At 43.2% G+C, this 57,070-nt stretch overlaps 3 protein-coding genes across 3 annotated transcripts; 2 read left to right on the top strand and 1 right to left on the bottom strand.

Moving 5' to 3' along the window:
- The first annotated feature begins 704 nt into the window (after positions 1–704).
- LOC131571467 (single-stranded DNA-binding protein 2-like) lies at positions 705–12,393 on the top strand. The gene is made up of 8 exons (XM_058824189.1): positions 705–738; positions 1,733–1,768; positions 3,436–3,490; positions 5,021–5,091; positions 5,828–5,906; positions 7,043–7,071; positions 9,857–9,955; positions 12,263–12,393. Exons 3-8 carry the CDS (start codon positions 3,475–3,477, stop codon positions 12,290–12,292), a joined length of 324 nt encoding a protein of 107 aa, XP_058680172.1. The 5' UTR covers positions 705–738; positions 1,733–1,768; positions 3,436–3,474; the 3' UTR covers positions 12,293–12,393.
- A 15,727-nt stretch (positions 12,394–28,120) lies between these two features.
- ACOT12 (acyl-CoA thioesterase 12) lies at positions 28,121–49,485 on the top strand. Its single transcript, XM_058824103.1, has 15 exons — positions 28,121–28,229; positions 30,762–30,831; positions 31,804–31,864; positions 32,834–32,935; positions 35,108–35,240; positions 37,177–37,327; positions 39,969–40,088; positions 40,689–40,839; positions 41,954–42,009; positions 42,369–42,429; positions 43,704–43,787; positions 45,584–45,717; positions 46,956–47,084; positions 48,458–48,584; positions 49,351–49,485. The coding sequence occupies exons 1-15, from the start codon at positions 28,121–28,123 to the stop codon at positions 49,483–49,485; spliced, it is 1,623 nt and encodes a 540-aa protein (XP_058680086.1).
- A 3,019-nt stretch (positions 49,486–52,504) lies between these two features.
- LOC131571449 (tropomodulin-3-like) lies at positions 52,505–52,977 on the bottom strand (the record flags this gene model as incomplete). The annotated part of the gene is made up of 1 exon (XM_058824166.1): positions 52,505–52,977. A coding segment is annotated over exon 1 (384 nt), but the record flags the coding sequence as incomplete, so codon positions are not given.
- Between the last annotated feature and the right edge of the window lie 4,093 nt (positions 52,978–57,070).

Here is a 57,070-nt window from a genome sequence, read left to right as displayed (position 1 = left end):
GGACATTTTGCCTCTGGTGTGTCTGAGTCCCGTCTGCGTTGTTAAGAGATGAAGCCTCACCCCCAAAATATTTTTCTGGGTTTAGCTGAGGGTGAGAAACCTAAAATAACAGCAAAAGTTGTGAGAAAAACCCTCTGAGGGTTTTCTGGATGTAATACATGACATTTATATCATGGCTGCTGCTGTTGTCATCACGGTCACCATCATCATCCTCATCACCACACAGGGATCATAGCAACCTGTAGGGTTTGTATGGCTTGTTCTTCTACAAATTAGGTGTTCCCCAAACATTTATTAGCTAATTGCACAAGTTTTGCTAATGAAACCTGACAATACTGCAGTATTGTAGATCCACAGTAAATGAATCCATCCTCAGCGCTTCAGGCATGTGCTTAATCTTGTGAGCAAGATCACTGGTTTTATGACTGAACATTTATTTATTTTATGACTGGAATTTATTTTCAGAGTAGTAAATAAATCAATCAACTCAGCAAACAACTGAATAGCAGTGCCACAACAAAAATTCTGCTCTTGCATTTTAACTTAGTGTAGTTATGGTTTGTAAACACACTTGAGCGTGACAAAAAGCCATTTCCTTCCTCTGGAAACAGATTATTCAGAGTTTTTACCCCAGAGCTGGTCAGAGGATGAGGGTGGTTCTGTGTCTCATCATTCTTCTTCTGTTTCAGGGGTCCTGGGGGTGGTAGACCTTGGCCAAACCCAACCAATGCCAATTCTGTAAGTAAATATTACAAAGATATTTGACATCTCTTGTGTTTAGGGAAGTATCTTCATGCCAGGCCCAGCCCTGCTGTAACATCAAGGTTGTCCTGGCATCCTACACGAACAGGACATTTCTGGTATTTCTCCAGAAGGCAGAAATTCTTCATTTTCATTCAGGGATCGTATATCATTAGTTTAAAAGTGTCCATTTTGGCACTTGTGGATGGATAAGGTGGGTCTGGCTTGCCCTGCTAAAGAGTTCTTCCCGGTTTTCTCAATTTTGGCTTTTTAATTCTATTAGTGAAATTCTTCTATTTTCTTTTGCATAAACTGAATTAAAAGTTACATTTTTTAGCTGCTAGTTAAAGTCTTTTCAGTGCCTGAAATCAATTGGCAAGTTCAGTAATAGATTTATTTGTAGCAGTAGTTTGGCTGACAAGTTGTCTGTAGAGAAATTTGTGTTTGTCAGTGCACTTGTTGCTCCCACAACAGCACTGGCCTGTGTTCCTTTGGGGAGAATAACAGCAAAGAAGAAAACAAGATTATTCACAGGATTTCTCCAGGACAGTGTCCTTCAGAAAACCTAAATAAAAAATGGGAATAAATACCAGTATCTTCTACGGTGAAAGATGTGGTAGCTTCTTTGCCTTTTGTGGTCAAGATTGTATTGAAAATTAGGTATCTCTCAAGAACATTGAAATTCAGTTTGTGCTTGGCTGACGGAAGTCCTGCTGACTGAAATACAAGTATGTGCTGCCTGAGTCCATGCACCTTGTAAACTACATTGCCTTAGTAATCTTATACCTTAACATTCTAATACTTCATTGGTTTTTAGTCAATTTTTTGAAATTGCTGAAAAGAAGTGTGTATTTTGACAGCAGAAGCGTTTCCCCATGATTTTAGCTGTGTCCTTAGTCACTCTAATTGAATCAGCTCTCACCTGCAGCTGCAGGAGCCCATGCCAGCACAGAGGGATCCAAAATCACTGTTTTTTCTGTTGATGTTACAGATACCTTATTCCTCAGCCTCTCCTGGGAACTACGTGGTGAGTGCCTTTGTGTGTGTTTGTTGGACATGACACCTCCTTTGGGCAGAGAAACAGCAGCCCAGATGTTGAGGGGAGCCCCGTGTGCTGGCTGAACATCTGGCCTGCGCCGAGGTTTCCCAGCCCCTCTGGTGCAGATGTGGGTGCTCAGCAGCAGAATCGTTGTCAGCCTGCTCCCAATTGCCCTAGTGCTGCTTCACTCCAGAAAAAACCTCATGCCATGTATTGTCTACAGTAAGGAGGGACAAAACCCCCTGGCTTTCTCAGAAAAACCATGTTGTGGGAGAGTTTTTGAACTTCTGCAGGAAAAAGGTGTCAGTGTGTAATGCTGGATTTTGTCTCTGTGAGCAGAGATTAACTTTGTTATTTTAGACTCCCTACTGTTGTTGTTGTTGCACTCAGGTTCTCTGGATGGCTGAGGAGCTTTTCCCAGGCAGATCGTTTGCTCTGTTTTTATCACATGCACATGGCTGGTGTCACAGGGCGAGGAGGGAGAATTATATCATTAAAAGCAGTTCATTTTGTCATTTCTTAAAAAAATTAGACGGGAGAAAAGTTATGATTCTTGCAAGTGTTTGTAACTCTAGGCCTCATTTTGTCGCAGCTTGGTGGAAACAGTCAATATTTGCTGTCTCCAAATCAGTTCTTGCAGTGCAGAACTTCACAGAGCTCTCTCTGCTTGGAGGAGGTTTTGTGGGTTTGCCACATTCCATTGTTGAAGAGTTTAAAGACATTTTGGGAATATTTGACTCCATAGAGAGCAACTTTTTGGGGATGAGGGATGGGCTGGAAAGCTCCTAAAAAAGGTTTTTAGTGAAAAGACTTGTAATCTGGAATTACTCGCTTTGAGAACTTAATAAGATTAATCTACATATAATATATTAATATATACTGGTATAAAAACTTATCCACTAATATAGACATATATATAATATGTATAAATATACAAATATATACTTTTTATACATTAAAAATATTATATTCTCAGAGTGAAAATAGTTGATAACAAAAAACTCTCTAAGAGAGGAAAAAACACAAAGTAAGAACAAATTTAAAATGAGATGAAAAAGTTAATGAGGACAAGTAACTTCTCTCATAAATGGTCAGTTAGTTGTTCCTACATCTTTTTATCTGATGTTTAAAAACATGCAGCTAGAGCCCTTAAAAAAATCAAGTCAGTGAGCTTAGTGCACAGGTATATGGAGAGCCTGTGATGCCTCGGGAGTCATATGGGTTTGGATAAAATGTGGCTACAAATCCATGGATAGAAGTTTATAGGTAAAAAATATATGGACAGGTATCCTGTAAGCAGACAGAATACCCAGACCTTTGTAATCAGTGCCACTGAAAAGATATCCCTGTGTGAACAGAGTATCTGCTGTTTTAAATGATAACAAAAGAGGTAGAGTACAGTAACGTCCATATGGCAATGAAAATTATAATTATTTCTAGCAGTTATGTATGTTTTATTAGAGAAAGTCAATATTTATTTGTGTAACAGCCAGAGCATTTTTTGTTTCTTAGTCTGGATCAGATTTGTGATATGGAAGAACCCAAAACTTTAAAAAATAAATGTTCCTTGATATGGCGGGGGGGGTTTGTGTGTCTGTTTTAGGTTTTTTCTGACCTTTTAATTCATGCTAACTGACAGCTTTTACTCTCCCCAGGGTCCTCCAGGCGGTGGAGGGCCACCAGGAACACCCATCATGCCTAGTCCTGCAGGTACTGAAATACACCTGGAAGTAGCAAAATAAAGATTTTAGGAAGTACACTTTTGGGGCTTTTTAATAATCAAATAACAAAATTCTTGGGTCTATATTTTCTGTATCACGTGGGTTTTTTCCCTACTTGCTACTTGCTAACCTCTCCAGCACAGGAGGGTAGGGAATTTTCCTAACTGGCCATAAAAACTCACTGCACCAGTATATTACTTCATTGAATACAATGCTAGGGATTTCGATATATAAAAATAAAAATGACAACCAAGCCAAATAAAAGCCTTCCAAAAAATGAACAAACCAAAAAGGCAACGTAAGGTAAAGATATTTTGAAGTTCTGTGTTCCAAAGCATGACAACAGTTAGAAGTTGGCTCCCTGTGGGTTTTGCCAAGGCATTTACTCACCTGTGAGAGCAGCAGCTCAGAGATTCCACAGGCCAACCATCCCTGTGTGTTCTGGCAGGAGCCAGGACAGCAGACAGGTTTTTTCCCAGAACTGGGGGACAGCCAGGGATGTGTGTTGCACAAGATTCTGGTGGGCAAAGAACTTTTTGCCTGCCTCACTGAATACTAAAATTAACTTAATAGGCTGATTTTACTTCAGGCTGAAAAGCTTTCTGTTTCCCCTTTTCCTCAGACAGCGCCATAGAATGTTCTAGTGATATGTAGTGCTCTGTATGTAATGGAATTATTAGCTTGGATTAATGCTTAGAAAATCATCTTGGAAATATTGATTAGTAGACAAAATCCTTGATTTACCTTCCGGTTGTACATGGAATATCATTGGGTGTGGAATGGGTCTGGACGCAGAGTGCTGAGCTCCTTTTATTCTCCATGCAGATACTGATTTTCCAGAGTTGCCAATACTTTTTTTTAAATCACACTGTCCCCTTAGGGATGTATAGAGACTTTTGTCAGGTCATTGTCCTTTCGGTTTTTGTCATTTTGGGGTTTTTCTGCAAGCATTGCACCAGGCTGCACCATGAAGATAGATGAGCTAAAGCCTCCCTCAGGAGTGAAGGGTCTTTGCACAGTGTTCCATTGAAGACTTGGATATATTCAAATTCATATGGCCTTGACAGGGATGAGAGTGAAAAACTGTGACTCTCGGTCTGTGTAAGGAGAAGCTTTTTATCATTTATTACAGATGGAAAACAAATTACAGGAAGTATTGATAAGAAACAAACTCCCGTTCTATGAATAATATTGAAGATGAGTGAAGAAATTTAGAACTCCAGGAAACAGGATTTTAGGAATTCAATAGTTAGAGATTCTTGGTGATTTATAAGCCTTTATCAGTCATGCATAAAGCTAGAGCCCAGTAGTCGTCACCTGGGGACCATGGCAATTATTTCTTTTCATAGGCCTGTTGTGTGGCAGCAGTGGATAGAAAGAGAATAAAACCTGCCTTTAAATTGCCACTGTGTATAGCATTGAGGCACACTAATAATATGAACAAAATGACAGGAAATGTATGAGTGAGTAATTTGATTGAAAAGTGTATTTTAGCAGTTAAAATAATCTCTTATTACAGATTCAACCAACTCTGGAGACAACATGTACACTTTAATGAACGCTGTGCCACCTGGGCCCAACAGACCTAATGTAAATATGAATTTTCTTACATCTTTCTTTCAGTAGTGCAGCCTGTTGTTTATCCAAACACTGTATTTCCAGCAGCTATCATTATTGCTAAGCTTTTCGTTTTTGTGGGTGGCCCTTCAGTTATGGGCCTCTGGGAAAAAAAAACCTGCCTGTAGAACTTAGAAGTAAATATATGTAGATATGCTAAGTCATTATGCAGTAAATTGCAGATTGTTTGGCTATAATGGTAGTACCTTTTAAATGTGTGAAGAGCTAAATTTAGGATTAATTATGTAATTGGATAGAAACTGCTCAAGTTGTGAAGGTGATGAGGAGCTTTCACAACTTAGGATAGGTCTGGAGGGGTTTGAGAGCCGTTAATTAATCACTGATGGATTTTAGGGAGTTATAAAAGTTCCCTATAACTCCAGTGGGGATGAGGCTGAGTTGCCAGCAGCAGTCTGAAAAGCCGTACAAAACCAAAGCTGAAGTAAATAATAAATGATGACTCTATTGGATTCCAGCTTACAGAGATGACAGTCTCCAAAAATCATGCAATTGACCCCAAAACAAGCTGGTTTTCAGTCTTGACAAGACACCTTCTCATAAAGGTCTGAATGGGACTCGGGAGTCTCTTCTCATTCGGCGCTCAGGATTTGTCGTTCCATTTTCCCTCCCTTCTCCTGAGGAGTATTTTCTCTTGATTAGGCTGTGTGATAAATAGCTGTGCAGTCAGTAACGCCTGCTCCTTTTGTAGTTTCCACTGGGGCCAGGCTCGGACGGACCCATGAGCGGACTGGGTGCCATGGACTCACACCATATGAACGGATCCTTAGGTAACAGTGACAGTAAATGCTGAATTCCCAGTGCCCCTGCTGCTCTCTGGGACCAATCCTTGGAGTTCTGTGGAAGACACGTTGTTAAAATGTACGGGGAAAACTCTGTGTCCATCAGTGAGATGAAGGGAGTGATTTGAAGAGGCTGTGGCAATGAAAAAAGAAGTAATTGAAGTTCAGTGAGCAGACTTGTTGTGGACAATAACCATTCAGCATGGCCTCTGTCTCCTGAAGAGAGTTCCTTTTTTTGTTTTAGGAAACATGTCCCTGACATTTTGGATTGCTTTATATAGGGACACTTTTGCAGCCTTTCTTTACCTATTACAATCCTAAAATGGGTAGTTGGTTTAACTAGTAATGATGCAAAATTGCATTCAAGTCAATGAAAAACTGTGTGAGGCTGCCACACCTTTTCCTGTCACTTTCTGCAAGCTGGGAATTTTCTCTTCTCAGCTAAAATGAAAAATTCAATTGCAAGTTATGGGAGGATTTTACATGTACCTAGCACATAGTTTATCCTTTTGGTCTATGACAAAATAACTCCTGATAACATCTATGTATCTGGAGTTTTTGGAGAGAGACATCATGTTCCTTCTCAGCCCTAGTTTACCTGGCTGTCTGAAGGAGCTGTTTCAGTCTTCTCCCACAGCTCCATTTCTGATGGTTTTGCTGTGATCTCTTCTAGTTTTGTTCTCAGTACTCTTCCAGAATTTGTCTTCCCTGAAAATACATGTCTTTTGCTGCTAAAAAACGCTTTTCTTTGTTCATGCATCCTAAAATTGCATTTCCTCTATTCTCTCCTTTACCTGAGGTGAGGGCTACAGCATGTGAAAAAAGCCCTCAGTTTTCAATTGTCTTGCACTCACTATATTTAATTTCATTTGGTTTCCATTACTGTGCTCATCCGGATCATCTGTTTTCTCCTAAGAGATACTCAGTACATGTAGTGCAGCAACAGTTGATGGAGCCTCAGACTAATTGAGTGGATTATTCTGTACCAAATGTAAACTTTTACTAAGTTGGTTATTTTGTAAAATGTTGATGTAGCACTATGTATTTTCTGTGGAAAAAAAAAAACAATTATTGGATTAGCTTCAGCTCAAAATTTACTGAGCAATTGTCTGTTTTCATTTCAGGCTCAGGAGACATGGACAGTATTTCCAAAGTGAGTATCTAATCCAATATCTGGAATTTTTAGAGTGTTTCACTCTAAACTCATCTCCTTTGTCTCCGTTATGAATCCTTTCCTTATACACATTTATTATATCATATCTATATTATATATAATTACCTCCAGTTCATAATCTGACTGAGCTTGTTGTAGTCTTTGGTGCTCTTAAAATAAATGAAACCAGTTCTAATAATCAGTTCTAGTCAAATGTAAATTTGGGACAATCTCCCTAGGGTGTTGCAGGATTGGGTTTGTCACCTCTCTAAGATAATGTTAATATCTTAATCCTCAGGATAAATTTCCAAAAACTAGATTGAGAAGTACTTTCAGCAGAAGGACTGTTTTGGTGCCACAATCATTACATAGCTGGAAAAGGATGTGAGTTTCATCTGCAGGGATTTTGCATCTACAAAAATAATACTTGAATATGTTGCTTCTGTAAAAATAAAACTTCTGTGGATGTGATCATCATTAACTTAGGAATTAATGAGCCGATGTAGTATTGGTAAAGGGGCATAAATAAAGAGGACCCTGTGTTCTGAAATTTTATAACATTTTCAGACCCTTCATGATGTGAAGTGATGGATGGAAAAGACCACATTGCCTCAGCTGTGCTGTGCAGTGAGGGATTCAATAGAAACCTCCAGTGGGATGACCAGCATGCAGCACATTTTTATCAAAGTCTGTGGTTTTTCTTCACTATCTTACTGCAAACTGCAGCATTTTTAAGGGGAAAAAATCCAAAACATTTCCATTCCCATGGGATAATTTTTAAAGCCTGTATTCCCCTTTTAGTTGGTCAGTATGTGCTGGTATAGGTATCAGCAGCTCTGAAAACTTGGATCCTAAACAATTTACCTAAAAGTCTCATAATATGTTAGCCTGCATGAATAACTCATGGAAATAAGTTTTGATCTATGTGGTTTTGAAATAGGTAAAATAAAAGTGTTAATTTTGCCTGTAAAACAGCTGTCCATAGAAAATGGATCTAGTCCTGGCAGAATCAGTACAGCTCACAGAATTCATAGCTTTCTAGAGAAGATTTTGACTACATTAGCCGAATGGCAGAGCATAAAGTTTTTTATGAACTAAGCTCAGACAAGGGCAGTCAATGAACTGAAATTATGCATGTTAAATAAAAATTACCAAGCTGCATTTATTGCAATGCCCATGGAATTTGTGCAGGCACCACGGGCACCCTTGCTTTGGAAAATCCCAGTTGGAGCTATAGTGCTGGACCCCAAGTGGCCACAAAAGCAGCCTGGGGCAGTCACTGAAATGGGATTTTTTCAGGAATTTGGCCCTTTGGGGCTGGAGTGCTGCAGCAATGGCAGAATGCCAAAGCTTAGTTCTACACAGAGCAACATGAAATAGGGGGAAATCCCCCGGGAACAAGCCAAAGTGCAGGAGCATCATATAAAATAAATGAGAAGGTGTGCATATTCCTGGACGTCAAGGCCAGTGGCAGGGCTGTGACTGTGCAGCCTGACCTCCTGTGTAACCCAGGCTCTGGGCTGCCCTCAATCAATGCTGCTCACAAGGGCACAGCAGCAGGGGCAGAGCCACGGCAGCGGGTGCAGCCTTCTCTGAGCTGTGGCTCCCTGGATATCTGGTGTGCTGGCTTCACTGCAGAGCAGGCTTGATTGACAGATGTCAGCTGATGTCAGAATTGTTATTGTTACTGATGTCAATAACCTCGTCAGGCTTCAGCTGTCTCTGATGGACGTGTTGTCCAGTGGCCTGAGGATCACAGCTGTGGAAGCAGTGAATTAGACTGAAGAAAGCAGAAGGGCTAAGGCAGGGCTTTGACCCAGCTCCCTGCGCTGCATTTCAGGTGCTGGTAAAGAATTTCTGCTTGTAGGTCATGTATGTAATTAGTTTGGTGTTTATATTTATATTGCATTCCAGTTTTCTGAATTAAAAAAAAAACATCCAAGGAAAGAACTGTGATAGATGTAAGGATTTCATTATGAGGTCCATGGTTTCACTGCTCCTTTTCCCTGACTACTCTTTTTCCATCATGAGTCCTCTGAGTAGGAGATGTAGCAGTGATGGAAGGAGGATTGCCCGTGGTCCAGGCGTGGCAGGGGGCTGCAAAGCAGCTTTGTAAGAGCACCTGACTGATGGTAGTGTGTAAAATAGCCATGTGTGAGCTGTTGATGCACAGTAATTTCTGTGGCAATTACCTTGTTTCAGCCGTTCTGCTTCTGAAGTTGCAGAGGTCTCTGTGCACTTCTGTAAGGAAAAGAGTAACAATTAATTTTTGGAAGGCTTTAGATTGTTACTATTTCGGTGAATTGTGACGATGAAGAGCAGCCCTCAGTCCGCAAAGGTCCGTGCAGACCTGATCCATCCTGCCTTTAAGTACATCTTTTGTCTGTCTTTAAGTACATACCCATAAGTCACAGGTGTCAGGGCTCACAGATGTGGCTGCATTCAACCACACGATTGAATGTGGTGACAGAACTTCCTCACATCCCTGCTGCAGCCTTTTACAGCTTTTCTTGACTTCAGCAGAAGCAGATGCTGGCTGTAGCCTGAAAATGAGGCACAGGTAAATAATCCTTGCTTCAGGGAAGAGAACATTACTTAACAGACTAAAATTAGTGACTGAATCATGCAGAACCCTGCTGGGGCTGATTTCTCATCCTTGAGAGGCCCAGGGCACCTGAGTGCACCAAGTTCTGTGTGGAGCATGCCCTGGGCTCACCTGGTGAGGCTGCAAATGAACCTGAAGCAGCGCTGAATCTGTATTTTGTAATCTTTTCTTTTTTAACAGAACTCTCCCAGTAATATGAGCATGAGCAACCAGCCTGGCACTCCCAGGGATGACAGTGAGATGGGTGGAAACTTCCTAAACCCTTTTCAGAGCGAGAGTGTAAGTATCCCATTACCTGGCTTGTTGGATTGCAGAGGTGAACATGTGTCTGTGGTCTTTTGTTTAGAAAAAGAACCTTTACAAGTTTTGTAGTGTGCTTGTAGTGCAGCACTGTGGTCTTGCATGTTTTTTAATAGTTTCTGAAAGTACAGCATTGATTTGAATAAAAAATGCTGTGCAAAAGAGAGCTGAAACTGGAATAGGTGGGAGGCATAGGTTTACTGCAGAAACTCTCGGGGCCACGAGGTCAGTGAAAAAGCAGGATTTACACTGAAGTATGTGATGAGAGCACCAGCAGATTGCATGTTGCAGTGTGCTGTTACACCCATAAAAGGCAGAGGTTCCACTAGTGTTCATTCCGGGGGAAATGATGTTGTTTTTTTTTAATATATGGAACGCTCAAAGCAGCAAAATGTATGTAAACATTTTACAGAGCAAGAGTGTGGTATTGTCATACTCATGTGCCTGAGGCTGGGTTTGTAAATCCACCTCTAGGTCCCTAAATAGGAGTGTACCCTCATTGCCTGTGCCAGTGGTGACGTGCTGCTCAGTAAACAGCTTCTGTTAGATCTCAGCATACTTGAGTTCCATGGCAAATTTCCTGGGAATCTGATTTTGAGGGGTTTTGGGAGGTTTTCTTTTTCAGGTAGGGAAAAGGAAGAGTTTCTGCCACTTAGCTGTTGGTGGGCACACATTCAGGTTGTGTGGAGTGTTGAAGAAAACTGTCATACACAACCTAAAAAGAGCAGAGTTTACTATCTGCCAAAATGGCAGAAAGCACAGAGGCTCCATGAAACATGGTCCCTGCTCCTGGCACTCGTGGCAGCCCTGGGCTCCCAGTCTGGCACGCTCTGCTGTGCTGAGGGCAGCCAGGGTCACTGACACAGGGCCGTGGGAACAAGAGGACAGCAGTGGTGCTCTGGAGAAAATCAGTGTTCTCAGACCCTCCCTGGGCTCCGGGTGTTTTTGTGCTGCCTGCAAGAGCCAGGGACTCAGATTTCTCAAGGTTTTGTTGAGATGTGTGCCTGCAAGGCAGAGTGGCACATGCCAGGGGTGTCCCTGCCTGCTCCCAGGGACTGCAGGCTCTGTAGCATGGATTGCTCCCTCATCCTGGGGGACTGCTTTGCTTTCTGATCCCTGTTTTGCCATTTGGCTGCTCAGAATAGGTGTTACCATGCAGTCCTTTCTCAGGGAGATTTGCTGTTCAGTTCACCAGGAATTTTGGTTGGGGGTAAGTAGCAATTCAGGGCTTACTAACAACTTGAAAGTCCTAAACAACTTGAGAGCATGCTTTCCCAAAGGGATTCTCCAGATACCTTGGCTCAGATACAGGAGATTACTGGAGCAGGTGCTTTGCTTTAAGCCTCAGAGCTGGTAGTCAGACCTCTGTAGTTTACATTACAGGGAAGACTCATCTAAAATACTCATTCTATATGCTTGGGCACTTGGAAATGGCCAGCTTGGAACTCAAGACTTGACGGGATATGTAGGGCACATGTGGTTTTGCAGCGGCAAATTTACCTTTCCTTTTCTTCTGTCAATTTTCAAATTGCTAATCTTCTTGCATTTTAACATTTTCCTCTGCTTAGAGGATGTTAGACCAAATTAACTGCTTTTGCAGTCCACAGTTTTCAATTGAAAAGCAAATTAGGTGTATGGATGTGCATTTCTTCTGGGCACTGTGGTGTCCCATTGATTACTTTAATGAAGCACCGCTAACCTGAGGGTAGCTGTAGCTTGGGTAAAGGCTGCAGTTCAGTTTGTGTCACTACAGTCGTGAGGTGTGGGGATTGGATTTTTGGTTCACATAAAGGAGAATGACCACTGGTGATTCAGCTTGCCCCCTGAAATTGCTAACACGAAATAATACAGACCAAAAGCCTAACTGAATCACAGTCATACGTATCTTCGTTCCTTTCTTCCCCGAAAGTAATCAGAACCTCCCCAGAATCTTGTGTGGTTCAGCTGGCCACGGATGCAGGCAGTCCATTTCAGAGCAGGCACCTGCCCAGGTAAATTCCCCGGTAGCCAGCAGTGGGCAGGACGGGGAGAGGAAAGCCTCAGTGAGGTATTGGCTCATCACAGCACCCAGGAAACAGCAGAACAGCCCTGAGGGGCACTGCCTTTCAGCAGTGGCTGTCTTGTGGCATGAGAGAAGCTCAGCAGAAGTTCTGAGGCACAAACTGAACTGCAGCCCCAGGAGAGGCTGCGGCACAGATTCAGGAGGGCGCTCCCGGAGCTCTGAACCCATTGCTGCCTGGGGGTGGGGGCAGAATGTTTGTTAAATTGTGGATTGCTCTTTTTCAGTACTCCCCTAGCATGACAATGAGCGTGTGACCCGTTCACAAGTGTCGCCATGAAGACCACAGTGAGTTGGCCCTCCCCAGAGAGCTACTGCAGAAGAAAATTATTCGTCCCAGTGTCCAGTTTAACTAAAGGACCTCAGACACAATCAGACCCACCTGTTTGTTTTTTTTTTCTCCTACCATCTCCCCTGTTTTGTCAAGAAAGTGGGTCCCAAACCCGCTTGAGACAACTGTAAGGAGTGGCATGAGAGAAGTGCCCGAGGTGGAGCTGCCAGCGCCTGTCTGTGTGTGTACATGTGTGGGTCAGCGTGGGGTGTGTGTGTGTGACATCCAAACACACACACACACACAGACCCCAGGACGCTGTCAAATAGGATCACATGACATCTTACGTAGAAATCAGAAGTAGGGACTTTTATTCCATTTCTTTTTTTTCTTTTCACGTTTACATTTTAATTGTTAAAATTTGCTTTCCCTCTCCCATCCTGAACTGTTTTATGTTGCATATATCACTGCTTTGTAAGTTATTTTTTAAGTTGAACTCAAAGGATAAATTCTTTTGATTTTGTTAGTGTCTGCCATTATGGACAGGAATAAAATTGCTCATACGAGCTTTCATTACCTTGTGTTTGATACCAGCTACCCTGTGAATCACAAATTGTACTGTCTCAAGAAATAGAAGAAAGCTCATCTTAATTTTTTGGAGAAATTTAATAACTTCCACCTAGTTTGGGGATTTCTTTTGATACTTTGCCTTTAAGAGAAAAAAAGCACTGAAGGTTATTTTTCTTCTTTAATTGAAGCCTAATATCTGCAATATCTATTTTAAATGGAAGCCTGAATTTGATACAAGCTTCTCAGTTTATATAGAGTACTATAAGGTTACTGTAAGTGAGCTCCAATTGCTATAGAATCTAGCAATAAAGTGTCAGGGCTTCTCCTGCCCTTGGAATTGAGTTTTCTATTTAGCATGGTCTTCTGTAGGGGTGGTAGTTAGTGGAAATACAGTAGAGTCCTTATCACCAAAGCATTTTCCAACAACCTGCAATTATGTTTCCCATTTTCAGCGATTCTCAAACATATATGAGCAATCTGTGTTCCTGATTATAAACAGTATTTCCCAAGCCCATGTAGAAAATCAGGTCACCCTGCTGCTTGGGTGTGTGTTTTCTGCCATATCTGCCAGGATTAATTCCCACAACACTTTCCAGTCAGCAGCCTTTTTTTTTTTTTCTTCTTTGAGCCAAAATGCCACAGTAAACTTTTTATGACTACTAGCCTTGTTGTGAGGGTGTTACCTTTTGCCATGAATAGAAAGGAGCAAAGGTCTGGGTCCTTTTAGAGGGGGAACACACAGTTAGGTATGAAAGCTGGGGCCAGAATGCAGAAAAAGGCCTAAAGGAAACGCTTCTGGAAGCATTCCCATTTCAGAGGCAGAGCTCTGAAACCAAGACTGTGGTACTTTTACTTAGTTCCTGATGATTTTCAGCTCCCCCAGGAAAACAAAGGTTTTCGGTTTGTAGTGATACAAAAGCTGATGATCAGCAATGCAGGCACAAAGTGGCTCGGCAGAAATTTGTGCCACAGACAAACAGCAAATTCCTCTCTTTGGACTTTAATCCACAGGAGCCACTTGCAGAGCAGGAGCAGTTCTGGGATGTGGTATATCCATGTGCAAGGGGATTTTCTTTCATGAGCTTGTGATAAAGGAATACCACCCATATGTGATGGGCTTGTGATGGTAGCTGGATGTGTAAGGAATTCTACAATCTCCTAACTAGTTTTTATTTCCATATATTATACATATATGACATATGGAAATAAAAAGGTTTAACATGTTACTCTCCTGTTAGGGTTACTCAAAGATGAAAGTCTCAGAGGATCACAATTACATTGAAGTATCAAAGATTTTGTTAGCGTTACTTTTTAGTAAGAACTACTTGATTAGATGTAAACATGACCTGGATAGTCCTTATATGGTTTTGTAGGCTGTATTCTTTTTGATTATGAAGGTCACATTCATTTGCTTCTCTTTGGAAAGCACTTTGTTGCTGTCCCCAAAGATGCCTGAAGACCCTGCTATTGGCTCGAATCACAAACACAAAATCAAGTGTAATTTCTTCAGACCCTTTGCTGTTGTCACTGACACCACTGGTGTGTCCCCATTGCACCCAGAGCCCAGGTGCCCTTGCAGCCTTGGTTGGCCACCTGTATTATCTGTGGTCGCCCTCCAGGCACCCAAGGGCTCCTTCTGGCCCAGTCTGTCAGACGGTGTCACTGCTGCTGGGCCAAGGTAGATGGGAGCAGTGCATCGAGTGCCAAAGGCCATTCCCAGGTCAGTGAGCTGCTGGGCACCTGGGAAGGATGAAGTCTGACCTTTAAACCTGTGCATGGAACTGCTGACACAGATTGATATCAATATTAAAACATGTTATCCTCACTTTGATACAGGAGCACAATGTCCTTTCAGCACACGATGGATTCACTGTGTCCTGCATTTCTCACACCCACGCAGCCCCACGGGCAGCAGCTGGTGCCACTAATGCTTTGTCCAGGGCTTTACCAGGCTCCAGGAGAGGCCAGGTTCTGCAGCTGAACCATTAGAAAACAATCCTTTGTGCTAATTACTCAAATTCTAAATTACACCTTTGCATCATTTCTTCCTTAATATGCATAGGGCTTTTTGCTTGTCCATTTCTCTTTCCTTTGCTTACAAATCCTTGTAGGATTGTCATGGTACCTGGAGTATCAATATGGGAGGAAAGACTATTCCCAAGCACTCGGTGTTTGCTCCCTCTTCAATTTTTTACATTGCTCCAGATACGAGGAGCAATGTAACTGCTGTTTGGTTCTGTCCTTTTGCAACAGCACTGCTGATAATGTCAGAACTTGTCCAGCTCTGCTAGGAATTTTATTTTAAATGGTGCAGGGTAGATCTTCTGACACTGGCTTTTTAGATGGATCTTGCTCTTTAGTATAGAAGTAAATAGAAGGTGATTCTGTAAATGGGTATTTCAGGCGGAGTTGAAGGAAGCCTTCTTAAAACCAGAAGTGATTACATCTTCGAGTAGCAGAAACGGAGAGTGAGGGATCTGTATGCTGTGAGAACTCTTGCAAATATTCCAGCTTTGTAGAAATCATCTGAAACTGGATTCACCTGTGAACTTCACAGTGAAACCAGGGTCTCACCTGCTGCTCCAGCCTATGGAAAGGAGTGATCAGATGCAGATGTATTTCCATGTCACCAGGATTTTATTGCCATGTCTCAGAGCTGGGTTTGAGGCAAGGAAGGAGTTTAGCTGTCTGAATCAGAGGTAAAGCATGTGGCCTGGTGTGCCTTAACAAAGTCCCTGGATATTTGCATGCAGGGATTACATTATTTTCTTAACTACCTGAGAATGAGGAAAAACTGCAGTTTGGAACTTGCACTTCCAACCCCCAGAAATTCCATTTTTTATTTGGAAGTCCTCTGGTTGCAGAGCCGTAGCCACCCAATATGTCACATATTCAGAGACAGAAACAACTTTCAGGCTTTCAGCCTGTTCCTCATAGTGGAGGATTAAATGTTCCATGTCCCAGGACATCCAGCTGTTCCTTTCCCTTCCAACAGGAATACCCAATGAGAAATACACAGGCTAATCATTTCTTTTAAATAATTCCACTTGGGAAGAAGTGGAATAGAACCTTGCTTCTTCTTTAAGGACGCATCAAAGGACAGCTTCTTGACCTGCCTAAAAGCAGTTGAATTTTCCTCTGTTCTGTGGCAATACCGCATGTGCAAATGATTTGGAATTAGATTTAATGAGGGACCAGCTGTTACAATATTTAGTGTTGATCACTTTATTCAAAAATGACTTGTCAGCTGATACATGTTACACAGGGTCCTGTTTCTGTATCAGTTGTTTCTTAAGTGCTCTCCCCTGTCCCCAGTCAGCTCTCATCCACTGCTCTTGCCATGGCTAAGTATGGACTGGATTCTTCAGTATTTCACCCTACACATTTGCATTTTGAGAATGTAAAATATACCTTAATGATGTAAAACGTACAGGTAAATTTATTTTTCTTTAATTCACCATAAGTGGTGATAGAACTGTGGGTGCTGTCACAGACACACTTGGGTTTGATCAGGCCTTAAGGATGGGAATACTGACAAAGCACATCTTTCAAATGAAACCCTATAAACTACTTCAACACTGTTATCTCACAGTGAGGATCCAGTTCATGATTTAGTGATTCAAAATAATGCTAGAAATTCAGAAATAAATTAGTTAGGTTTAAATTTTGCTGGTTGCAGCTCTTTCTACTTTTCAGATATTGGCACAGTTCTGTAGACTGCTGCTTGTGCCAGTTCTGCTGAAACGTTGATGAAACCATTCACATAAGGTCATTTTTTGGGTAGGATTTCACCCTAGTCTGGGTCAAATATATAACTTACCTGTGGTGTAACATTATTTGGCAGATGTAAAAACCGAGTACATAGAGCAAAATACAGAGGGTCTGTTGAAATTACCAAAATGACGTTTCAACCTGAAAAATGAGAAAAGAGAGTTTAAAATACTGCTTTGAGTGCACTCCTGTATAGCGTCTATATATTGGAAACAAATTACAGTACCAAATCTAGAAAAAATAAACCTCTCATCTACTCAGCACACGAAAATTCTGATCCTGCCAACAGCTTCACCTTGATTTCAAATTGAGCCTGCTCATAGTTAATTTTAACCAGATCTAAGAACAGGTAGTATCCTTCAGGAAATTAAAAAAGTAGGACTGTAGTAATGTAAACCCATGCTTAAACATGGACAGTCTAGAGCTCAAATTAAGTCTTTCCTAAGCAGACATTCTTTCACAGATTTTACTAGTGCAGGAGCCTGTTTATGTATCAATAGTACTGACATGCGGAGCAGATTTGGCTTTCTTCTGTTTCTTACTTTATTAGAGCTTTGTTCACTATTCCATGAACTATTTCTGTGAATTTCTTCTTTCATCTTGTTTTCAGTTCTGCAGCCATAGTTTCCCTCCACACAGCCAACAGCTTTGCAGTTTTAGTCCAAACTTCTGTTTGGTTGCTGTTCATTTAAGCTTAAAATGTGTAAGAAAGCCTCTCATGTAATAGGAAAACTTGCCATAAAAATGTATAAAGGTTTTCTTGGGTACATGTTTTCAAATTTAATAAATGCAGTTTTCGGTCATAATTTGAAATGGTCACTTTCTAGCCACTATTTCAGTTTTGTGCGCAAGAGAAATGGAGAGACAAAAAGAAAATCACCTTCTTTTTCTTTCTTTTACTTCAGCATTGTCAATATTTGCTGAAAGACATGGTTCTGGGGAAATCAGATAAAAAAGAGATTTGCTGCCTAGTTGCTATAAATAATACAGCTGGACTTCACGCTGAAAGCTCCTTCCACATCCCCAAAAGCGTACAGCTTGACATCCGAATTGTGAGACCTTGTACAAAGCCGAACTCACCAACAGCGGTTGAATTTGCCTGGTCAGTGTTTCCAGCGTGTCCCGTGGATGATGCAGGGTTCTGTGGTCTCAGAGGAGTGACTGAGGTGGGGCAGGCGTGTTCCCAGGGTCAGGTGGCTCAGGCGTGGGCAGTTATCCACCAGAAACAAGGTGTCCGTTCGCTACCTCGCTGTTCTCTTGAGAACTTGCACAACAATTCTTGTTAGCTTCTGGGGATCCCTTCACCATTTTACAGTGCTGAGACAAGAGGCTGCATTTTGCTAAGAGAAAATTCTGGCAGTTTTAGCATCAGTTTTCATGGGGAAACAGCACAAAACATGGGGATTTGGAAAGGCGGTGTGTTTCCAATAGCCTAGGAAATAGATTGTACAGTCTAGGGGTTTGAGCTATTGCAGAGAAACTGAAATCTTCAGTAATTGCTTTTGATGGGGAAAACTATTGTTGTGGAACAACTGCTCTGACCCCTGAGGAGTCAAATTGTCAACTGGATGAACTGGATATTTTAGGCTTCACTTCTGTTGTTTTATTTGTCATGTTTTACCCTCTCTCACTTGGACTTCCCCAGTAAATGTACTGTGCCAGATCTTTGCAGAAAAGTAAGAGCATTTTGCCCAACAAGCATGCAGGAAGTTGTTCTTACCTGTAACTAGAGCCCTGCTGTCAAGCGTTTATTTCATTCATAGAGAGGAATTGAGTATAACACCAGATGAGGCGTGGCAGTGCAGCATCCTGAGAGCTCTCAGTGCTCGAGATGAGGACAGTTAGCATCCCACATACTCACAAATCAGACGAGATGGTTCCTAACAATGATAGAAAATAGCTTGAAAGAAAAGCTCGTTTTTGTCTTGCAGATTGGATGAAAATAAAATTCCAAATAGAGGATATATTTAATTGAGATAGAAATTTACTAAAGCTCTCTGTAACAGAGACACAGGGCACATCCAGAGGTTTAGAGGGAAAGCAAAAGTGGTGTTATTAAATTGTTGTCAATAAACATAACATCCAAAAGCAGGTATAAGCTATTTTCAATTTCATTTTTCTAGTCTTTTTTATTTTTTCTGATTATGTTGTAGTTTTTATTTGATTTGCATTTACATTAATGGATATGGAAGAGAACACAAGTTCCCAAAGTAGGGCTGGAACGAATTAGGGCTAGAATTGGAGACACGGAAGAGTGGCGTGAGTAAAGCTGGAGTTTTCTGTCAGTTATAAATCAAGTGAGTTTTTATATTACTATTTTTCCAGGACAAAAAGCATCCATACAATAAACTTTGGCTCTGTCATGGCTGTTTGAGAAGTGTGAATCCAATTGCTGTGTGTGCTTGGACACCAGTTTTGAGGGGATTTTTTTGGTTTTTTGCAAGTATCCCCTTGGAGTGCATCTGCTTTGTGCATGTTTGGCTAAAACCACAAAAACAAACCACTTTTGTTTATATGGATTGCTGTACACGCATCTGGTTCTGGTGGAAAGAGGATGAAGTTTTGTTAGCTGGTGGGTTAGCATATTTATGTGAATTACTTACAGCATTGGTAAACTACTGTCAACTTTGTTCACATTGCACAAGATACTCTGTGTTGTCTATTGCTGGTGTGATAACCTCGGTGATCCATGCATATCCTGTAAATTCCTGTAGGTTTTGTGTAAGAAATCTTGCCACCACTGCTTGCTACTGTAAATTCTTGTGTTAAAGCAAGAGGTGGCCTTTGACTGTACAGCCATGTGTATTATATACTGCAAAAGTCCTTGTTCTGTCCTCTGAACTCGCTGTCCACATAGACTTGAAGCTCTGTTAAGCACGCTTAGTGGTTTCAGAATTTATTTCAAACAGCAGATCTATAAGCCATTTGCAGAAATATGAAATGTAATGTAAGAGAATTCAAGCCAGTTTGTAGCCTTTTCTGAGAGCTTGGGGTTGTATGGGAGCAGGCAGCTGCAGGTTTTGGGGCAGCCCAGGTGCCTGTGCCTGCGCACCTGAGAGGTGTCACAGCTGTGCAGTGTCCCCTGGCAAAGGGGTGCCCCAGGCACAGCACCTGGGCAGGCTGCTGCCTTACAAAGAGGTGTGAGCTGGTGTGTTTTTCACTCCCCACAAACTGCAGCAGTGCCAGGACAGAAGCCCATCTCTAGGGGCACCTGAGAGGCACAGCGCTGCCCCTGCATTGTGTCCCCGTCCCCACCCACCGTAGGCTTTACTTGAGGTGGTGTTTTAAGGAGATTCGAACTCTCTGTCTGGTTACTGAGAGAGAAAAATAACCTGAATTCTGGGACTCTGCATTCTTTTTTTACAGTATTTTATGATACACAACAAAGACCTGAAAATGTCTGTGTGTTCTTTGCTGGTTTCTGACATCAGAATTTACAGGTCCTGTCTAGTCTGAAAGGCAATGATGGGAAAAGCAAAGAAGCTTGGAAAGTTGAAGGGGATTCTTACTTGGCTTACTTTAAATTCTGTGTTTCTCTTGATAGTTTAATTAAATGAGTAGGCTAATCTTTAGAATTAAGGCAGTCTTAACGACTTTGCACCTTCACCCTTTCATGTAAGACTTTGAGGACTTGCAATAAGTGTTCCTCATGCTTACAGTCCAATTTGTAGATAAATTCCCTGTATTTCTAAGATCAAAAAATATTTCTACAGTTACTTCAGCCCTTTACAACAGGGCAATCCCTGTCCCATAATCTCAAGCATTTGTAGGTGTATTTTAGACAAAGAATGACTTTCAACATCATAAATGAAACTAATGTTGAATATTCCAGTCTCTGGAAGTAAAGGAAACCTCAGTAATTTTGCAAACAAACCAGCAAGAATGAAACTTGTCTATAGAAATACTAATGTAGAAAGTGCATGCAAAACTTGATACTGCCTCTGACCTTAATCGTTACTATTGATACTATTGGGGATCTCACAAATGTGTGTTTCAGAACGCTGTATTTCTCCTGAGTGTGTGCTTCATCCTCATTAGCGACAGCTCCTGCCAAGAGCCAGCCCGTGCCCTAGCCAAGGCGTGGGGATGCAGAACTCCCACAGCACCACGGACACGTGGGCATGTGTGCGTGGTGTGTTAGGATGAGTAACCACTCCGGCTGCAAAGCCCTGCAGACCTTGAGTGTAACTCTGCAGGGCAGCCTCTGGGCTGCCTGGGAGGGCTGCAGTCCCTGTGCAGTCCCAGGCAGCTCCAGGCCGTGCTTTGGGGGATCGTCATGAACTCAAGCCTCACTGCTCAGTGTGTGATGAGCTCCTTGCCAGACTGCGAGCTGCAAAGGCGCGGCTGGTGCGGGTCACTGACCCAAAGCGTGTCTGGCTGGGAGCCTCAGACAGGCCTGTGACAGACTGGATTGTCATGGTGATACTGTGCCACCACATCAGACTTGTTTCCGCTCCATGCTGTGGCCTGATTCATCCTGCCCTAATTTCAGCTGGCTAAAAATTACAGCCTGGGTCTCCTGTGTCAGTCAGAGGAGGGACACGAGTGGAGATGCCTCTGGGAGATTGCATTGTGGCATCATTTGCCCTCACCACTGATGAACGGCTGGAATTAGGTGGGATCAATCCAAGTGTGTACAATTGGCTTCTCACACCTCTACACAAACTTGTATTTATTGGAGCTTGGAATGGGCAAGAGTAATGCAGCTCCTTTGAACCTGAATCCGAGTGTCTTACAGATGACTTTCTGAATTCAATCTCAAGCATGAGATTTCTGCCCTGTAGTGCTATGTTCTTTATTTTTACTTCATTTTTAATGAACAGCTGTAGCTTGAACTTGCAAATTGTTCCAACATTTCTAGAGGATTACCCCTGCCTAGGAAACCTCACCTTTATTTCTCAGAGTGGGCTTCCTTGTTACCTGCACTGATTTTCTTTGGAAGCAACGCAGGGTAGGACCATTGCATAGATCAATCGACACCAGCAATAGCATATGCAGCTTTTAAATTCAGCTGTGAGCTTGTAACAAGGTACTAATGTTCATATTTTCCAGGTGTAGCTAAATATTCCTTTCCTGAGAGCTTTAAGGAATAAATCTAGGAGGTCCTGGTTGAGGATTGTGAGAATACATGCAGTAACAGCAGTTAATGACAGGTTTTGTGAGGGAAATGTGCGATAAGCGTGTTGGGATTTGGTGTGCTGGTTTGGAAATGAGGGAATATCCCGTGTCAGATAGAGCAGATCTGCCGGCAGAGTTACTGTGGGTTAGCAGAGCCTGCTTCCAGCAGGTTCCTCCTCTCGTTCCCCTCAATCCCTTCCCCATTACCTGCGGTACAAAATCCTGACAGCACTTGTGCCCGTTGTTGTGGCGAGCTGAGGAACAGCTCCAGGCTAAAACTCAAATGCTGTAGCTGCTCCTTCCACCTTCATCGGGCGTCCACGTTCTCAGAGCTGGGCTGGGACAGCAGTCGCCTCCACAGCTGCCCTGTAATTTCATCACACAAAAGTGGGTGTCACTTTTTATGAGTTTAACAGGAGCAGTATTGATCCATTCACTTCATTTCCAAAGTTGTGAGTCATTTGCTGTTGGAAATGATACAGATCTTGTGTAGCTGCGAAGAGAAAAATTGAGATTTGTTTCTTATGATGAGCTGGTACAATTCCTGCTCTGCTGTTCAATAGTTTTGAGAGCTGAAGTTAACCAAAATGCTACTTTCATGGGTTATCTCAGCCTCAGCTCTGCATGAAAATGGGTATGAAATTCCAGTTGCTGTTCCTGGTTTCTCTGTGAATTCTGAGCCAAAGGTAAAGCAGTGGGAAAGATTGTTGTGGCAGCCACTGACTGACACCTTTTCAGATGCACAAAGCCATTCTGTCTGTCATCTGACGGTGCTCCAGTTTTCTCACTGGGTCACCATGTTGTTGTCAGCCAGTGGAGGAAAGGTAGATGAGCTCACCACCTGGGAAGAGTAGAAATGTAGCAAGTCATGAGCTATGTCCTCCAACAGTCCTTTATTTGTAGAGCTTCACTTTCAATTAACATTTGTACCTTGAGTTATTATTGTACCATTCACTATCTTGAGGTGGTATGAGCAGAAATTTATGAATATATATAATTTACCAGAAATATAGGCTTGTATTGTGCCTTTATAATTCTCTTCAGCTTCAGTATGTATCCGCTAGGAGCAGATGAACTTCCTCCCTCTTTTGGGGTGCTCTTTACTGCAACAGTAGCTGATGGCTTCATTAATATTGGCTCTTTCAGTCTCCTGGGGCTAACATTTCTGTTTTTCTGAGTGAAAATGCCATAGTGCCCTCAGCAGACATAAGCACAATGACATAACACTGCAGTGCATGCTGTCTCTTAGCTTCTCTCTACACGTGCTTGCATGTTGGAAGATCTGAAGAGCTGCTGTGTAAATTGCTACATTATTTACCCAATGCAGGTGGTTTTCCGCATCCCTTTTTTGCTCAAAACTCCCATTAACTCAGAAGTTAGTGATGGCTCAAAGGGGGGTTTTGGAAGCACAAAGGATGCAGGAAGCAACTCTTCAGTAGTTTACAGGCTGCTATAAATGTCTTTTCAGCAACGAAATGTAGCATTTTAGCAGTAACTTCCTAGTGAAAACACTGAGCGTGCTTATCACTTAAGATTGTAAGAAAAAAGTGTCAGACTGTGTAATTGTATCTCATATAATTTTGACACTTAACCAGTTTTATCTACGTGTTCATGCTATACCAACCAACACAGACCTGAAAGGTGACAGCCATGTTTTTGTTACACAAGAAGTCACCGTTTTCCAGAGGTTCTGAGTTTCTGTTTCTTTACCACATTTTCACTGCAGAGGTATTTTTCTATATAGTTACCTGAGGCTTCTTTTCACCAACCAAAAGCGTCTGTAGCCCTCTGCACTGTGAAAGGCAAAGGCCTGTGCAGAGACACAGGCTTCGCACTTGCCCAGCAAATTAGCAGAAATTTCACCCAAGCCATAAAAGCCTCTTATGTTAATCTCTGTTTATGTAATTAAAGCAATTAGGGATAGGAGCTGCAGGAATAATGAGGTCTCTCTATCCTCCATTTACTCTCTCTGTGCTTCATAGGGATTTAAGGGTTCTTGTTTCAAGGCTCAGCTGTGTCTCTTCAAACCAGTGCAGTCTAAGCATCGTGTGAGATGCAGGTTATGGAGACAGCATTGGAGCGTGAAAGATTTACTCCTGGTAGCAAGGAAAAACTCGTGTCCCTGTGGACATGGACACTTGCAAACAAGTCTGATACCGAGCATTAAGACAAACGCGTTCAAGATGGTACCAGTACATCAGACTCTGTTCTACAGTGGGGTTTTTAGCTTTTGTCATTTGTATTTTATTTTGTGAAAAAAGGAGTTGGGGGGATCTCAGATCACATGGGGAATATTAGAAGTATATCACTCAACAATCATTTTATAAAGTCTAACTTCAAAATGCACTATGATTTATTACAAAAGTATATTTTCTTCTGTTTTTCGACATGGTGGTTCCATTTTGTGATAAGTTAAACTCAGCAGTTAATTTGTTGCACTGCCTGGCTGCATGAATTCATCCAGTGTACATACGTACCTGTGCAGCATTACTTTTGGGGTTTGTATTTGAATTTGCAGTATTGATTATTATTTTTGTATTTTACTTTGCCTCTGTTATTGGAATTGTAGTAAACATAATTTATACATATGATTTTACAACTGTTTTGCAACTGAAAAGTCTCCTTTAAATTGTAAAGTTTTATTGATGGATACTCATTAAAATGGTATAAGAATTATATTAACAATTGTTTTGTGTTTTGATGCTCTCTGTATATAAATATATGTCTATTTATCTGTTTAATGGTGCTTGTGTCTTGCAATTTTGGATACATTTTAGAATAAAGTTTCATTTTACAAGAAGTAGTTGTATTTTCACAAGCTGTGTCCCAAAAAAACCCTGCAACCAAACACCTTTTTTCCATAAATAACTAGGGTTATGAAAGAAGCATACAAAAAGCATTTGTAACTTCAGGCAGTCATATATTTGTTTCTGGAACATAGAAGTATGCTGAAAGTATACAGAATGCACAGCTCTATACTGCAGTTGATTTACTGCAGTAGCTGACATCTGTATCTAAAACGTTCCCAAAACTATGCATTTTGGAGCATTTCTTGCTTGCTCTAATGGCTTTACTTTACAGATATATTCACATCCAAGACTGAGCTTGTTGTTTATTAAAAGATGCACAAAAGGTGCTTTCACAAAGGGGCCTTAGGTCCAGTACCTCGGTGATGCCACAGGTGCTGCTGTAGCTGTGCCACACAAAGTGGGAAACCATTATTAGTGACCTACACTAATAATTAACCAACACCAAACCCACCACACTCTTTAGTACCTCAGCCAGGAAATCTCACAATTAGTAAAATCTCAAATTAACAAAGCAAAACCACTACACGAAATTAATGTTTCTACCTGGTTTCAATCTGAAACTGCCACACTGGTGCCAGCAGCTTAATTTCTCTTTTGCAGCAGTGAAAGGAGAACAGTACAGCTTGGCAGAGATTACTTGAGCACCAAAAGCTGTAAAACACTGTTTTAGTCCAACAAAGACTCTGTAAGGAACTACAGGAGTCAGCTTCAGTGGTTCCTTTGCAGTCCATTACGCTCCTTTAGCTTCTCTCTCTGTAGCTGGAGGGCAGAGTAAATGCAGCTTGTGAAAGCAGAGAATCATTTGGGAAAGCTCATTTCAGAGTGTGAGTTCCCTGGCTGCACTGCCCAGGTGTGTCTGCCACGGGCACTGCTTGTTTGTAGCCCTGTTCCCCACAGGACACCCCCTGCGTGAATCCTTCCCTGAAGCCAAGAGCTTTGTGCACATCAGAGGTGTGATTTTGAAGCAGCAGCTTTCCCTCGCTCCAGCTGCTCCTCTTTCCCCTCACCCCAACACTGCAGGTTGTTCACGTGAGCCGATTTCGATTTTACTTTGCCCCCTGTGACTCCAGCAGCTTTGTAGCTCCTCATCTCATAGCTAACAAGAGAATCTATACCAGGCCAGGCACCCGATCACTGGGACTGTGTTCAACAGAACAACAAACAGCATTATCTTAGAGAATGCCTGAGCATGGCAAGGTAAACCTGAAAACAAATTTACAAATTATTGCCCTAGGCAGGCAAAATGTAATGTAAGGGGTTTTTTAAATAGGAAAATGTTCTGTTTGCAGACCTTTTCTTCTAGCATTTAGGATCCACAGTGTGAGAAACTGATAATTTGAGGTTCTGTCATCTGGATTGAGCAGTTGAGGACAAGGAAAACACTGGCTGCAAACCTTTTACACACTCCCTTCAGATAACAAGGCCAAGGTGTCTCACGGCCACAACAGTCTGTTTTTTCCCTTCAAAAGCCAGAGAAGGAGAGAGATATCAGCATTTTTTTTAAGCAACAGAATGAAAATAAATGTAGGGAATAGCACAACATGCTGATTTTCAGAGCCAGTGTCTTCTGAAGTGTAACAAGTGAGACGATACAGCCGTGGTGTTGCTTGATAAAAAGAGTATGTGCATAGAAACAGAGATAGTGCTATAGCAGTGCAGTGACAGTAACAGACCGTGTGGGAAAAGAACTCCCACTGCACTGAGAAACTCAGTTAAAATCCAAATTTTCCTGGCTGTTACAGATTAAAGCTGGATCTTTAACAGTGTTTAAATGAACAAGTGTTCACGATGTAAACTCATGGATGTATGTTTCTGAGAAACGTGGGAAGCCCTCTCTGGAACAGTAACCACCAGGAGGAAAAGGTGTAAGCAAGGGCTACAGAAAACAGTCCTGGTGCTGCAGTGAAACCACACGGCACAACAGTCAAATATAAGCCTTGCATTCTTTCCTGAAAACTATTTACAGTTTATACCCTCTGCTACATTGCAGTAACACATCTGCCTCACCAACACTGACAAGCCCAGGCACTGAGCATCCCCAAAGTGGCTGAGCCTTCGGCAGCAATAACACTACCCATGGCAAAAGTAAAACCTTGACCCTCCCGACAGCTCACAAGCTCTTCCTCAGCAGAGCTTGTATTTTCACAGTGTGCAGGGGCAGCAGTATCCTTACCAGCCGTGTGAGGAGGAGGAGGAGGTAAGAGAAGGAGCTCTCTGTGGGCTCTCTGTTGACTCCTGCAGGAATTCGTGACCAGGGCTGTGGCCACAGAGTGGGGAATCCAAACATCCATGCTGGTTCCGCTGCCTTTGGAATGGGAACATGTCTGCCCTGGATGCATCTGCTGGGATGTCAAGTTGGTGACAACACAAGGGGGCACGATTCCAAAAGACAAATAAAAATGAAAGTATGAGTTTGGGGCATTTCAGTGACAGTGGACAGACCAAAGCTAGCTGTGGCTGCTGCCAGGCTATGAGGTGACCTCAGAAGTCCTGGGACAGGAGTGGAGGGAACATCCAGTCCCTGGTGCCCTGGACACAACTAGCACCTTCACTGGAGCTGCTCAGCCTGGAGAGGTGCAGGCTGCAGAGAGACCTGAGAGCACCCTCCAGTACCTAAAGGGTCTAAAGGGAGCTGGTGAGAGACTTTGTACCAGGGCAGGCAGTGGCAGAACAAGGGGAAATGGCTTCAAACTGAGATAGTAGGTGAAGATGGGATATTGGGAATTAGGAATGGTTCCCTGGCAGGGTGGGCAGGCCCTGGCACAGGGTGCCCAGAGCAGCTGGGGCTGCCCCTCCCCTGCGTCCCTGGCAGTGCCCAAGGCCAGGCTGGACACTGGGACAGTGGGAGGTGTCCCTGCCATGGCAGGGGTGGCAGTGGGAGGGCTTTAAATTTCCTTCCATGATTCCCCTCAGCACTGGCATCCACCCTCTCGTCCCCAACACCCCCTTACTCTCATCCCTTTTCCCTCACCCCTGCCACCTCTATCCCCTCAGCCCCAGACCCCCTCTTCCCCTCAGCACCTCACCCCTGGCCCCACATCCTCACACACCCTTTCTCCTCAGCCCGGGCCCTCCTTTCACCTCAGCCCCATCCCACTCTTTCCTTCACCCTAGGTACCCCTTCATCCCTCTGCCCGGGCTCCCTTTCCCCTCAGCCCGGGCTCCCTTTCCCCTCAGCCCGGGCTCTCTTTCCCCTCACTCCGGGCTCCCTCTCCCCTCAGCCCGGGCTCCCTTTCCCCTGACCCCGGGCTCCCTTTCCCCTCAGCCCGGGCTCTCTTTCCCCTCACTCCGGGCTCCCTTTCCCCTCATCCCGGGCTCCCTTTCCCCTCACTCCGGGCCCCCTTTCCCCTGACCCCGGGCTCCCTTTCCCCTCAGCCCGGGCTCCCTTTCCCCTCACTCCGGGCTCCCTTTCCCCTCAGCCCTGGCCCCCTTTCCCCTCAGCCCGTCCCGGCTCCGCGGGAGGCCGGCGGAGGCGATTCCGCCCCTGAGCGGCGGCGGCTGCGGGTTGTGGCCGCGGTGCCGGGCGGAGCGGGCAGCGTTCCCCCATGGCTGCCTGCATGTGCCGGACCGTGCTGCCGGCCGACTCCGGGCCCCGCAGGGAGCTGGGCGCGGGGCCGCTGCTGCGATGGATGGACGCCGCCGCCTGCCTCGCAGGTACGGGGCCAGCGGGGCCCGGCCCCGGCTCGCCCGGGAGCGGGAGGGGACAGCCCCAGCCCTGGGGGAGGGAAGGTGTCAGCCCGTGGAAGGGAGAGAGGGCTTTGGAGGTTGCACCGGGCAGGGTGGAAGGGGCCACAGTGGTCAGAGCAGCGGTCCTGTCCCGCCTCAGAGCCCGGGACACGGGATCGTACAGACACTGCCGGGACGGGACGGGTGAGCTCCGCTCCACACCCTCTATGGGCAGTGTGTTCAGTGTTCTCTAAAAAAGGTCATCACAGCATCCCGGAATCCCCTGAGCTGGGACAGGATCACCCAGTCCCACCTCAGCCCGCCGCACACACCCCAACAATCCCACCCTGGGCATCCCTGGAGCGCTCTCCAAACCCTCCTGGAGCTCTGGCAGAGCCTGTTCAGTGCCCCCCCCACCCTCTGGGGAAGAACCTTTCCCTCATGTCCACCCTGACACAACTCCGTGCTCAGATGGAACTTCCAGGGCATCATTTTCTGCCCCTTGCCTCATGTCGCATTGGTGTGCACCACCAAGCAGAGCCTGATCCATGCTCTGACACCTTTTTTCGGACATTTGTACATGTGCCAAAGGGATGAGGGGATGAAGGACCCTCTCACTCATCTCTTCCCGAGGCTGAGCAGAGCCAGCTTCCCTCGAGAGGAGGGCGCTCCAGTCCCCCAGTCATTCTGGTATGCTGGAGCTCCACGTCTCTCTCGAGGAGCCCAGGAGATTTGGGGTCCAGTTGGGAACAGACACCAGGAGGGTGAGGCGTCAGATGGCACGGGAGAGCGAGGAAGGTGGTGGGAATGTGAGGATGAGGAGAAGTTTAAAAAGGAGCAGCAGAAGGGAAGAAAAGAGGTGGTAAGAGATAATCAAGAGAAGGAAGGAAAGTACTAATTTAAGATTATTGGCACTTGTGTGCCAAAAAGAAGGAAAGGTGCCACTGCCTTGGCAGAGGATTGGACTAAATGGATTCCATTCCAGCCCCTCAGTGTTTTAACCCTCAGAAGGGATTTTTTGAGCAGGGGCTGTGCTTTCCCCTCGTATTTTCAGAGGGAGGTCTTCAGATTTTGATATGAAACCTCTGATTTCTCTGAGCTCCTCATGTGATGCTCACTAAAACTACGGGGCTGCTGGGGAGTGAGAGCTCCTGCCTGTTGTGCAGTGCTGTTTTCCAGGCTTCCTCTCTCTTGCCTCTGACACTCAGGACTTTGGAGCAGAGGTTCTCTGTGTTTATACACTCCTAGTACATTGCAGATCTGCCTTTTGGAAGGAATCGTCCCTGGAAACCCCAGGTGCTATGGTCAAATAAATAGTACATCATATTAACTTGCTGTAAAACTTAACTATCAGGTGATTAAGTATTACCAGTAAATAAGATGTTTACCTTTTCCAGATTAGCTTTCATAATTCATACAAAAAGCATGTGTGCTTTTTCACAGCCAAAGGTACCCCAGGGAGATTGTGACGGTGGTCACAAGGGTTTTGAGGGTGAGAGAGAGATAAGAATGTTGATTCCTTGTTCAGAAGGCTTGATTTATTATTTTATGATATATATACTACATTATAACTATACTAAAAAGAATAGAGAGAAAAGTTCTCAGAAGGCTAGCTAAGATAAGAAGAGAAAAGAATGAATAACAAAGATCTGTGTCCCAGCAGAGAGCGAGAGCAGCTCTGCCGTGAGTGGTCAGTAAATCCAAACATCCACAGAAGACTAATCATGGATCCACCTGTTGCATTCCACAGCAGCAGATAATCATTGCTTACATTTGTTGCTGAAACTTCTCAGCTTCAGCAGGAAAAATCCTAAGAAAGGATTTTAATGCAAAGATGTCTGCGACAGGAGATGACTAATAGTTCAAATGTAGGTGAAAATATTTAACAGCAGGTGAATTCTGGTTTTGAATTTTCTAAATCTTGTTTGTCTTTGTTTTTATTTATTCCTGCATTTTTGTTGCAGCAATAAGGACAGTGCTTTCCACTGTTGTGACTGCACTAATAAGCTATGTTTTTTACTTACTAATAAGTAGGTTTTTCTCCTGTATCTCAGAATCTTCCGCTGACATCAAACTTCCCCATGGATTGCCCTAGTTGATGCTCTTGACATATTGTTTTGAGGGAGAATGATGAGCTTTCTGTGACTCTTTGTGACTCTTTCTGTCATTCAAAATGCTTGTTTTTAAGGCTCTCTTACCAGAATGTTCATTTTTAGAAAAAGACCTTCGGTGGAAGTTTTCTAACTGAGTAAGTTAGTCACTATCATCTAGTCTCATCTCCTGATGTTACCCATAAATAGAAACACCCTTTACAACAGAATCATGACAAAAAATGTAAACTTTAGTCTTATTTAGCTTCTCTTTTTTCCTAAGGGGCGCACTGCAGAGTTGCATTTGGGTGCTCACAGGAAGAAGAGGGACCTGCTGCGTGCAGTCCCTGCCTGTCAGGCACCAGCCCGTGGGTGAGTGGCTGCTGCAGGGGCAGAGTGGTAACTGTGTGTCCCTGTGTCTCTTTTGAAGCTGAGAAACATGCTGGGGTGTCCTGTGTGACAGCGTCCATGGATGACATTCAGTTTGAAGAGGCTGCCAGGTACAAACCAGCGTGCAACAGTCAGATGTTTCCCTTCTGCAGGCTCTTACTTGGGAGATAAACTGAGGCATTATAAAATGGGAGACAGCAGAGCCGTGGACTTACACAACCACAGGGCTGAGTCTCAAAACTGCTCTTTTCTACCTGTGATAGCCATGCAGAGGGCAGATCCATCTCACAGGGCAGAAATAAACTCTTGTTAACTTCACTTGGCAGTTGGGATGCCTGGTGAGAAACTGATGGCCCAGTGGTCTCTGGCTCTGGGGGGTGGCTGCAGGCCACTGCTTATCTCTGTTAAATAAGCAATACTACCTATAAAACTTACTTTCATAATATAATGAAATCACATTAGATAATTGTCTAGTACTCCAGAATCTCAAGAATTTTTACTAGATAATAAAGTAAAAATTCTGTTTAGTTGTTTGTGTAGGTAAATGAGGAAGAGTGGTTTTCAGAGGGATGAGGTTAGCACAGAAGGGACAAGCAGTCCTGCTCTTGGCCAAGACTTGGAACATGAATTCTTTCCCCATCCAAGAGCACTTTTTCCCTGGAGTTATCTACTCATGTGCACACCCCTGTGTGCCAGGGGTGCTTGTGGAGTGTGTCTGAGTGCTCCTGCAGCTGTATGTACTCCGTGATTTCTGCAGGATGTGCTTGTGAGCAAAGCCACAACTCCTGGGTGCACCTGAGCACACCTGCTGCCATTCAGACGCCAGCAGAGAGGAGCAATGCTGCCATTAAGGTTGTGCAGTGGCTCTAATTTTATTGACCAAGTCTGACTGGAGAATAACAGTGTTGAATTGAACACAGTGAAAAATTCACTTTTTTTCAGTGAATTCTCAGTGCAGCGTGGAAGACACGGACTGATTAATGAGATGTTCTTCACCACTTTTAGGAGTACACAGAGAGGCAGATTCAAGCCCTTACAAAGCTGCATGTTTGCCTGCTATAATGTCTTACTCTTCTTAACAGGGTTGGACAAATTATTGCCATCAGAACAAAGGTGAACAGAGAATTCCAAACCCTCATGGAGGTAAGAGATCAGCACTCTTTTTTCTAAAGATATTGAAGGAATAGAGCAGAGGTGGGAGCAGCAGAGGAGCACAGCGTGGCTCCAGGTTTATTTGCTCCAGATATCTGCAGATATCTGAACAATAACACTGCCTAATGGCACTGCTTTCAGAGTGCTACAGTTGTGTGTTTCCTGTGAAATAATCCATGTCAGAGTAGCAGCTGGGCCCCAAAGAATTGAAGCCTTTGGCTGGTGTAGTGGGCAGGATGGGAGAGGTGGTGTTGGTCCAGGCCAGATCCACAGAATAGGTGAAGTTCAAAGCATTTTTGAAACTTTTGAAACAAATGTACACATCTCAGGTGTACACATGATCTTAATCTTCGTACTGCAGGCAGTATGCAATGCCTTGCCTGATCACTTCAAATCAGAACTGAACTTTGGGGGTGCTTTTTGTGCATTGTGCCTGTGTCCAAATCCCATCGTTATTAATGGGAGTGATGCATCTCACAGGTAATGTATTCTAAAAGTTTCTAAAAATGAGAAAAAAATCAGAATTTTGGTGTGTGTCAGGCCTATGCCACAGGATCGAATCCAGTGTTTCACATGCAAGTGTTTCATTTTGCTTTGCACCCCTAAACACACTTTTTTTGCACATACAGACCTTAGAAACTCATTCAGATGGGGGCTCTGAATGCCACAGAAGAAAATGGAAGATAATATCCCTAAAACTACGTTTAAGTGTCTTTCCTGGTTTTGTAATTTTACCCTACAAGTGATGCTAAACAAACATAACAGTTGTGGTACTAAAAAACCTTTCAGAGTTGACTGAATATTGTGATCACCAGATATGTATTAGTGATTAGAGCAGGTTTTTTACCTTTACGCTTTAGGTGTAAGGACTGATAAAAACTGCACTGTATTGTCTCAAATCAGTTGACTATGATGTAAATACTTTTTTGTCTCCTTCTTCCATCACCTTCTTCCTTGTAGGTTGGCATCAAGGTGACAGTACAGGATGTTTTGACTAATGCTGAAAAGATTGTGAGTGTGGCATATGCAACATATGAGGCCAAACCAGCTGGTGCTGAAAAGGTATTTTTCCTGCTTTCTGCTAAGCTTGGAGTGACTGAGTTTCTGTGAAATAACCCACCTTTTCTGGTTTGTGTAACACAGCAGAAGCACTGTTTATTCTGATCAGTGATAGGAAAAAAGCATTAAGTTCAGACTTTTTGAGATGGAGTCTGGGGGTTTATTTCTAATTTGTTTCTCTGAAATGGTTAGGTCGTTGTTGCTGCTGTCTGTAGTAGGAGTGCCTGTAAAATCTATGTACTGTGTAAGTGGCCTTGCCCCAGTCCTAGTTATTCTAAATGAGCCACAGCTGTGAAGTCCTTAGCTGGGCAGCAGCTGTGGCTCGTGAAGGCTACTGGGATGAAAGGGGGTGGGTTGAGGGCCTTGGAGGAGCCCTGGTGAGGCCACAAGGAGCAGCAGTGCTGAGAGGAGCTGTGTGTGAGAAGAGCTGCTCAGAAGGTACAGACTCTAGAAATAATATAACAGCAGTACGATTGCAATAGCTGTTATTATTATTTCTATTTCCTCTTGCACATTTGTTCATTATAGAAGTGAGGTCTTTGAGGGCTGCAGTATTGATGGAGGCAAGGCGTGACAGGGAGATCCTTGTGAGTCTCTCTCCTTTTCAGAAGTTGATTGCAGAGTGGGCTCTTTTATCTTTTACTTCCCCTCTTGGGGAGGTTGTTCACACGGAAGACATTATTTTTAAGCTCACTTCCAATCTAAGTTGGTTCTTTGCCATTTATGTTGATTGGTTTTCACACCAGGGCTGTTTCTTCTCCCCAGTGTTTGAAATCAGTCATGGTACCGTTGGCCTTCACATCACTGTGCCAGACAGGCACAATCTTTTCAGAATTTTCTTGTAGGGAAGGCCAGGCACTCCTCAGACTCTCCTAAAAAAACTCCCTTTGCATTTAAAATTCTGCTTTCTTGAATGTGACATCATGGATCTGACTTTCCTGTCTGACTGCATGTGTTCTGACAGCACATCTGGCTGTTAAACATCCACTGGAGATTGGCAGAATCATCCCATGAGCAATGAATACATCCAATCACTACTGCTCTCTCTTCTGTGAGGATGTGCCACAGTTGGGAAAAGAAACAGACTGGAGCAGTTTTGCTAAAACTAAAGCCCAGCTCTTGTCTCTGAAAGGCTAATGGCTAAATTTCTGATAGCACTCAAATATTATCAAGTAAGAATTGTTTGTTCCTACTTTGATATCATACTCATAACATAAACCTGTTCACCTTTTGCCCAAATTTCTGGGGAGATTAATTCAGGATTAAATTGGTGATGATTAACTAAGATTAGGCTTAAGACAGGAATGTCCCAGAGGGACTTTGAGAGTTCAGTTCAAATTCCATGACAAACTAAAATCTCAGAGACATTGAAGAATATTTTTTTCAAATCCACTTTTCTAAACAACTGTTTCTAAGGTTGAACAGAGAGAATGTCAGTATAACCACCATCTTAATATTTTAACTGGGCCACATGGGAAAATCTAGGAAGCTCTTGAAAAGGACTGGAAAGGAGGCAATGAATCTGGAAGAGGGTTAGAGGGAAGAGTCAAAGGCTGAGAAACATTAGTGGCTGCACTGCAAGACACAAAATGTTGAATTTGTCTGTGGTGCACTGCTTTGTGCATTATTTTAATGCTTCTGAGGCTAGGCCTTCTAGACAAATCTCACAAGTGATTGTTCAGTGTCGCCTGTGGTGTAATTATCCAAATGTAATAATTTTCTTTAAATTACTACATTTGCTTTGGATGCAGTTTGTAATTGAACTGAAATACACAGGAATTTGCACTGACACCACTGACCAGTGCAACTGTATTTATTTTCTGGTTCAAAAATTCTATCCTCAAACCTTCATATTAAGTTCATCTTTTCCTGTCTCTTTTATTTCTTTTTTTTTCTTAAATGAGAACTGTCTTCAACACTGTGTGCTGTCATGGATGTTTGTATTTAGAAGCTAAAAGCACTTTGTCATTGAGTTTTAATGAATGATTCTGAAAGGATAATGCAGAATCTCTTGAACTTTATACCCCATGTTAGTTGTATTATTAAACTTGTCATCTTGGACAGCTGATAGGAAAAAGCTGTAGAAAATGCTGATGCCATTTGAAGTTCCAAGTGCGCTTTGTGACAATTGTGATGTTCAGAATTGTTGTATTTTTTTCCTCTCCATTTGCACAGATTGAGTTAAAACCCATAGAGCTTCAGTCTGAAGAAGACCACCTGGAGTACTTCCTGGCTCTGGAGAGGAGCATAGTCCGTATGGGCTATTTGGAGGTCTTTCAGAAGGTGATACAGGAGAGCAATAGTGAAGGTGATTTTTCTACTCAGCACAGAAGGTGGAACAAACACTTATGAGCAGCTGGAAGGAAGGAAAAAAGCAGGCAAAACATCTCCTTGGGGTTGTGGTGTCAGGTAGAAAGGTCTGTGCCAGATTTGTGGGTAGAGGTGCCAGAGGTGTGTTAGGCAGTTATTCTAACAGAGTGGTATTTCTTTGTCTCTCAGAAAGTCCAGATGTGAAAACACAGGGTTAAAGGCCAGGTGTGCATTAAATAGGTGTGAAATGCAGATCTTCATGTGGTTCTGTGTGTGAGGTTTCACAGGTTGACAGCAGTAAATAAACTTCGGTGACACTAGTTGTGATGTAGACAGAAGCACGACATTCATTCAGGCTTATGGCCAAGTCTTTGCCAGAAAGGAAAGTAAGAACTATGTTTATGCCCCGAGATGATTCCCAGCAAGCAGAAGTTTCACTATGTGGAGGTCAAAACAGGTAAAAAAGTTAGAAGAACTGAACAAAGAAACAGGTTCCTCGTTATTTATGGTAGTAATTTCTGTTCTTAAAGAAAGTTGTGCTTGTAAGTTGTTGTGTTCCCTCACAAAAGAAATTACTCAGAGCAGTTAGGAAAATATGCTGGTATTTGGAAAATCTGAGCTGTAGCTCCATGTATAAGTAACAGGCATGATGTAGTTTTACTGAGGAGAGAGTAAACCTGTTATAAACAAAGATCTAACTTGAACAATTTAGTAAGACTTTGTAGAACTGAAGAGTCATGTTTGGTACAAGAAAACAAGCTATTTGTCTTCATGGTAACTGTCTCACAGGGTTGCAGTTTAATAACCTGAGTGACAAATCAGAGGTTGATGGGTTTTGTCTCCACTGCCTTTCCTGGAAATTTCTTTGAAAGATAGTATTGTGCACTAATTCACCTCCTTAAGGAGACAGAAGAAGCAGAGTGGGAGAAGAGAGGAGAGAACATTGTGTGTAAAGGCTGCTAGGGAGCAGCATATGTACAAATCATACCCTGAAAGTGAGGTTTGTTTGACGAGTGGATCTTAGGGAACACCTTGAGTAGGTCCAAAGTACAAGTTAGTCATATGTTTCCACACACTTACATAATCACCAAGTTAGCTAATCATGCCACAAGTCAAAAGTACAATTCAGGTCAAGCAGCTCCTAGCACAGATGGGCACTTTTAAAATTAGTTGATGTAATCTCATGCCTAAATCTTTTCCTGTGAAACACCACCGAAAAGAATTGAGATTAGCGTGAGGATGCAAGGCTAAAGGCTTGAAAGTGACATCAGAATTGTTCAGGTAATACAAGGTGGTTCAGATCCTCATTTCAGTCATTTCACGCAGGTGTTGTCTCAGGCAATTAAAAATTTGTAAGAAGGTGAAATAATCAAGTCCTGCTCTAGTCTTAATTCAACACACCTGTAGAGGTGCCCATCACACACAGTGCAGAGTCTTTGACAGACATTTGAGTTGGTGCTGAACTGCTCTGACAGCCCCTGAAAGCCAGCACATGCTGGGGCTTCAGCTGCTGCTCCCCTGCAGGACCTGCCCCTGACAAAGGGACACAAAACTGCTCCTGCCACAGAAACTGCCCTGGACAGAGGTACACAGAACTGCTCCTGACAGAAGGACGCAGGAACTGCCCCAGACAGAGTGACACAGAACTGCTCCTGACACGGGAACTGCCCCTGACACAGGGACACAGAGCTGCCCCTGACAAAAATGACACAGAACTGCCCCTGATACAGGGATGTGGGGATGCACTGAGGGCTGGCAGTAGCAGCTCCTGGGAGAACAGAGAAAACGTTCAGCTTCTTATTGCTTCACTTGCAAACCACAAGGCTCTTCTGTGCCTTTCTGTTTGTCTTCTTTTTGCTGAGTCTGAACAAGCTGCTCTCTTCACCGGCTGTGCTTCTGAAAGCATTCATTGATGCATTGCTGCTCTGTTTCAGATCCTTGTGAAGATAAAGATGCAGTTTCAGCTGAGCATACCCACGTACAGAGCACTGAGCTTGTCCTGCCTCCTCATGCAAACCATCATGGGAACACTTTTGGTGGCCAGATCATGGCTTGGATGCAGACAGTGGCAAGCATTTCAGCAAGGTACTTTGCTACAGCATTGTCTCTCATGTGGTTCTAAGTGGATGTGCTTTTAACGTTAAAGGTTTCACAGGGATTTATTTGATGAAGAATACAGACCCAGGCCTTTGTGACTTGTCTTCCTCCTCACATTACAGGAGGCCTTTGAACTATTTAAGTGGTACATCTCGCACAGCATGCCATGCCACTGAGACTCAGGCATTATTCTGTTACACATACAGAGCCTAAGGCAAAAGAGGCTGTGTTACCTTTCTGGGAATCTTTGCAGAAAGCCAGCATTGGATACAGGAACAGAAACCTGCTCTCCTTGTGCTTGGTGCAGTGCTTTAGAAAAAAAGTTAGTTGTTTAAGCAAGATCAGACCAATACTCACCCTGTATCAAGTGACATCCAAAAATGAACAGCCTGCTAGAACTTAGTCTGCAGATCCTCGTGATGCCAGAAGAAAAATAAGCCAGAGAAAAAGGATCCACATAAACAGGCTCTGGTTGGTTGGTGTGTGCACAGAATGGATGCATAACCCTCAACAAGTCACTTGACTTTTCAGTCCCTCTGAGTTGCAACAATTTTAGCAGTTTAAAGAGCTCGGGCCTCTTCAGGTAAAGAGAACAAAATATATTTTGTGATGCTGCCTGCCAGTGTGACCCAGGCACATAATCACTTAATTCCTCTTCCCTGGAGTCAAACCCTTGTTTGTCTCCCTTCCTGTTCCTGGACACTGCACAAAGCTTCTCTGTAAGCAGCACTCAAGTTTCAGTCTGAATTCTCCTTGCATACCGAGTGACCTAATTCACTGCAGGGACGTTAGATATGTTTTCCCTTTTTATCTTTAATAATTAAATGACTTCTCCATTCCTTATTCCTGTGGTTTTGATTTGTATCCAGTGGTTGTACTGATAACAACAGATTTTCTGTAGTGGTTGGATAAACAACTTGTTTTAGTAACAACAGAGTGCACTGACCCTACCCCCGTGTGCAATTCCAGTGGCTTGAAGGGACTGCTGCAGATTTTTGCTGTAATATGACTCAGAATATTTACCTGTTTTCATCTGATGAGTTTTACCTTGTGGGAGTCACATGTAGATTTAAAAAAGGAAGGGAGACATCAGCAAATGGAGTACTGGACAAATTTTCTTTGAACTAATTAATGTCAAACATGATTACTCATGTTGGGAATTTCAGGAATAATAGCTGGTGTCAGAGGCTGGTTGAAAGCAGAGATGTTGTAGTTTTTGCTTGAGAAGTAACTACTCTCACTATGAACCTTTTGTGAGGCCACTCAGACCCTACCTCTGAAGGTGCCAGGTAAGAGTTTCTATGGCCACAAACTGTGATGGAGGAACAGGAGAGGAGGGATAAGCCTGAAAAAATAAATTTCTAACAGCATTTTAAAGGTTACTCACTCTCCTTCTCACTTCCCCACCACCTTTTTTTGGTCCAGACAGAAAATTGTGCAGATAGCAATACAACCATTTGAATATTAGTAATATTAGCTTGAACTTGATGGATACTTTCTTATTCCTTACATTTTCAATAAAAGCATTCAGGGTGTACTTTTCCAGGAAAGAAATTAATATTTAAGCCTGATTTCTGGCTTGCTCCTCTCCTCATCATTATTGTGTTTGCATCTTTAGAGTGAACATTGTAAATAAAATCAGCGCTTAGCATTTTAAATCAGAGGAGCAAATTATTTTAATTTAATTACAAAGTAATTCCAATGTATTCGACTATTGAAGAGATGTACCAGTCAGTTAATTAGCTGCAGATAATTGTGTGCATTTAAAAATACCGGTACATTAGTTTTCAAAGTGCAGTTGAGTTAAAAGCTAGAAGTGCTACAAAACTGTATTTTCAAATTTAGAAAACCTCATCATGGAGCAGTCTGTCCTAGATGTGCACATGGGCTCCTTACTGAGAGCAGTGTGTTGCTAAAAATAAATGCCATATATTGTAAATTGTCCCCTCTTCCTGTGATGCACAGACTTCCCAGTAGAAAGTGAGGGGCTTTGAATACATGCAGAACTGATGAAGAAACCTGATTTTTGCCTGCTCCGGAGAGCTTGGAAACAATATTCTTTTCACTCAGACTGCATCTGATAGCCATGTGAGGGTTTTTTAATTCTCATTTCATATCATACTAGCAGAAAGCATCTAAAACCAAGCAAAAAGTACTAATATTAGGACTAGATAACTTGACATGGCATTGCTTGGACACTGTCCCTGGTGCTCAGCCTTTCTGTTCAGGTTTTCTTTAATTGTTTAAAGGCCTTAAGGTCTGGCATTTTTACACTGCTCAGGGGCCTGCTCCCCATGCAGTCCTACAGAAAGTAATGAAGCTGTGAGGTAAGTGGTTACGCTGATGGTAAGGGATTCACAGTCTGGCTTTGAGAGAGGGCAGTCTCAAGCAGTGAGAATAAATTGGCGTTTCTAAAACGTGCTGGAAACGTAACAGCATGACACAAGTGGTATCATGATGGTTGAAGCTCGAGTTACATGCTCTTGGAGCTGACCATGCTGGCGTGGAGTAGATCAGTGCAATTTAGTGACCTTCCAGGTCCTGCAAGCCCTGTTTCTGTGGTCGGTCACGCTGGCTGTGATTTTAGCACAGCTGTGTTTCGGTCTGTCTCTCTGTGTTTCTGTTCCAGCCGCCTGTGTCGTTCACACCCCATCCTGAAGGCAGTTAACAGGTTCAGATTCTGGGGGCCGTCCTTTGTGGGTGACCGCCTGGTCTTCAATGCCATTGTCAACAACACTTTCCACAGCAGGTAAGGCTCCTCATCTCTCCCTGGGCCTCTCCAGCACTGTGTGTTTCACGTTTCATCAGCAGGATTTTCATTAGTCAATTAATTGTTCTTCAGGTGGGACTTGGAGGCATGTATCTGTGTCTGTAATTTTGTCTATGTGCCCTTTTTTTGGTTTCACTTTTATCAGTGGAAGTTGTTTTAAAAAAATTATTCTCTGACTTTCAGTTTAAAGATCATTTGTCACCAAATCCCACTCCTGCAAATTCAGACAATAAATATTCCTCTGAAACTCAGGGATTTTCAAGGGCTGAGTTGCTCCCAGAGATTTAACTCTTCAGAAGATTCCAGCTTCTTGCCAGGATCTTCCCATCTTGGCATTTATTGACAGACGGCATTCTATTTATTGCTTATTTTTGGTAACACTATTTAGCTACTGCCATCGTTTATTTTATTTCAAAGGTGTGCCTGTCCAGATGGAGTAATTGATTTGCTGTGCTAGAGAAGGTATTTGAGTCAGGCTTCCTGCACAGCTGCAGGCACTGCAGTCCTCTCCAGAATGTCTCAGGGCTGATTCTGCACCACTGGCAGCAGCTCAGTGATTTATTTAAACTGTCCTTGCAGTGTGGAGGTTGGTGTCCGTGTGGAGGCTTACAGCTGTGGGGAGTGGATCCAGGAGCAGCCACGGCACATCTGCAGTGCATTCCTCACTTTCTCTGCTTTGGATGACAGAGGGGAGCCACTCACCTTCCCCAGGGTCAGGCCCACTACTCAGGTGAGCTCAGCAGTGGGGTGGGCACCGCAGCCTTGCTGGGGAAGCAAGGACCAAGCAGGGCACTGCAGTGCATCTTCTTGCGGGAGATAAAAGCTCCAAATGAAGTGCTTGCCCTCAGGTGAGAGCTTTGTTATTGTTAGCTTCAGTCTTCCAAAAGTGAGAGGCTCTGTGAAGAATCCTCATGACTAGAGATTCTGTGGTTGATGGAGAGAACCACAGAGAAGAAGAATCTGATGTGTTTGGAGATTTTTCCACTTGTCTGTGTCTTGTGCAAGTTCCACTGACTGTAGATGAAATTTATAAGTATTCAGTGAATAGTTATTGTTATAAACCCTTAACAAAGGTGAGAAATAGAGTGAAGAAAGAAGTCTGTGGGAATTGAATCCCATGACGTGGGTGGGCTTTCCAGTTGCTTTGACATGGAGATCTCAGTTTATGTTTCCCTGAAAGTGGTTCATGAAGCACTTGAAGCAGTTTGACTGCTATTGTTGAATTATTTGCTGTGTTAACATCTGTCACTAATCTTCCTGCTCCGGTTACAAGAATTTTAGAGAGCCAGTGTAGGCAGAAATGAAATTAGTTTTTAACATCAGAGACCTTATTTTTTTATAGGATGGGAACTAGACAAATGAATCAAGGTGTCTTATGTACTCACTGGGGCAGTAAGTTTACTACTGCCCACTGCAGGCTGTCCAAGAGGAGAAACTGACTTTGAAAAATACGATTTCCCTTTATGCTTTGAACACCAGATGATGATAAATTAGGTTAATAGTTTATTTGGTGGGTGGCACGTTTAGAAAGAGCAGAATGTGTGTGGTGCACTGCCCAGCTGCAACTGCTTTAGGACCAAAGAGCACCTGGCGGATGCTGCAATAATACAACTCTTCTATCACATTGGTTTTTTTCAAATTTCAGAGAATATTGCTTAGGGAAAAAGTAAACCACTAGTTTTCTGAGTTAGCCTGTAGAAAGGCCATTGCGCAATTACTCTTTATTTGCTTGTATTTTTGCTCTGGCATTTGTCCATCTGGAATAAATAATTTTTAGTTGTCTTTTTTCAGGCTTTGTTCTAAAATAATGAGATTTGTTGCTCTCTGGTTCACTTTTCCTGCAGGTTGGTGTGAGGAGGTACTTTGGAGCTATTGCCAGGAGGAGGATTCTGCTCAGCAGGTATAGCTGGGTCACTGGCAGGTCTTGATTTTGAAAACTTAATTGCTTAATCCACTAATGAAGTAATTAAACTCCCCTTAATATATATATGACTGTTATATGACATACATTTGCAAAAAAATTTGTTTTCAATGGCACTGAAATTGTTAGAAATTCTTGTCTCAAAACTTGTTTGCTCTGGAGGTTATTGTGTTTCACTGTCTTTCTTGGAAAGAAAAAGCAGTTATTGCAAACCAAAACTTGATCAAGTGCCTGTATTTAGAAGACACTTAAACCTATAGGAAGTGATTTTTCCTAGCATACACAGATGTGTAAAGAACCAGTTTATGCTACTGTGTCTCTTTTTAATTATGTTTTAGTAAATGCATCCTCTCTGCTAAAGAAGACAAGCCCTCTGATGCCTGGGAGACAAGCAACCAGGTAATCTGTAGGTGCATAAAAAGCTGTATTTGTGCACCTTTTGGGGTGTGTGAAGCAACTGTTCAGGCTGTGGCAGTACAGGTGGACCCTCTGAAGTTTTGTGGTAATCGTGAGGAATGGATGGATGTGTAACACAGTGAAATGTCTCTTGAAAAGAGGGAGTAGATGGTTCACTACTGATCTAAGAGTGAGTTCAATAGAAGGATCTAAAATAGTCTTTAAAACACGTGCATACGAGTGGTCCCTTAAGGTCTCCTGCGGATTTATCCCTCAGTATCCCCACCTGTTATAAAAGCTGAATTCTCCTGTAGAGGAAGTAGTTTGGGGTTTTGGTTTTTTGTCTTTATCCAGCCACAGAATGTCTGAAAAATTGCAGTGAGGAAACCCTTTAGTAAGTGCTAAAAGTGGGGGGAGAGATAGCACCAGAGAGATGAACATTGGAATAGCTTAATGGAAAGACAGGGGAAATCATTTTCATTCCCAGATTTCCTGCACCAAGTGTCTCTGGTTTGGACATGCTGGGCCACTGACTGTGTCCATGTCCTGTAGTGAATGATGCTGAACCTGAATTTAGGTGCATTAATAAATAAATTAAATGTTGTTTCAGTGTCCAGTTTTTGTAGCTAAAGCAGCTTTTTTTCCCCTTTTTTTTTCTGCAGAGCAGCAAATGTAAATATGCGCACAATGATAAAAATTGCTTGGTTGAGATTTATTTCCTATGAAATCAAAGCCTGTCATAAACACTCTGAGGCTGTATTCTCTTTATGGAGTGGTTAAACGAGAACTCCATCCACTGTAGCCAAGCACAAAGAATGGCTATATTTGCATTTTCTTTGCTTGTGAGCCTGCTGTGAAAAACAATTGCCGAGATGGACCCAGCTTGGTAGCAAAGAAGAGGTTAATTTTCAAGTAGATTCTAATTGCTTAAGAGGAAGATGTACAAAACCATTAATTCAGTGGTCTGAGAGGTTATCTGTATTGTCTCCCTGTTGGTCAAAGTTGTTCTTCACAGCTTTATAACTGGAGAAGCTGAAAATAGTGTTTTGTTGTCCTTTAATTAAGATTGTTTTGCCAACAGCCATGCGAGTGCATCAGGAAGCCACTGGAAGTGTTTTAATTCAGAAACTACTGAAGTGTGTTTTCACTTACAAGGAGAATAAACATTTGTTTGCAATTGAAGCATAATGATGGGGAAAAAGAGCACCTCATTTCTGCAATGTTCAGTGAAATGTACCCTTACCCCTCCATTTACAGACACATGTCTTGTGTTTCAGGCGTATTTGAATTACAAAAACGTGGCTGCGCTGACACTTCTGGCAGGAAAACCAGGGTGGGGCATAACCAAGACTCTGGATGATGTAAGTGCAGAAAAGAAATTACAGAAATCTGAAAGCAAAGGACCTCCCTGTTTGTGAAGGGTTGTTCTAAACACAAAATCAGTGAGGACACCTGTGTAAACCAGTTCTAGCAGAGGAGGACGCTGCTAGGAAAAGCAGGAGAAAGGCAAGGGAAAACAGGGTGTTAACCCTGTTGCAGTGCATGTTTTCCAGAAAATGGAGAGACATCTGGCATCTGCCAAGGCTGAGTTTCTGAAATGTGGTTAGTGACTGGCAGTTTACTTCCAGATCATGCCAATCCAGAGGTGTTTTGGCACAATAAATGACTTTTTCTGTATTTTACTCTGACCTCCTGTGCATTGCAGGCTATGGAACATTGCTTAGTGACTCTTGCATGTAGACAATAAGATACTTAAGTAAGGGCAGATAGAAATGATAAGGAATTCCAGTGATGGCAAAGCTGCCAGTGCCATGTGTAGGTTGTTCCAGTGGTTAAATATTTCAGTAAACACTGCTATGCCAAATAAGCAGCAAGCAACTCTGTATTTGTATTTAGAGCTGGGACAAGCAAGCTTGAAGCAGCTCCTGGAGACAGGCAGAGACAACAACTGGGGTTGTTCCTCCTGGGGAAGAGGAGGCTTTGGGGAGACCTTGAAGCACCTCCCAGTACCTAAAGGGGGAGGTACAAAAAGTCTGGAGAGGGACTGCACAAGGGGGAATGATCCTAAAGTGCAGATCTGTTCCCTTTTCCCTGCAACTGGAATGACCCCAAGCTGACTTGGCAGTTTTTGAAGGTAAAAAATGGCATTCTTCATGTCTTTGACACAAAGCCGCAAGGCTTGTAAGGCTGCAGAGATAATCCAGCCTTGCCAATGTTCACTTAGCAGAGAGGTGTCTTGACAGCTGCACCTGCTGCTTTTATTTGTGATTTCTCAAGTCTAGAAGACTCCTAGAACAACATGATTTCTGTTCTGTGCCATAGAGGAATATTGATGCTGACCTCCTGTAGATGGTTTTTAAAGCTCTTAAGCATTTAATTTTACACCAAACTTTACTTCAGAAAGGTGCTTCCTGGATTAAGTTGGGGTTTATTTCCTCTTCCAAGATAGGACAATCCAGAGAAATACAAAATCTGTGTTGTTGCAGAAATGCAGAAGAAACAAAAGATTGCTCATTTTTGATGCAGAAAAAGAGAACCAAAACAACAAAACCTCAAAAGTGATGATGAACCTTATGAATTTTGCATCACTTGGAAATGCAAATCTGTTAAACTTCTCAGGATTTGAGAGGCAATAAAGCACATGAATTTGGGAGTAAAATTCGCTAATTCTAAACCCTCTGTTGTACCCATCCACTTCCATTTTATGGGGTTTGTGGGAGGTGACAAACCCTTCTTGTGTGTGCATTGTGATGTACAGGTTATTCCCTTTGAATTCTCTGTTTTGGGATTTAGGCCTATGAGTAGAAATAGACCCAAAATAATCAAGGCAAGATAGTACAGGTGGGGAATGAGACACGCAAAACTGTGATTTTAAGTAGTTATGCAGAGTATCATCAGTTCTGGGTGCCCTGCTTCACAGAAGAGAGCAAAGGAGAAAAAGAAGGATATTTTGGAAAGGGAAGTGCAGGGTTGCTCTAGGGGCAAGAGGGCTAAGCCAAGGTGTGGCTGATTTGCGTGGACAAGGGCATGTGTCATTTCCCAGGAACTCCTGAGAAAATCTGCCTGAAGTCCTAAATGTGTAACATTTATGCATCTAAACATTTACAGTAATAAATCTTTGTTTCTAATACATGCTGCCTTTATTTTTTTCCCCCAGGTGAAAATCTGGACCCACAAGGAGGGTGATGTGCTGTCATTTAAGGTGGAGATGCAGGTGAAGGTCCCATCCCACGTAGCCTTCTCCCTGCTGTCTGACTTCAGGCTCTGCCAGCGCTGGGACAGACACTACTTGTGAGACCCTGTCTATTGTATTCATATTGTTGTTATATTATTTCTGGAGCCCCATACCTTATGAGCAGTTCTTCTCAGCAGTGTCATTGTTGCTTCACAGTCAGGGCTCCTCCCAGGCTCTCCCTGACCGGAAAGCCCACTCCCTTTTATCCCAGTTGCCTTCACGAGCCACAGCTGCTGCCCAATTAAGGACTTCACAGCTGTGGCTCATTTAGAACAAGTAGGATTGGGGCACAGCCACTTGCACAATGCATATGTTTCACAGGGACTCCTACTACACCTGTCCTTGTCTGGGGCTCTGAGTCCCCTGACCTCTCCTCTCCTCTGTCACAGACACTCCTGTGAGACCCTGCCCCGTTAGGAACAAAATGTTGTAGGAGTTCGGCATCAAACATTGATTAGTCAAAATATGGGTTTTGGTTTTTTTGTAGTGTAGAAGTAAAATTTGGTTTGTGCTTAGTCTGGTTCCAAAATACAGAGTGCACTGTGTTTTTCAAAAGAATTGAATGCTCTGTATCATTCAAAAGAAGGGATAGGAGAGAGGTCATCTTTTTCTTAAATAAGCACTGCTCCAGTCCTAGGCAGGTGTATGTTAAAAGTTTTTGAAGAAAAACCCAAAACTAGTCAAAAAAGAAAAAGTTTAAAGTAAGAACTGAGGTGGATATATTGTGCATGCTAGCTTGAAAAATTAGGGAAAAGCTGGACTCCTTCATGTTTGTGCTGTTGGAGACACTGATGCTCAATTTCACAGTCAAAGTGAGAAATCAAGAAATGGGGTCCTTCATATTTTCAAAAAATAACATGTTTGAAAGTTTGTATGATTTGAAACAAGTTTTGGAATGGCTCTAAAAGGTGTTTGAGGTTTTTTATTTACCTTTTATGGTGTAGAATAGTGATTAGAGACAGTTGAATTGAAATTGTACTGATTTGATATGGCGAAGCATTTTCAGTTAGTTATTCCATCCTGAAAGATTTTTACCTGAGGGTGGAAGTGGAACTTTAGGGATATTTGAAAATCTACAAATTCTACTGAATTTACAGCTTATAACAAACAAAATCTAAAGAAATCCTGCTGATGAGGTGTTGCAGAAAACCTAAATGTTTCACTCTCTCCGCCTTGCTGCTGGAACATGAAGACGAAAGGTGCAGTGTCAGGATGAGCCCGTTTGCACTGAGTTTGTTGGAGGAGCTGCAGTTGCACACACAGGGCCTGAGGTGTGTGCTAAATGTCTTCACAGGGCATGTGAGGTCCTGCAGGATGTGAGTGAGAGGGAAAAGATTTACCACGTCATCTCTGGCCCCACGGCAGGCCGCCAGCCCAAGGACTTTGTGATTCTGGTATCCCAAAGGGAGCCCTGCCAGCCACAGTGAGTATGGCTCTGATTTTAACTCTGAGCACTTTGGGGATGCAGTCTGGGCTGCTGTCACCTTGAGCTGTCGCTGGGTGACAAAAGGGCATTTTACTGTCTAAGGAGTGAGATTCCTTGGTTGATGCCTGAGTTTGTACAGCCAGATTTGCTTTGCAATGTTAAGGTGCAATGAAATAAATACAGATCATCACAAATTTTTAGCATAGTCCAGTATTGATTCCCTGACAGTGACTCTTTGGGAGTGGTCTACCAGGAGGGCAAATAGGCCAGAATTTCAAAAGGGCAAACGGAGAAAAACAATCATGTCTCAGAGAGCATGTCAGTATGCTGAAGCACCTAGCTGGGAGTTTATTTGTTCTTTGTTTGAAGTGACTTTGTACTCCCATTTCACGCAATTACAGAGTTTTTGTTTAGTCAAGGAACTTCTTGACACCTCACACATTTATTGTGTCTGTGAATTCTGCCAAGTCCCTTGCTCAGTTTAACATTTCCTGCTTTTCAAAGTTTTATTATTTTTATTAGATCTCTTTTTGTTCTTACACAGTGAAACATGGGCAAATGGAACGTTTTGGTCCATCTTACCTTTCTCTATTCTGTTTCTTTTTGACATTCAGTGATTCTTCCAGTTAGGCCTAAAAGGCAGCACTCTGTATTGTGCTTGCCTTCCCCCTCCATGAGGGGATTGAATGAGTGTGGATACCTTTACTGTGGCCACACTGTGAAGCCTCTGGGTAAGGCTTGTTCCCTGATGCAGTAAACATGAGCTGAGGAGAGCAGGGTAAAATAAAAAGAAAAGGTGGGGAATTGTTCTCTGGCTGCCACAGAGGTCTCCTGCACTGGGCTCTGTGTGAAGCCTCACTGAGGCTCAGCAGGGGCCCAGCTTGGAACCAGGATCGTGCAAAACACCCGAGCTCCTCTGCCCTCCTGTGAAAAAGATGCGTTGTTGTCACTCCCGTGAACGTTTCCAACAAGAGGAAGGGTGAGATGTGTGGTGTTGTGAGGTCCCCAGGACGAGGTGAGAGATGAGAATTGACTCCATGTTCTCAGAAAGCTGATTTATTATTTTATGATATTATATTAAAGGAAATGCTAGACTAAAACTATAGTAAAAAAAGAGAAAGGATACATCAGAAGGCTAGACAAGAATGATAATGAAAGCTCGTGATTGACTCAGAGTCTGACACAGCTGATGGTGACTGGTCATTAGTTAAAAACAATTCACATGTTTGGATAAACAATCTCCAACTACATTCCAGAGGAGCAAAACATGAAGAAACTGAGGCTTCTCATCTTGCCAGGAGAAGAAATCCTGGTGAAGGGATTTTTCAGAAAATATCACGGTGACAGTGATGCTTGTCCCCGCCCTGCAGGATGCCTTACACGGTGGCAGTGAGGTCGGTGACCCACAGGGCGATGCCCCCACGCCCAGAGTACTCCAGGAGTGAAATCCTCTGTGCTGGCTTCCAGATCCACAGCACCAGCAGCAGCTGCTGCACTGTGAGTAACCCTGCAGGGCCCAGCTGTGCCCCCTGCCCTGTCCCCCTGCCCTGGGGCTGTCACCTCGCCTGAGCTGAGACTGCAGAGGGAGCAGCCAAATAGCTCCAAAAAAAGGAGCTCAGTCTGGGTGTGTGTGGAGTCTGTCTTGCCCAGCTTTGGCCAATGTGACTGTTAGAAATGAGCCCTGAACCCCTACCCCTCCAGGCTTCTAAAACACACCCCTAGAGGATGTGCATTGCACTGGTCTCTGGCGGTGTGTCTGTCTTTCCACTGACTACAGAGGCCAAGGAATTGGTTCAAATTAAATTCATTGCTTGAACTTTCATATGCCAGGAATCACACAATCTGATTCCCATCTCTGGAGCCATGGCCAATCTTCTTCGCCATGGGAAGGCTAAAACTTTTCCATTTAAGAAAACACATTTCTGAAAACTTCCAGCAGCACTTGGTGGCTGCAGTTCCTTTTTTGGGGCAGCAGGTTTGCTCACAAAGCAGACATATTTGGTATGTTATACACAAGTGTTTCTTGCTGTACTGCTCTGTACATTTACCTGCAGATGCTGGAGGGTGTGGGAGCAGGGAGGACACCAGATCACTGGGGTGCTGTAAAAAGGCATGCTTTTTGCAAATTATTGCCTTCAGGTTCACAAGCACTGTGGGCTTCTATTCACATCCATGAAAGCTATGGTACTCATCCAGGCTCTGCAAAAAATGGCTAGCTTGCAATCCATAGGCTTTTTTGTTTCATTTACTTTTGTTCAAACAGGTGTGTTACTTCAATCAAGTGACATCAGGAGTTATGCCTTACTTAACTGCAAATCTTACTGGCTCATCAAAATCCATTGAAGACACTGCTTTGGACTGTATAAAGTTCTTGGAGCTGGAAGGCAGCAAGTGCTGAAGTTAAAAGCAGATTTCAGAAGGGACATCTGAAGATTATCAAGCAGTTCTGGTTGAAATTCCTACAAGGGTGTGGATCATTCTTCTGTAGGTGACTTGCTTCAGATCATGTAGTCAGTATTGGGCTTCAGCCTGAAAATACCTGGTACAAGCATTTCCTATCAAGCCAAGCTTAGGCCTTAGGCTCTAAATTCAATCTTTAATTTAAAAAAGATTAAGGAACAGATTCTGCTTTTGATTGCATGAATGAATTTCATGTAGATGGAGGCAGAACTTGGCTCAGTAGAGCTGTAGTTCATAAGAGTATTTCACTGTTTTAATGTTACATTAAACAGAGTGGCATCCAGGCAGCTTTAAATACCACCCTGTGAGAGGTTGTCCAAATTTTCCCTCCTCTGCCTCACGATTGTCATTGGGAGACGACTGAAGAGAAGACCCCCCGTCTAGAATCTCTGGGTGTGAAGGAGAAAAGTCACACGCCACGGGCCCTGAGAGCTGAAAGCTCAGTGTTAAGCTGTTGTTTTCACAGGAGTGTTTGCTGTATGCTAAGAAGGCAGCACCGTGCTCCGTTTGCAACAATAGCAGCTCTGGAAGCTGCCCAGCTCTCGGCCTGGCTGGACTTTTCCTGAGTTTCGGATGGTCTCCCACAGAAGACCCTGGCCTGTTTTACAACCACCGTGACAGACAGACGGAGATGTGAGAAGCTTCTCCACCAAGGACTGAGACATGAAACTCCTGAAAGGCCCCTCTGCTCCTTCCAAGGACTGGGACTGAAAACCCCACCGCGGGGGAGGTGTGTGGGAGGCAAGCTGACTGAAGCGAGATGTTTGCCTGCAGATTGTGACCACTGGAGCAAGAAAACAATGGCTCTCATTTACTGCTGAGAACATGGGCATCTACATGGCGGACTTTCACAGGTAGCCTCCCTAACCTGGTAGCAATATCTTTCCACTCCAATGGAAGTAACATCCAATGAACAGTGATATTGCACATCATTCTTACCCCACAATCAGATCTCCCTGAGGTACACATCGTGTTGTTCCATCTCTTTGCCTGATCTACCACGTGCAACCTGGTCCCTGAGCAAAGACAACCCCACAAATGGGTTTGTCTGTACTCGAGGCAGAATTGATCCACACAGTCTTCCCTAACAAACCTCTGATATGTACCACTGGGACTTTGTCTCCTTCTATTATATTCAGGGACTCAGACTGGGCAGGACCTGCTCGGTTAGTGGAACCTCGGGTGTTAACTAACCAGGTGGCCTTTGCTAAATGCTGCTCCCAATTTTTGAAAGATCCCCCAGCCAAAGCTTTCAACTGGGTTTTTAGTAGTCCATTGTAGCTCTCCACTTTTCCTGCAGCTGGTGCATGGTAGGGGATATGGTACACCTACTCAATGCCATGTTCCCTAGCCCAGGTGTTGATAAGGCTGTTCTTGAAATGAGTCCCGTTGTCTGATTCGATCCTCTCAGGGGTGCCATGTCTCCACAGAACTTGCTTTTCAAGGCCCAGGATGGTGTTCCGGGCTGTAGCATGTGACACAGGGTAGGTTTCCAACCATCCAGTGGTGGCCTCCACCATGGTCAGCACGTAGCGCTTGCCCTGGCGTGTCTGGGGCAGTGTGATGTGGTCAATCTGCCAGGCCTCCCCATACTTGTACTTGGACCACCGCCCATTTTACCACAGGGGCTTTACTCGCTTGGCCTGCTTGATGGAATCACACATCTCCCAGTCATGGATAACCTGAGAAATACTGTCCATGGTTAGATCCACCCCTCGGTCTCGTGCCCACTTATAGGTGACATCTCTGCCCTGGTGGCCTGAGGCATCATGGGCCCATCTAGCTAGGAATAACTCTCCCTTATGTTCCCAATCTAGGTCTATATTGGACACCCCTATCTTTGCAGCTTGGTCTACCTGCTCATTGTTTTGGTGCTCCTCATTGGCCCTACTCTTGTTTACATGGGCATCTACATGGCGGACTTTCACAGGTGTTGCCTTCTGATGCAAGGCAAGGCGACCTGGTTCTGAGGAATAGGCACGGCGACCCAAACTCTCCAGGGTCGCTCGGGCCAAGAACACACGCTGACACCACTGTGGTAGACAGTTCAAAGGCCTTTATTGTCCCGTCACATCGGGTTTTATACTCTGGAAGGTTTTTCTCTACGTCAGGGCGTCTTATCTTACTTTAATTGGTTAATAAGGAGTCGAAAGTTACTAATGTTAGGGGAGTCTACATTCTTGGGTGATCCCTTAGCACTAGGTGTTATGGGGAGAGGAATCCTGCTGCTTCCCGTGACATCACGAGATTTTCCGAGTGCCTGACCCTATCTACTACACACAGGTAGCCTCCCTACCCTGGTAACAATGTCTTTCCACTCATCAGCAGCCCAAATTGGTTTCCCTCTATGTTGCCAGTTAGCCTTTTTCCACCTCTCCAGCCATCCTGTCCTGGTTTAGGACAAATTAGGGGAAATCTCCAAAAGGGAGCCCCCCAAAACAAAACAAACCTCCAACCACCCCTCCCCCAATACCGGGTTCGGGAAGGAATTTCTCGGAGAAGCAAAGTGGAAAACAAAACCTATTTATTTACAAGTAACAAAAGAACACTCCCCAACACAAGAAAAGAAAAGAAAACCGACTGTGTTGTGAGGGCGTCAAGCTTCTGTTGCAAGCTCCAGGTGTCCTGGACTGTTGGAATCCTTAAGGTTAGAGGGTTTTTAGGAAATGATTAAAAAAGTATAGGCCTCAGACTGAAGTTTTGTTAGCATTGCAAATACAGCAGAAAAGTTTCCCATGCAAGCAGGAAAGTTTCCCAAGCAGTAGACGTGACAAACCACAATAGGTCTTTGTGGAATTGGCTTTAGGATGGCAACAAGGTTATTTAATGTATATCTTTAGAAGGTTAGCATGAATAGAACTCTGTTCTTTGTCTCTTATGAACTAGTCTTTGTTTTAGCTACGATTACGTATGTTTTATAAGATTGGATAGAATGCTTGTCCATATGTGTTTTCTGTGTCTGTGGCACTGGTCAGGGCTTCCTCCAGTTCTGGATCAAGAGAGAATTTTTCTTCTGTGAAAGACTGCACAGGCTTTTGCTTGGGGATAAATATTTTCCCTTTCTTTTCCCTTGTGAAAGGCACATAGTCCTCCCTGTCCTTGTACTCCAGTGCCTGCTTCTCCAGGTACGCCAGGAGCCGCTCCCTGTCGAAGGGAGCCGAGGCCTTCTTGGCAGTCTGGTCCTTCTGCCGGAAGCCTGCGGGCAGCAGCGCGTTCTTGGGGTCAAGATCATCCAAAACAGTTTCCAGTTGTTTCAGCTCTTCTTCCGAAAGTTTGCCAAGAATTTCATCCTCATCGAGATCTTTGTACTTGTCCAAGTCCTTTCGAAATGGGAGTGTCATGACTTGGGCAGTGGCAAGTTGCTCAAGCACTTCAAAACCAAGTCTTAATTCCTATCCAGATCTAAGAAAAACCCGCCGGCCTCCACTCCCCGCTCAGAAAAAAAAAAGAAAAAAAAAAAAAAGAAAAAAAAAAGAAATCATGGAAGTACCAGCCGCGGAGACCCAAGTGTTAACAAGGAGGACACTGTATCATCTTTCCCGCCAAAGCCAAGAAAATTGTAAGTAACTTTTCTCGGGAGAGCGCTTGGGTGACGTTGGGAAGAAAAATAGAGAAAAAGAAAATTATTAAAAGAATACAAAAATGGGAACGAATTTAACAAAAGTAGAATGGGATGTTTTTCATCAATTAGAGACAATGTTACATGAAAAAGGTCACTGTGAAATTTCAAAAACTGAGCTTAAAAACTTACTTATCTGGGTTAAAGCAAATATGCAAGATTTAAATTTGCAGTCTGCTTTTACTTTTCATTTTTGGGATCAGATGAACTGGAGAATCTATAATCTAGTCTCTCTCAAAAAAGATGAAAGCTTAAGAGAACTTATGCCGGTTTGTAGAGCGCTGTTGGAGTGTTTTAAACAAACTGATAATAATAAGATCAACTTGGACTCAGAAAACAAAGCTTCTGGCTCTGTCTCATTAAATTCCAGTAAACCGCAGACTGTGTGTGTATCGGAGAATGTTACAAGTGTTGTTGCAAATGCTGAAAGTTTTGCTTTGAACTCTGTTGAACAAAATCTTTCTTCTCTCTCTCTGGGAAAAAATGAGACTCTTTCGGACTTTTCTTCGCGTTGTTCTGTTAATGTAAAAATATGTGACTCTTGTAAGGGGGATGGAACAAAATGTGTAAAAGATGGGAATGAAAAAGTGACTGTACTTCCTAAAATTGTTTGTTCAGGGACACTGAAACCTGAATTGCATTCTGTTGGGCCTGGGGTGGAGGCTGAGGCGGCTGCTTCCACTCGGGAAATTGTGGTTCCGGGGAACTCTTTTTCAGTTAAGCAAAAACACGGTTGTTCTGGTGTTTGTCAATCCATAGATACAGAGAAAGAAGAATTGGCTTTAAGGGTGGAGTCCTTTGAAAGGATGGATAACTCTCAAAAACCTGAAAAAACACGGGTTGAGTTTTTAAAATGTCATGATCCTAATTCTTGTATTTTAAAACAAAACCATGTAAGTTTAAAACCTGGATTTGGGGACTCCCAAGCTGAGTTTTTCTTGGCAGGGAGACAATGTGAAACTTGTAGTAAAGTATCGAACTCAAGGTTAAATGGCACTGTTCCCAGAAGAGAGGAACGCGCCTCTGTCCCGGCCCCTTTGGGTCGGGCTTCAGAGGAGGCGTGTTGTTTGTGGGAGTCCACCCTTTCGGCCCCTTTGGGTCGGGCTTCAGAGGAGGCGTGTTGTTTGTGGGAGTCCACCTTTCGGCCCCTTTGGGTCGGGCTTCAGAGGAGGCGTGTTGTTTGTGGGAGTCCACCCTTTCGGCCCCTTTGGGTCGGGCTTCAGAGGAGGCGTGTTGTTTGTGGGAGTCCACCTTTCGGCCCCTTTGGGTCGGGCTTCAGAGGAGGCGTGTTGTTTGTGGGAGTCCACCCCTGCTTTTTATGGCCGAGTTCCCGGGGCTGGTCGAGTTCCCAGAACTGGCCGAGTTCCCAGAGTTGGCAGAACTCCTGGACAAGAGTACAGTGCCCCTGTCAGGAATTTGGATTTGGGCAGAGTGCCTGGAAGGTTTGGATTTAGTGATTTTTCAGAATCAGAAAATACATTGATTAGAAGTAAAGGTCAAACTGTCATTGATCAAAATTAGTTTTTACCTGTCATAAGATGTGATTGTCATGATAGATATGAACTGCTAATATCTTGTTGTACAAGTTTTGTCCTCAGTTCACAGAATTTTCCAGGATTCAAGATTCTACTACTACATGGATGACCTGCTCATCACAGCCTCAACACAGACAGAGATGCAGCAAACCTGTGCTGGTGTTGGGACTGAAATCCAAAAGTGCTGGACTTTACATTTCTACAACTAAATTTCAAGGATACAACAAAGATTCAAGACTGAGACATCAATTCTTCAAAGAAGACCATCAACTCTTCAAAGAAGACAACCTCATCCCTGGACTTTGACTGTGGTTTGAATTTTTCAGCTTTTCCCTCAATCTTTTCATTTAATTTAATGAATAGAAGGTTCAATTTTAAAGGATGTTAGTAATGAAACTTTACATCGTTGGCTTTCCTGTCTTTTTACAACTTCGCAATATAGAACTAATCCATGCTTTGTTTCTCACATTAGGGTATTCATGTTTCCATGGACACATTCTCTGGTGCAGTTTTTGCTTCCCTTCACACAGGTGAAACTGGTAGCCATGCCTGTCATCATTTCCTGCAAGCTTTTGCTTCATTGGGTATACCCCAAGAAGTAAAAACTGACAATGGTCCTGCATACATATCTCAAAAATTGGCCACATTTTTAAATGAATGGGGTGTTCAACACATTTTTGGCATTCCCCATTCTCCCACAAGTCAAGCAATCATTGGAAGAACATATCAAACCCTAAAACGCATATTAGATCAACAGAGAGGGGGAACGGAGATCATCCCACAGATGAGACTGAGTAAGGCTCTGTATGTTTTTCATTTTCTAAACAGTTCAAGTGAAGGTCCATTTTGATTAATAATTTGGGGAAAGGGTATGCTTTTGTCTCCACAGGTGCTGGAATTAAATGGGTTCCTGCCAAAAACGTCAAACCGTATCGCACTTCAGAACCTGTTGTCGAGCCCAGAACCGAGGAAGCAAGTACGCAGACGTGAACCGAATCGAAGGATCCCGGGTCTAGCCTGACGCCTCTTTGTGCCTGACGTTCTTTGTGCATCAGTGGAACCCATGAACTCTGATTTCGTGCCAATGTTATTTATAAGTATACTTATTGAATGCTGAATGTTTGTTTAACAAAGCTAATTTTTGGCTGAAAACTTAGGTTATTGTTTTTGTTTAGAAAGAATTCTGCCAAAACTTAGTTCCTGAAAGAGATGGGGCAAAATCAATGGTATACTTGTTTTGCTTGATTTTAATTGTTTTTTGTCGTGCAGATTTTCCTGTGGATCAACCGAAAACGAATGTTTGGGTGACCTTAGCCAAGGCTGCCGGATCGGATACTATATGTTTGTCTAATTCGGAACCAGAAAAGCCTTTTTCAACCTGTCTGGTTGGTGTGCCAGTGAAAGAGTTGCCTTTGGTCAAAAAACAATCTAATGGTAAACCAGGTGGAATTGACAATGGAAACAGTCCTTCCTTCAATTGGAACATTTGGTCCAAAAAACTTCTCAGGGCAGCATCTGAACCTCAAGAATTAGAAATCCTTGGTTCTTTGACCATGGATTTTTGTTTTACTTTCATGACTCGTTTCTGGCAAAGAGGTGATCCCCCAAAGTTCAGTGTTACTCCTTATTATTTTGCATATAAAATTTGAGTTTTTGGTGTAATGTTTCAAACAGTTGGGATGTGTTTCCGGAGACAGATTAATATCCACGGCAATTGCCGAAAGGGTATTGGTTCATTTGCGGAGACAGAGCTTGGCAAGGCATTCCAGCTCACCTTGAAGGTGGCCCTTGTAGCATTGGTATGCTCACCATAATTGCCCCCACTGCCAAAGCAGTGATGAAAAAGAAACAAAGGAAAACAAGAGCCGTTCCTCATTATGATGAGAACTGTCAGAGTGATTTCATGCCTTGGAATGCCGCCAGAAGGGTTTCAGCAGGTACATTTTTACCCCAATTGGCTTCAGCTGTGGCATTGAGACAATTAGATCGAGTTGGATGTTGGCTGAGCAAACAAGCTAATGCCACATCCTCTGCAATCAGTGATATGTTGACCGATGTTGATAGTATTAGACATGCTACTCTTCAAAACAGAGCAGTCATTGATTTTCTTTTACTGGCACAAGGACATGGTTGTGAGGAATTTGAAGGATTGTGTTGTATGAATTTGTCTGATCATTCTGAATCCATTCACAAAAGCATTCAAAAACTGAAGGATCTGACAGCCCAAATTAAAGAAGATGGAGGTTCCTGGTTGGATGATTTGTTTCAAAATTGGAGTTTTGCACCTTGGCTAAGGCAACTTTGCAAGATAGGTCTTTACGTATTAGGTGTTCTAATACTGATATTGATAGTGGTACCTTGTATACTCT

Source organism: Ammospiza caudacuta, chromosome Z (assembly GCF_027887145.1).
Source record: "Ammospiza caudacuta isolate bAmmCau1 chromosome Z, bAmmCau1.pri, whole genome shotgun sequence".
NCBI classification, from domain to species: domain Eukaryota; kingdom Metazoa; phylum Chordata; class Aves; order Passeriformes; family Passerellidae; genus Ammospiza; species Ammospiza caudacuta.
Note: the sequence above shows the minus strand (reverse complement) of the source record. Positions and strands in the feature narration are given on the sequence as shown.

What these genes read in the sequence shown, in the direction of transcription:
- LOC131571467 (XM_058824189.1), top strand. An exon ending in CTGGGCCCAACAGACCTAAT is followed by an intron (nt 5,092 to 5,827) that starts GTAAATATGAAT and finishes CTCCTTTTGTAG; the next exon opens with TTTCCACTGGGGCCAGGCTC. An exon ending in ACATGGACAGTATTTCCAAA is followed by an intron (nt 7,072 to 9,856) that starts GTGAGTATCTAA and finishes CTTTTTTAACAG; the next exon opens with AACTCTCCCAGTAATATGAG.
- ACOT12 (XM_058824103.1), top strand. Translation starts at nt 28,121, where the DNA reads ATGGCTGCCTGCATGTGCCGGACCGTGCTGCCGGCCGACTCCGGGCCC. An exon ending in ACAGGAGAGCAATAGTGAAG is followed by an intron (nt 35,241 to 37,176) that starts GTGATTTTTCTA and finishes GCTCTGTTTCAG; the next exon opens with ATCCTTGTGAAGATAAAGAT. An exon ending in AGGAGGATTCTGCTCAGCAG is followed by an intron (nt 42,010 to 42,368) that starts GTATAGCTGGGT and finishes ATTATGTTTTAG; the next exon opens with TAAATGCATCCTCTCTGCTA.